At 45.9% G+C, this 71,511-nt stretch overlaps 4 protein-coding genes and 1 non-coding gene across 8 annotated transcripts; 2 read left to right on the top strand and 3 right to left on the bottom strand.

Annotated features, from left to right (window-relative positions):
* Nucleotides 1-40,931: 40,931 nt before the first annotated feature.
* Nucleotides 40,932-42,484, top strand: LOC120975938 (uncharacterized). Its single transcript, XM_073511954.1, has 2 exons — nt 40,932-41,813; nt 41,900-42,484. Exons 1-2 carry the CDS (start codon nt 40,932-40,934, stop codon nt 42,482-42,484), a joined length of 1,467 nt encoding a protein of 488 aa, XP_073368055.1.
* A 558-nt stretch (nt 42,485-43,042) lies between these two features.
* Nucleotides 43,043-47,955, top strand: LOC109777702 (transcription initiation factor TFIID subunit 12b). Its single transcript, XM_020336279.4, is given in 9 exon segments — nt 43,043-43,202; nt 43,205-43,806; nt 44,650-44,859; nt 45,324-45,824; nt 46,058-46,132; nt 46,259-46,337; nt 46,417-46,481; nt 46,945-47,145; nt 47,596-47,955. Coding segments are annotated over 8 exon segments (1,854 nt in total). The 5' UTR covers nt 43,043-43,054; the 3' UTR covers nt 47,119-47,145; nt 47,596-47,955.
* Nucleotides 47,956-49,185: 1,230 nt separating this feature from the next.
* On the bottom strand, nt 49,186-49,382 carry LOC120962272 (U2 spliceosomal RNA). Its single transcript, XR_005753112.1, has one exon. It is a non-coding gene; the product is annotated as a U2 spliceosomal RNA (small nuclear RNA).
* Nucleotides 49,383-58,483: 9,101 nt separating this feature from the next.
* Nucleotides 58,484-59,760, bottom strand: LOC109777700 (uncharacterized). Its single transcript, XM_073510879.1, has 2 exons — nt 59,546-59,760; nt 58,484-59,265 (listed from the first exon to the last, which is right to left on the bottom strand). Exons 1-2 carry the CDS (start codon nt 59,711-59,713, stop codon nt 58,714-58,716), a joined length of 720 nt encoding a protein of 239 aa, XP_073366980.1. The 5' UTR covers nt 59,714-59,760; the 3' UTR covers nt 58,484-58,713.
* Nucleotides 59,761-60,382: 622 nt separating this feature from the next.
* On the bottom strand, nt 60,383-65,330 carry LOC109777703 (ultraviolet-B receptor UVR8). Of its 4 annotated transcripts, none has more exons than XM_020336282.4 (11): nt 64,612-65,330; nt 63,776-63,849; nt 63,602-63,686; nt 63,379-63,504; nt 63,036-63,272; nt 62,700-62,936; nt 61,777-61,820; nt 61,142-61,324; nt 60,925-61,015; nt 60,806-60,849; nt 60,383-60,697 (listed from the first exon to the last, which is right to left on the bottom strand). In XM_020336282.4, the coding sequence occupies exons 1-11, from the start codon at nt 64,871-64,873 to the stop codon at nt 60,575-60,577; spliced, it is 1,506 nt and encodes a 501-aa protein (XP_020191871.1). In that variant the 5' UTR covers nt 64,874-65,330; the 3' UTR covers nt 60,383-60,574. The 4 variants fall into 4 exon arrangements, with proteins under 4 accessions (XP_020191871.1, XP_045090967.1, XP_020191870.1 ...); XM_045235032.2 differs by having other exon boundaries at nt 63,036-63,287; nt 64,612-65,067; XM_020336281.4 differs by having other exon boundaries at nt 60,806-61,015; nt 64,612-65,082.
* Between the last annotated feature and the right edge of the window lie 6,181 nt (nt 65,331-71,511).

The following is a 71,511-nucleotide window of genomic DNA, read 5'->3' as shown; positions in this document are numbered from 1 at the left end:
ATTCAATAATGAATCTAATGGTATTGATTTGTTATTGTATGTGTTATTATTTCTGTCTATAAACTTTGTCAAAGTTTACAAAGTTTGACTTTGAGCAAAGCTAAAATGCGGAGTAAATAAAAACATAGGGAGTACGCAGGGACTAGTATAGTTACTACTGCCGGAACATGGTAAGTTGGACCCCTAAATGCGGGCATGGACCGGGCACACCTCAATTATTCTTTGAAACAGTCGGACACCTACATTTAACACACCATCCGACTACTTAATCAAGTGTTATGCTTCACTACTTGAAAAGGAAAAGGGTGGTACTGTACCCAAAACCACCACACTTGGGGCTAGCGTAACAACTTGGTACTGTACCACATTTGAACCAGGGCACAAAAACCACCTGTTCTGTGCCTAATGCGCAACACGAAGCACTGACGCTTGAATATGGCCGAGAAAACAGGGAAACTGACATGTGGGGCACACCTGTCGGGACGATGTGGCGCAGACTAGTCCAATGGAGGAGCTGACCCACGACCTCCTCGCCACCGGCAACCTTTCATGTGGGTCGTGCGGGCCAGCAACGTGGCGCAGCTCCAGCACTGCCTCTGGACAAGGCGACCGCGGTGAGCGACACGCTCATCGTCGCCGGACACGGTTGGTTTCAGTGTGCCGAGGGGGGCGTTAGCGCTGTGGCACGACCAGCAGATCAACACCCGGCTCGTCGAGGATGCACGGCGTGCTGAAGTGCGCGCGCGCCGCGACGTGTCCGCGGAGTGGTGTAGCACGGCCAACTGCATCCCCAGGACCTGAGACCATGCCGGGTCGTCTTGCTTTTTCAATGACATGTGGGGTCACATGTGAGCAAAGGGCATCTCCAACGTTGCCACGACCGCAGCTGACTACCCTGGCACACCAAAAACCCTCGTCCCTCGTCCCTCGCGCCATCGCGCGGTGCCTTCCCAACCGGCGCCAGCTGCCCGCATTCATGTCGTCCGTCCGTATGCCGTCGTTAAGAGGCTCGGTGCCCGAGGAACCAACTCCGACAACTTAATGACGCACCCGGACGCTTGGCCTCACCGGAATGCGCTACTTAAAGCGGCAACGCCCAGCTAACCTCCACACCATAGTGCATCATCCTGCTACCTGGCACCACATCCGCCATGACCGCGAGCGCGAACGCTCTGCGGAAGAGCTTGTCTTCGAGGATGAAGCTCGAGGTCGCCACCCTCGCTCAAGTCGCTGCTCGCGACGAAATAGCGGCGTAGCCAGACGCGGACGCGACCGCACAAGCGGTGGCCACGCTGGCGGCCGACGACGGGAGCACCGTCAGCCACGCGTCCTACTTGCCGCCGTCCAACGCCCGGCACCGCCGAGGTTGGGGACTCCTCCGAGGATGAGTAGGGCATGGGAGGTGGCAGGGCATGGTGTGCCAACTGGCCGGTCCGTCTCCCGTGTTCTACTCTTCCTCGCCGAAGACCGCACCTTCACTTCACGGGTCTTGAACCCCGCCCCCGTACATGGAGATCGCAGATGGAGGACGTCGGTCGCTGCCGTAGAATAGGTTTAGGGTTGGGTTTCTTTTATTTTTCTCTCCTATAAAAGTTTGAAATGTAATGAAAATCTGCCGTGTTTGCATTAATCTCGGCCGGTGTATATGAACTTTCACAATAATATAGTATATTGTAGGAGTACTAGCAAGATGCTCGTGCGTTGCACGGAACATCAAGATCTTGTGGGAGAAAAGGATGAACGAGGGAAGGCCTTATCTGTAAATGTGGAGAGGAGTGCAAGTAAATTGTCATAGTTTCCTTCCTATCCGTTAGACATAGATCGGACAACCTATATTGCAGGATGGCAGGCACACCATCATCACCAACTCTGCTTTTTATTGAAGCGAGACAAAGCTAGCATGCGAAGTAAATAAACACATAGGGTCTACATACACAATTATCTTAGGCACTCCAATAGTACGTCCACTACACATTCACGCATTTCACATCTTTCTACATCTACGGGAACCTACGAAAGGGTTAACGTAAATTGCCTCTCTCTCTCCTCCCTGATTTTCATGGTGGTGGGCCCCTCCCTCCCCCCAATCTACAATCAACAGCTCACACGTTTCACATTATGTTAATTACGTAACTGGGATTACGTAGGTGTACCATTACTCATCCTAAAAAACCCAACTAAGCAACCTCCCAGCATATCGCGCGAGAAGAGACCAGGTCGTGCCGTTTTAGTCGGGACCGGATTACTAGTAGTAGTATCGATGGATCGCGCGAAGCACCAAGTTTTTTTTGAGGGGGCGAAGCACCTAGTTTAAATGGAAAAAAGGTGGTACACTCACATCGCCCCTGTTGCGGTCGCATTGCACCCCACACAAGTCCGGTCCTGCACACGGCTCACGCAAACGGAACGCGCTTCGGCTTGCCTCTTCACTGACACGTGGGACTGCACTTGGAGAAACCGACCATGCGCCAAACTCCCCCCACCCACCGCGCGAAAATCCCCCCCCCCCAAAAAAAATTCCCCCCAAATCCCAAATTCAACCGCCCTTCGGCCAACTAGCCAATAATATTCCCCAAACCCCCCCCGTCCCCCTCCACTCCATTCGCTCCGCCAAAGCCACCCTCCCCGCCGCGCCGATACTTCAGCGCCGCGGTTCATCGAGGGGACACACGGCGATCCTCTTGCTCCCATAGTACGCTCTCGTAGACTGTCGTCCTCTAGCCGCGCTACCACCGCTGGCGATGTTCTTGTGGAGGCGCACGGCGGTCAGCGCCGCCACCGCTGGCAACGTTCGTGTGGAGACGCACGACAGTCAGCTTTCTCCCACGGTACGCGCATTCTAGACTGAGGCCCCGTGCATGTCAGTGTAGCACTGAATGTTAGCTGATAGACGATGTTAATCTCACTGTTTGCCGAAGTAGTTTACAGTCAATATGCTGTACCTAAGAAGATTCCTTGCCCTATTCGGCACTCAATCTACTTAGTTGAGATGGCATGCCAAGCCCGATTAGTTGCTAAAATATCCTGCAATATATTTATTGTGACGTAGATTGCCATGGTCTAGTAGCCAATCTGTTAGGTGAAATAGCTCTACATCGTTTTATACTCGATCTTTGTTGCTGCGATGGCCTTCGAGAGTTTGATGGATGTGTGCTCGACCTCATTGACTGCTAAAATAGCCTGCCATAATTTAGCACTCAAATTTGTTTGCTGAATTAGCTTTACATATATTTCGTTACTTAGATATGCTCGTCCAAATACCTTGCCATAGCTTTAGACATCGACCTAGGTTTTTTTTTCTGGACTTCATAAAAAAGCATATATGTTTTTCTTGTAATATCTAGTAGAAGAACTAATTTGTATGTCTAACAGATGGACATGACTTGGATAACTTTTGCTCGAAGATTCTCCGCTGCATATGTCGAGGGGTTGAAAACTTCATGAACTTTATCAGAGCTGAGTACGGTGGTCTGAAATCATATGTGCTCTGCCTGTGTAGCAGTTGTATGAATTTAGTTCAAAGACCCCAGTCAACTGTGCAAAATCATCTACACTTGTATGGGATGTCGGTCACATATACTAGGTGGGTTCATCATGGTGAAGCTATGAACGTCAATGTTACTGACTACGTGGAAGCAGCAGATCACCATCTTGATATGCCTGATGCTCAGGTGGAAGAGGAGGAGGAGCTGGTGGTGGCGTAGCCAGTGAGTTTGACCAACATTGAAACAATGCTACGAAATGCTCGTGCATTTCGTGAACTTTCACCTGCAGAAGAAAAACGGTGGGCCCGCATGTTGGAACAATGCAACGTGGCTGTCACCCCAGGAAATAAGCTGTCAGTTTTCTCAGCTATGGTCACATTTCTTCAGGTGAAGACATCTGCGCGGATGACCAACAAATCATTCGATGCGATGTTGGCTGCTTTCCGCAAATCTTTCCCAGATGCGTCTAAGCTGCCACACACCTACAGTAAAATGAAGAATTTCCTTTGTGCAGTTGGAATTGGATATGATATGATCCATGTTTGTAAGAATAATTGTGTTCTGTTCCGGAAGGATTATGCCAACTTAAGTGAATGCCCGAAATGCAAATCATCAAGATGGAAAGATGGGGATGCTGTGAAGAGGATTCCTCATAATGTTCTGAGACATTTTCCAGTTATACCAAGATTGCAGAGGTTGTTGCATGATGCTGAAACAAGAGAGGATGTACTGTGGCATTCTAGGAACCAGGAGTACAGAGATCAGAATGTAATGAGCCATCCATCTCATGGTAGTGAGTGGAAAAGCTTCAATCAGAAACACAAAAAGTTTGCTGCTGACCCGAGAAACATTACACTTGGCTTAGCTTTAGATGGATTTAACCATTTGGCCACCAGAGCGCCACATATAGCATGTGGCCAGTGCTTGTTATCCCTTACAACATGCCTCCAAATGTCCGCACCAAAGAATCAAACTACATGATGGCCTTGCTCATCCCAGGTCCAAAAAGTCCTGGAAAGGATTTTGATTTATTCATGGAGCCTCTTGTGGAGGAACTTCAACAACTATGGAGGGGTGCTCTCACTCAAGACCTATATAGCAGCCCACCAGCTGATTTCTTTTAGCGTGCTATTATAATTTGGTGCATCCATGATTATCCGGCTTTGGGCACTATGTCAGGGCGAACGACACATGGTTACAATGCATGTGTTCGCTATGACAGGAATCCGCTGTCATACGCAATACTTAGCAAGATCTGTTACATTGGACACCACTGTTTCCTTGCCAAGGACAAGCCGTGTCCTATAAAATACCGAAGACATGTGTTCAATGCAAAGCATGAAAACCGTGATGCGCCAAAGAGGCTCACCGCCGATGATTTGCAAGTGGAATTAGAGAAGGTCAGGCATATTACACCAGGAAACCATCCTGGTAATGGTAGCGGGAAAAGGAAGCGTGGCAGGGCAGAAGAGAGATTATTGTTTACCCGCAGGTCCACTTTGTGGGACTTGGAGTATTGGAAAGATTTGGATCTGCAGCATAATCTTGATGTGATGCACATCGAGAAAAATATATGTGACAGCATTGTTGGCACACTTCTTAATATTGAAGGCAAGACAAAAGATACCTTAAAATCTAGGATTGATTTGACACACCTGGGTATCAGAAAGGATTTTCAGGTGGAATATGAAGGTAAACCACGGGATATGGCACCAGCTGTGTACGTCTTGGACAATGTAAAAAGAAAAGCATTCTGTGAGATCCTATCACGTGTGAGATTCCCACATGGATTTGCTTCCAACCCTGAAAGGAGAGTTAGTGCAGATGGAAACAAGGTACAAGGGTTGAAAACTCATGACTACCACGTCCTACTTCAAAGGGTTTTACCTGTTATCCTTAGAGGATTGGGCCGCCCTGACTTATATAGAGCAGCTACAGAGTTGGGATAATTCTTCAAGGAACTCTGCAGTAGAAATATCAGGATAGATGCTTTGGAGCATCTTAGAGACAAGATACCAACTATCCTATGCGACCTTGAGAAGATATATCCTCCAACCTTCTTTGATGTGATGGTGCATTTGGTTGTTCATCTACCTGATGAGGCACTACTTAGAGGTCCAGTACAGTATGGCTGGATGTACCCTATTGAAAGGCGGCTAGGCACTTTCAAGGGCTATGTTAGGAACAGAGCTAGACCCGAGGGTTCCATTGCAGAGGCCTACGCTACAGAAGCGTTGACATTCTTCTCAAAATACATTGAAACAGCTGACCATCTTAGCAAAGAGGTGGGTGAAGACAATCCCGGGCTCAATGTTTTCGATTATTCTGTTTGAGTTACAGGGAAGAGTCGACAAGAGGACAAACCTAAAGATTTGGACAAAATGGTTTGGTATGTGTTGAATAACTGTCCTGAGATACTACCTTATATCAAGTAAGTGCTAAGTATTGCAGCTTATACATCGTAACCTACTAAACTTGCAGCACATTCTTATATATTTAGATGTTTGACGCGATCACTATGTTGTGCAGCATCTACAAAAAGGAGTTACTGCCGCAAAATCCAAGAAACATTGACAAACTGGTTGTGGCAGGATTTGCAAAATGGTTCAAGAGCCATGTAAGCTTTTGAATTGCACCGTCATTTTTTTAATATATTGATTACATAAGATGATCAGCTTGTCTATTTTCTAACCATAGGTTAAGAAGATGCGGGAGGATGGGCAGGCTGTTGATGATGCCCTTTACGCGCTAGCAATGGGTCCTGATACTCAGGGTAAGACATTATGAATCTTGCGTTGTTGGAGATGTGCGCTACAACACCCTTGCACGTGACGAAGGCAGGAAGACATAAAACAGTGCCATCATGAGCACGGATACGTACGGCAGAGAGACAACTGAAATGTATGCTAACATAACAGACATTGTTCAGTTGCAGTATATCTCCAATTTCGAGGATCATCGGTGTGTGGTTCTGTTGTGTTGTCGTTGGTATAACCTGTTTTCCAGGATCGTAAAACCCAGAGCTGATGATTATTTCAAATCCATCAATGTCAAGGCGGCGTACCAGACCAACGAGCCTTTTATTTTGGCAAATCAAGCAACACAGATATTTTTCTTGGAAGACACATTTGCACGTAGTGATGAATTGAGAGTATTGCAAAGGTTTGAGCAGAGAAATTCGTTTAATGAAGTTGCACAACAAGATGATGCTACACTGCTCCTGACGTACAAGATTCCACAGATGTTCGTAATATCTTTGAGAACCATCACGTCAATGATGCTAGCGAAAAGATTGTCTGTCGTGTTGTGGACATACAAGAGTTGATCAAGAAGAAGCCAACGTTCAAGGACATTGAGGATGAAGAAGAAGATGACACTGTGGGGAATTATGATTCAGACTGATACACATGGCGAAGATGTTGATGTTGCTGCTGCAGATGATGATTAGATTGCTTTTGTCGTATTTGCCTGTCAGAAGACGTTTTTTATCTACTATGTGAAATTGTGTTTGCTATGACAACTGAAACCTGATGAACGTGTTGTTTACTATTTTGCTGTGAGAACATCACTTGTTATGTATGATGATTTGTGTTTGGTGATTGTACGTATGACGACTAAAACATGATGACATTGTTGTTTAGTTGTACTCATATTTGGCTGTGAAACTTGAATTTGATGACATAGTTTGCTGTTGGACTGCAATTTGCTCGATGTCTTCGAATGGGAACAAAGCTGACCCGACAGGGCCTCTGCTCATTTATTTATTTATTACCAAAAGGGCCTCTGCTATTTATTTATTTATGAGCAAAAGGGGATACCCCCCAAATTTCCGTTAATAGAAATCATTGGATGTTCACAACACTACGCCCAGCCTGCTACACAGGTTTCATTCATTACTAGTTTCAGCAAAGTGCTCATGTCATAGCCACTGAATACATCACGAGTGCTACATACACTTCAAATAAAGAGACAATCATCCTACAGAGCACATCGATTTTGCCCATTATCTTCACAAGCTCTTTCATCTCCTCATTGCTGTCAAGGCCGTTCAGCAGCTGTTGCTTGGCCATGATCAGAGGAACTGCATCTTTAACCTTCTGCTCTGCATCTTCCTCTTCTGTCATTCCTTCAGTTACTTGTCCAACACCCCAACCTGTTGGTATTGGGATTCCTCAGCTAACCAAATAATCAGCGTAGTTGCATTCCCCCACATTAGCAACTTCCCAGAAATACAAATCACACGAATCTTCCCTTTTCTGCAAGAATCAAATTGGAAGATCATCAACCAAACTATTAAAAAGATCAGCAACTGAAAGCAACAGAACAACACTTAAACATATCATTACCCCATGATTCGGGCAATTGTAGAAGACTCGGCCAGGGTTGAGGATTATGGTTAAGACGCGACAGATGACTCTGCGTGATTTGCAGCAGTGGCACCACACCAACGACAGCGGGTTGCGATGAGCAACCGGCTGCAGTGCGTGTGCCGGCGGGGGTGTGATGAGACCCATAGGCGATGGTACGGGTGGCGACTTGGCGCATATCTGGTTGTTGCCTGCTGAAGAGCAGGTGGACGAGCAGCCAGCGGACATGGTTGCTGTGGCCAGAGCTTCTGATGCTAGGCAGAGTAAGTAGAGAAGAGGAGAAGCGAACGTTGGATATGTCAGTTTCATTACTTGCAGAGTATCATAGCACCATATATAGTCATAGTCTAGGTTTGGATTCGAACCAGCTACAGGAGCACGTCTCTTTTTTTTCTTAAACTCGGCAACATCTCTTTACTGGTACACTAGCTTGTTCTGTACGCCTTCTCAAGTCTTTGATTTTCTTTCTTTTTTGCGAGGAAGTAAGGAGGACAAAATTGAGAGTTCCTGGGACTCGAACCCAACACCTCTCGGTTGAAAACCAATGGTGCTAGTCACTTATGTGGCGAACATTCCCTAGGAAGAGGATGGCAGACGAACGCATTTTCCTTGCAGTTTTAGTTGCGACGCAAGATCAAACGGTCACAGTTTCGGGAATATTATTAGGCGAACGAGCCCAGTTTTTCTTTCTTCCTATATATAAAAAAATATGCTACTTGGTGTCGGCTTAGTCAACAAACGATTGTGCCAACCTTGACCGTTGGATTGACATTCAACGTCTATCGTGTTTCTTCAGTCTCTTCTTCCTCCAGCCGCCAAAGCCAAACTAGCACCGGCGGGACCGCCTCCTCCCGCCTCCCACGGCTGGCTGTGCTGCCGCGCACGTATCGTGGCCACATTGCACCCTAAAACTCTGCGCACCTTCACCGGCTCTTGTTCGTTCCCGTCCGAGGCCTCACCATCGTCCTCCACCTTGGTTCGCTCGCCGCGGCGCCGCCCTCCGGTGTTGTCAACATGGTCAACAACCAAGAGGAATAAGGAGATGACTCTACATGGTGAGGATGACAGTAGGGACCCAGCAGCGTGCGCAGTAATTTTGTTTTTTCGGGACGGAGAAGGGTATCAACTGGGTTGTTCGGGAGCTATGGCCCGTCTAGACCAGGCTTTTATTTCATATGTTTAGCACATGACCAGCCCAGTTTGTTTTTTTCCTTCCTGAAAATGGCTAGCCCAGCTATTTTGTTTTTTGCAGAATAACCAACATAGGTCTACTTGCTTTTGTACGCCCTGCTGGGCCGGAAATCTTTCAAGACGAGGAGGGATGCATTTTGCCCAGAAAATGGGCTATAAGTAATAAGAAATGGGCTATAAGTAATAATAAATGGGTTGTAAAATGAAAAACTACAGCAAACTGGCAATTAGTTCCAAAATACTTTTTTCTTTTGGATTTTGATATTTTAAATTTCATTGTTTTTGTGCGGGTAAAATTTCATTGGATTTAAATTAAGGTATGTTTAGTTTTTAAATTAATTTGAATCTCGCTAGAAATTTCGGGCTGTATGTTGTTTGGGACAGATTTGGAGGCAGACTTGTGGGTCTACTAGGTTGACGTGTACGAAAGGCTTTGTCAACTTAGTCCACAAACGATTCTAGTAGTAGTGACCGTCTGATGTTAATCCAACGCTCGTGCTGCTTCTTCAATATCTGATCTTCTTGCTCCAGCCGCCCAAACCAACGTCGGTGGGACTACCTGCTCCCGCCTCCCGTGGCCGGTTGTGCTGCCGCACAGGCCGCACCGCCCCACCCTACTCCATTGTTGGCCAGGCCATTCCTCTACTCACCCACACCTTCTGTTATTTTCCGGCGACGGCAGCCGGACCAGTAAACCCTCGTACTCCCCACCGCGTGGGCAACCACTGCCGAGTCTTCCCCGGCTCCGTGTCGTTCCCTTCCTAGGCCTCGTCGTCGTCCACCGCCCTGGTGCTCTCGGCGCGCCGTGGTCAACATGGTCAACGAACGACATCCATCGGACGTGGACTGCACGTGGAGAGGCTGACAGCTGGGTCCAGAGCCGCACACAAGGAAATGCATCTTTATTATGCGCAAAATAATGATTCCTCCACCTGACATCTGGGACCTGAGGGAGTCCTGGATTAAGGGGTCCTCGGGCATCCGGACTATGTAACATGGGCCGGACTGTTGGGCCGTGAAGATACAAGATGGAGGACTGTCACCCGTGTCCGGATGGGACTCACCTTGGTGTGGAAGGCAAGCTTGGCGTTCGGATATGAAGATTCCTTTCTCTGTAACTGACTTTGTACAACCCTAGTCCGCTCCGGTGTCTATATAAACCAGAGGGTTTAGTCCATAGGCACGATCATAATCATACAGGCTAGACTTCTAGGGTTTTAGCCATTACGATCTCATGGTAGATCAACTCTTGTAATACTCATATTCATCAAGATCAATCAAGCAGGAAGTAGGGTATTACCTCCATAGAGAGGGCCGGAACCTAGGTAAACATCGTGTCCCCTGTCTCCTGTTACCATCGACCTTAGACGCGCAGTTCGGGACCCCCTACCCGAGATCCGCCGGTTTTGACACCGACATTGGTGCTTTCATTGAGAGTTCCGCTGCGTCGTCTCCAAGAGGTTCGATGGCCCCGTCAATCATCTACAACAATGTTGTCCAGGGGGAAGTCTTCCTCCCCGGACAAATCTTCGTACTCGGCCGCTTCGCACTGCGGGCCAACTCGCTTGGCCATCTAGAGCAGGTCGACAGCTACGCCCCTGGCCATCAGGTCAGATTTGGAAGCTTGAACTACGTTGCTGATATTTGCGGAGACTTGATCTTCGACGGATTTGATTCCACGGCGGCCGCTCCCTGTCGCCCCGATGAACATGACTTAAATCTGTCATCGGACCATACCCAAGAAATAGCGCCTGTAACCGCTCCGGCCCTAGATCCGGAGCAGATCACGCCATCCGAGGACGGGAAGCTCAACCCCGCCACGGAAGCCGCAGACTCAGCGGCGTTGGAGCCGCACACATACCCAACCTCGAGTGGAATCTGTGTCACCGGAACCTCAGAGCTTCACTCATTCCCGGCTACAGGTTCCGAACAACGTGCGTCCGCACACTTCGAACTTGATCGATTATCGATCATTGAATTCGGCTCCGCAGACATCTTCCGGCACTCACCTTTAGGCGATGTGCTAAACTCATTAAAAACACTCTCCTTAGCGGGGGACTCATAGCCGAATTGTATCCGGTTTGAACTAGAGGCTGATGATGGAGAATTTTGCTCCCCATACACCGCCCACTTCATAGCCACTGTCGAAGACTTAACCGACATGCTCGATTACGGCTCCGAAGACATCGATGGTATGGACGACGATGCCAAAGAAGAGCAGGGCCAAAACCCGTCGTTTACCAGGCGTTGGACAGCCACTTCTTCGTATGACGTATGCATGGTGGATACACCCAAAGACAACAATGGCGATAACGAGAAAGATCCAGTCGAGGATAAACCTCCTGAGATACAGCCAAAACGCCGACGTCAGCGGCGCTGTTCTAAATCACGCAACAGAAAAAACTGCAATACCGGCGCTGGAGCAGATAGCACTCCGAATGGTGCCGAAGACAATGAAGACCCCGTTGAACTAACTTCCGAACAGGATGAACGGTAGGACGGGCGAGTCAACCCTAATGAACAGGCCGTTAACGAAGACTCGGAGGATAGCAACTATCTTCCACCCTCCGAGGATGAGGTGAGCCTCGGCGACGAAGACTTTATCGTGCCTGAGGAACCCGTCGAGCAGGAGCGCTTTAAGCACCGGCTAATTGCCAGTGCAAGGAGCCTGAAAAAGAAGCAGAAGCAGCTTCGAGCTGACCAAGATCTGCTCAATGACAAATGGACTGATGTCCTGGCAGCCGAGGAATATGGCCTCGAGCGCCCAACCAAAAGTTACCCGAAGCACAAATTGTTACCCCAATTCGATGACGAGGCACTGGAGCCCGACCTACCAGCGCGTAATGTGGCTGACGGACCACCACGCGGCCGGGACAAAGCGGCAACTCAGGCCGAACACCAGCCCGCACTATCGCGCCGCAAAAATAGAGAAACAACAGCTCGGGGATACACATATGACCAGCGGCATGACCTGAAGGGCAAAGCAGGTCAGACCAGATCGATCTACGGATCGCGGGGGCGTGCACTAACACGCGACGATGGCCATCCGGCCGGACATGCCAAACATAACCACGCTCGGGCCGAAAACCGCAGACGGACTACATCCGAGCTACGTCACGACTTGGCCCGATCCAGAGGCGCCGCACACCCCCTCTGCTTCACCGACGAACTAATGGGGCATGAGTTCCCAGAAGGGTTTAAACCCATGAATATCAAATCATACGATGGAACAACAGACCCCGTAGTATGGATTGAAGATTTCCTTCTCCATATCCACATGGTCCGCGGCGATGATCTCCACGCCATCAAATACCTCCCACTAAAACTAAAGGGACCAGCGCGGCACTGGCTAAACAGCCTCCCAAAGAACTCGATTGGTAGCTGGGAACACTTGGAAGGCGCCTTCCGCGATAATTTCCAAGGTACATATGTACGACCTCCGGATGCCGATGACCTAAGTCACATTATCCGACAGCCCGGAGAGTCAGCCAGGAAGCTCTGGACTAGGTTCTTAATCAAAAAGAACCAAATTGTCAATTGCCCGGACGCCGAAGCCCTCGCAGCCTTTAAACACAGCATCCGAGATGAGTGCTCGCCCGCCACCTTGGCCAAGAAAAACCAAAATCCATGGCAGCCCTTACCGCTCTGATGACCTGCTTTTGCGCAGGAGAAGACAACTGGCTCGCTCATAGAAGCAACAGCACTAGTGATCCGGGCACTTCCGAAGTTCGAGACGGCAACGGCAAGCCACGACGCCATAAACACAAGCGCCAAAATAATAACGATGGAACACAAGACACGGCGGTCAACGCCGGATTCAGTGGCTCCAAACCCGGTCAACGTAAAAAGCCATTCAAGGCAAACAGACGGACCATCCAATTTAGACAAGATACTAGATCGGCCCTGCCAGATTCACGGCACCCCCAATAAACCAGCCAATCACACCAACAGAAGCTGTTGGGTCTTTAAACAAGCCGGCAAGCTTAATGCCGAACACAAGGCCAAGGAGCCGCCCAGTGACAGTGACGACGAGGAGACTCGCCAGCCGAACACCGGGGGTCAGAAGCAATTTCCCCCCAAAGTAAAAAACGGTGAACATGGTATACATGACGCACACCCCTACAGGGGAGCGCAAGCTCGCGCTACGGGACGCCGACGTCTTAAAGCCAGTCGCCCCACAATTAAGCCAACGGGCGACCTGCCTTATCACTTCTGATCACAAGGACCACCCAGCCAGTATCCGTCACAAAGGTTTGGCAGCTCTCATCCTCGACCCACTCGTCGATGGTTTCCATCTCACGAAAGTCCTTATGGACAGCGGTGGTAGCCTTAACCTACTCTACCAAGACACTGTCCGCAAAATGGGCATTGATCCTTCAAGAATCAAACCCACCACAACTACCTTTAAGGGAACAGTATCCGGCATAGAAGCACACTGCACGGGCTCAATTACATTGGAAGTCGATTTTGGTTCGCCGAACAACTTTTGAAGCGAAGGCTTGATCTTCGATATTGTCCGTTCCGCAGCTGCTGCTAGGCACTACTCGGGCGCACTGCTTTTGCTCGTTTCAAAGCGGTCCCACATTACGCCTATCCCCAGCTTAAGATGCCCGGTCCATGCGGCGGCATCACGATAATCGGACATACGGAATGCTCCCTCCATACAGAGGAGCAGACTACGGCTAATGCGGCCGAAGTACAAAGCGGCCTTATCAAGCCGTGCACCTCATCGACCATCAAGCCGCCGGTCTCTATTAAATAGGACCGACCACTCTCAGAGCTGGATTAGCAGTTCGGCCTCCGTCGTTCGCCCCATATACCTACGAAGTTTGTACCGCGCATACATAATTATGCACTGAAAATACCCTGGTCATCAGCGGAGGCACAATACAGACAGGCCTACAAACACTCCCATACCTCTTTTCTAACTATTTTTTATCTTTTACCACAGGAGGCTCAATGGCTGGTCATCTCACGGACTCTTTCGAAGTTCGGCTTTATATACTTACTCAAAGGCTATTCCTGTTAAGGAGTCCTTTCACCAAGGCAAGGCGGCGCAGACGTGCGACAGGAGGTCCAAATGATTTTTTGTAGACCGCACTCTCTATTTCGAGCCTGTAAAGTGCCTTCTCGGTCAGCCATCGACCCCCGGCATGTCAAATAGCCTGGGTCGTGGCGTTATTATCTGTAAGATGGCAATTGACATATCAATCAGGTTCCAGTGAACATAATCCGTATTCAGTATTTGATTTTTCTAACGAACTGACTTCTTCTCCTTCGGTTGTTTCACACACGCACCTCGGCACAAATCGCCAGGGGCTCAATATGGGAACGAATGAGTTGCCGATAAGTCCGAACAGCTTTATAGCACACTTCGGCGTCACGAGTTTGGCCTTATATGCATCAGCTCCGAATCATGTCTTTGGTCAATAGTTGGGTTGCCCGGCTCCTGTGCTTACTACCTTATGTTCCGCTCTATCGGCTAGGGTAGTAAAGGGAGAACTACTGCGATTGTGTCCTGGTTTATCCAGATGAGCACCTCAGTAGAGAAAGCCGAAAATTGACTGTCATGATGCAGCGAGAGCTGGTCAACCACTCGATGACTTATCAGAATCTTTCACGATTCTCTCCGTATTACACGAAGGACCGCTCTTAAGGTCACCTATGTAACGCATCGTATTGGGATAACCGCGTACATACCAGGGGCTATATCGTAGACCCACCATCAAACTCCTATGGCTAAGTGAAAGTGTTAAAGCCCTATAGTCCGATTGCCTAGTTCGCCGCATTGACACCTCCTTTATGGACCAAGACGTTGGGTCAAGAGTGATCAAGTGCTTTTTTGAACACCCCCGTATTTTATGCGAGGGGGCCAAAGCCGACGACTACAAAACTTTTAAATTATACAAAAACAGCCGCACAGGAGGAAACAAAACTTTTAGGCAAAAGTATAAAAAACATAGCCTTAATATATCATAATATTGTTTTTACAATTTCGATACATTCACTCGAAGATCATATCCTTTGAGCACTGACCCTCCATCAAGCGGGCGCCCTCTAGGACATCCTCAAAATAATGCTCCGGCATGTGTTTGTCCTTGCCCTCGGGTGGACTATTCGCTGCAATATCGGTGGCCTTCATCTTCGCCCAATACGTCTTGACACGGGCAAAGGCCATCCGTGCACCTTCAATGCATGCTGACCGCTTCACGGCATCGATACGCGGCACCACATCCATAAGTCGCTGCACCAAACAGAAATAACTATTCGGAATTGGCTCAGTCGGCCACAGCCGGACCACGACGTCCTTCATGGCAGATCCAGATATCTTGTGGAGCTCGGCCCACTGGGCCATCTGTTCGTTCAGCAACAGTGGGCGCTTTGGCGTGCCGAACTATGACCAGAAAAGCTTCTCCGTTGAATACCCTTCTTGCGCTTGATAAAACTACGCCGCATCGGAGGCACTCTTCGGCAAGTCCAAGAATGCGTCTGGGGAGCTCCACATTTGATTAAGCGGGGCATACTTTGGATCGCCGAATTTAGCCTGTAATAGAAAGGGCTTACCGGCAGCTATCTCGCCGGCTTGCCGGATCTCCTCACGAGCCGCCCTAGACTCGGATCGTGCTTCTCTCGCCTCTCGTAAGGCCTTTTCGAGTTCGGCTACTTGGGCCTTGTTTCCCTCCTCGAGTGCTTGACATTTGCTAGTGGCATCCTTTAGATCTTGCTCTATTCAAGATATTCTCTCCTCGCACTGGCGCCGAGCAGCCTGCTCGGCCTTTTAACTCTTCAGCTGCCTTCTTGGCAGCCACATTACTCATCCTGGCTTGCTCCGTGGCTCGGGCAAGCTCTGCCCGAAGGGTCTCAACCGCGGCAACACTATCTGCAGTTACGCAGGTCTCGGTATATAATTCTAGCTTCGTGCTCATGTTGTTATACATACACACATTGACCGCCCCAACATACCTTGTGCCTCGTCGAGCCGCTGATTAATAAGCGTGATGTCGTCATCCGCCACATCAAGTTTTTACTTCGGACTTGAAACCTCTGTAGCGTGGGCAGTCGTCATGACAGCAACAGCCTGTGTTTCAATCCATTAGATTATTTCCTGGGCATATCTTTTTCGATCCTCTGATTGCCTCCCTTTGGATGCCAACCAGAGTCTCAAGGGCTACTATCTATACACAGGTGCATTTTGCGTATAGAGCACAATCGAAAATATAACATTACGTACCTCGAAGCCTCTTAGCAGGCTCATGCAAGCTTCGTTCAATCCGCTTTTCGCGGACAGAATCCTCTCAATTACTATACCCATTAAGGTGTGATGTTCCTCTGAGACGGATGCTTGTTGCAACGTGTCCATCAATGTATTCGGCGCCCCCGGATCCCTGGAAGCGGCTGCAGGAATACGAACTCCCTTTAAAGGGATATGCTTACTCGACCCTAGAGTCATTTCCGGCTGTAAATTGGATAGTTCGGGGCCTTTACTGTTTGTCCCCGTAGGGGCCGCACGCCCCGAACCCTGAGCGACCGAAGTTTCACCTTCGGGCATTGTCTTCATTGTCCCCCGCACCGCTCGTTGATCGGGGGAGATCCTCCGGGATGACACCTCGAAGTCGTCCGCCCTATTGGGCGAAAAGATCTATGGGGGCGTCTCGCTTTCCATCTGCTCCGGAAGAAGATCCCCCGAGGAGGAAGACTATTGAGGAAGGCTGCGTACCGGACTGCAAACGTATATTCTAGATGTTACCCTTGTAACAGGAAAAGAACGGGATATATTTATAGACAATTTTGTTCACTTACAATTCGGCGAAAGGCTTGTCCTTGCGGAGGAACTATGCGACAACGTCGTCCTCCGAGCCTAAACTGTCCGACGGGGGCATCTTCCCTCGCTTTGGAGCCTTTACCTCCCAATCTTCGGAGGTGTTTCTTTTCTTCCCATGAGGAGAAGGGATGTCAGTTCCCCCTTCTCTCTCATCTTCGGAAGAGGGAGTCCTAATCTCCTCAGACATAGTGCCTGGTGTACCTTCAGAATGGAGGCCGTCTTCGGCCTTCCTGCTCTCCTCCATGTCCTTCCTCACCGGCACTTGGTATGGTGCCGGAGCCAGCATCCTTGTTAGCACAGGATCAGCTGAGTCTTCGGGGAGAGGGGCCGAACACCTAATTCGCTCCGCCTTTTTTATCCAGCCCTGGAAGAAGGTGGTTTTTTCTCAGTACCTTATTATGGGATATTTAGCCAAGCTGTGTTCAGGAGTCGAGTACTTACCGTGGTGTCCGGATGGTTACGGTCAAGGCCGATGTCCTCGGTGGTATCCAGCCACTGCTTTCGTGTCCCGAAGAATGACTTCCACATTCCTTTGTGCGTTGTGCCAAAGAAGTGCTGAAGGGTCCGTGGTCCTTCCGGATTGTACTCCCACATGCGGAGGGGTCGCCGCTGGCACGGCAGGATCCGGCGGATTAGCATTACTTGAATCACGTTGACCAGATCGGTGTCCCTCTCAAGAAGACTTCGGATGCGGCTCTGAAGAGACTGCACTTCGTCAGTTGATCCCCAGTCCAACCCCTTATTGATCCACGATGCGAGCCGAATTGGGGGGCCAGGTCAGAACGCTGGTGTAGCTGCCCACTTGGTACCACGGTGTTCAGTGATGTAAAACCATTCCCGCTGCCATAAGTTGGAGGATTCCGTGAAGGATCCCTTTAGCCAAAGAGCATTGGTGAGTTTGCTCACCGTGGCACCACCACACTCCGCTTGCTCCCCCTCGATCACCTTCGGCTTCACATTAAAGGTCTTGAGCCATAAGCCGAAGTGTGGGGGAATACGGAGAAAGGCCTCGCACATGACGATAAATGCTGAGATGTGAAGAAAAGAGTCCGGGGCTAGATCATGAAAATCTAGCCCGTAATAAAACATGAGCCCTCGAACGAAGGGATGAAGAGCGAACCCTAGCCCTCGGAGGAAGTGGGAGATGAATACGACCCTCTCGCCGGATGTTGGAGTAGGAATAACTTGCCCTTGAGCAGAAAGCCTGTGGGGGATTTCCGCGGTCAGGTATCTCGCCGTCCGGAGCCTTGCAATATCCTCCTCTGTGACAGAGGAGGCCACCCACCGGCCTTGAGGGCTGGGTCCGGACATGACTGGGAAGCTCAAAGTAATTAAATTGAACCTTGGGTGCTGGAACTTGAGGTTGGAGAGGTTGAAGAAAGGGTTGGCATAGGGGAGAGAGACGGGTCTTAGCCTTTATAAAGGCGACGCCTCCTCCTAGGCCTTAAAACCTGCCTATTCCTAAGGAATCATGACGACGGAACGGTTGGGTTACCCACGCCCGTATTGATGAGAATCCTGTGATAAGGGGACACGATATCTGCTTCGACAAGACGTGCCAATAAAAGTCGCATCTCGAAACATGGAGCGACAGGCTAAGCAACAGTTCGAAATAATAACCAAGTGGTGACGTGATGTCACGCTACAAAAAGTTGTCAGCAGATTGGACTCGTGAAATATTATACTCTCTACGGTTGTGTGTGGAATTCGTTTTGCAGAGCCGGACACGATTCTTGTGTTCAAGGACTATTTTTGAGTATTCAGAGAAGGAACCCGCCTTGCAATGCCGAAGACAATCTGCGCGCTGGACACCTCGTCATTGAAGCCTGGTTCAGGGGCTACTGAGGGACTCCTGGATTAAGGGTCCTCGGGCGTCCGGACTATGTAACATGGGACGGACTGTTGGGCCATGAAGATACAAGACGGAGGACTCTCACCCGTGTCCGGATGGGACTCACCTTGGCGTGGAAGGCAAGCTTGGCGTTCGGATATGAAGATTCCTTTCTCTGTAACCAACTTTGTACAACCCTAGTCCCCTCCGGTGTCTATATAAACCGGAGGGTTTAGTCCATAGGAACGATCATAATCATACAGGCTAGACTTCTAGGATTTTAGCCATTACGATCTCGTGGTAGATCAACTCTTGTAATACTCATATTCATCAAGATCAATCAAGCAGGAAGTAGGGTATTACCTCCATAGAGAGGGCCCGAACCTGGGTAAACATCGTGTCCCCTGCCTCCTGTTACCATCGACCTTAGACGCGCAGTTCGGGACACCCTACCCGAGATCCGCCGGTTTTGACACCGACAGGACCCACCGGAAGGGCCTCTGTATTTCGCGAAAAAAACGTTCCCCCGCTGACAGGTCGGACCCACCGGCTATATCTTCGCACGCAAGGAAGTGCCTCCTTATTACGCACAAAAAAATGAATACTCCCCCTGCTAGCTGGGACCCAGCATAGTGGGAGGCTGCCTTGTGGGCCTACTAAGTGTTGGAAATATGCCCTAGAGGCAATAAGAAAATGGTTATTATTGTATTTCCTTGTTCATGATAATTGTCTATTGTTCATGCTATAATTGTATTAACTGGAAACCGTAATACATGTGTGAATACATAGACCACAACATGTCCCTAGTAAGCCTCTAGTTGACTAGCTCGTTGATCAATAGATGGTTATGGTTTCCTGACCATGGACATTGGATGTCATTGATAACGGGATCACATCATTAGGAGAATGATGTGATGGACAAGACCCAATCCTAAGCATAGCACAAGATCGTGTAGTTCGTTTGCTAAGAGCTTTTCTAATGTCAAGTATCGTTTCCTTAGACCATGAGATTGTGCAACTCCCGGATACCGTAGGAATGCTTTGGGTGTACCAAACGTCACAACGTAACTGGGTGGCTATAAAGGTGCACTACAGGTATCTCCGAAAGTGTCTGTTGGGTTGGCACGAATCAAGACTGGGATTTGTCACTCCGTATGACGGAGAGGTATCTCTGGGCCCACTCGGTAATGCATCATCATAATGAGCTCAATGTGACTAAGTAGTTAGTCACGGGATCATGCGTTACGGAACGAGTAAAGAGACTTGCCGGTAACAAGATTGAACGAGGTATTGGGATACCGACGATCGAATCTCGGGCAAGTAACATACTGATTGACAAAGGGAATTGTATACGGGATTGATTGAATCCCCGACATCGTGGTTCATCCGATGAGATCATCGTGGAACATGTGGGAGCCAATATGGGTATCCAGATCCCGCTATTGGTTATTGGCCGGAGAGGTGTCTCGGTCATGTCTGCATGGTTCCCGAACCTGTAGGGTCTACACACTTAAGGTTCGGTGACGCTAGAGTTGTTATGGGAAATAGTATGTGGTTACCGAAGGTTGTTCGGAGTCCCAGATGAGATCCCGGACGTCACGAGGAGTTCCGGAATGGTCCGAAGGTAAAGATTTATATATGGGAAGTCACCATACGGTCACCGGAAATATTCGGGGGTATACCGGTATTGTACCGGGACCACCGGAGGGGTTCCGAGGGTCCACCGGGAGGGTCCACCTGCCCCGGAGGGCCTTATGGGCTGTAGGTGGAAGGGAACCAGCCCTTAGTGGGCTGGGCGCCAACCCCCCTAGGGGCCCATGCGCCTAGGGTTTTGGGGAAACCCTAAAGGGGGGCGCCCCCCTTGCTTGGGGGGGCAAGCCACCTCCCCTGGCCGCCGCCCCTCCCACCAGATGGGATCTGAGGGGGCCGCCCCCCCCTCCCTTGCCCCTATATATAGTGGAGGGGTGGGAGGGCAGCCGTACCCCTTGCCTGGCGCAGCCCTCTCCTCCTCCAACTCCTCCTCCTCCGTAGTGCTTGGCGAAGCTCTGCCGGAGAACCACGAGCTCCATCGCCACCACGTCGTCGTGCTGCTGGAGTTCTCCCTCAACTTCTCCTCTCCCCTTGCTGGATCAAGAAGGAGGAGACGGCCCCGGGCTGTACGTGTGTTGAATGTGGAGGCGCCGTCCGTTCGGCGCTAGATCGGATCTTCCGCGATTTGAATCGCCGCGAGTACGACTCCATCAACCGCGTTCTTGTAACGCTTCCGCTTAGCGATCTTCAAGGGTATGAAGATGCACTCCCTCTCTCTCGTTGCTAGCATCTCCTAGATTGATCTTGGTGACACGTAGTAAAATTTTGAATTATTGCTACGTTACCCAACACTAAGTTGACGGGGTCGGAGGGCTTTGTCAACTCAGTCAATATGAACGATTCTAGCTCCAGTGGCCGTACAATGTCCATCCAACGGCCGTAGTGCTTCTTCAACCTCTGGTCTTCTTGCTCCAGCCGCCCAAAGCAGCGCCGGTCGTGCCGCATGCTCCTACCTCCCATGGCTGGCTGTGTTACCACGGAGGCCTCACTGTCCCCTACTATTCCCACCATTGGCCAGGCCTTGCGGCGACGACAGCCTCACACCGCAGCCGAACCAGTGAACCCTCATACTCCTCTCCGCGTGGGCATCCACTGCCGTGTCTACCCTGGCCCCGCGTCGTCCCCTTCCTAGGTCTCGCCGTCGTCCACCGCCTTGGTGCTCTCGGCGCGGCGTGGTCAATGTGGTTAACGAACGACTTCCATCGGAAGAGTACTGTACGTGGAGAGGCTGATAGCTGGGTCCACGGCCACAACAAGGAAGTGCCTCCTTGTTACGCGGAAAATAATGATTCCTCCACCTGACAGCAGGGAACCACTGGACGCGCCACCGTATTTCACGAAAAAAACGTTTCCCCCCTGACTGCAGGGACCCACCAGCTACATCTTCGCACGCAAGGAAGTGCCTGACAGTCGGGACCCACCTGGTCGAAGCGTATGTAGCGTTTTCATTCTGGTCGCAAACGTGTACGTACATACGATCGGCCTATCTGCAGGCTGCAGCGATGAACCATGGCCATGTAAGGAAGGGCACGTGTCGTAGTAGAGGCACGCACATGTCGTAGTAGAGGCGCGCACGTAGCATGTCAAGTAGTCCCATTAATATCGTGTACACGTACATACAGCGGCCAGGGTGCAAGAAAGTAAATACGGCCACGTACGTACATACGGGGGGGTTCTCGAACGCCTACTCACGCATACGTATGGCCAGGGCTCGTGTACATGGCTGGGTCAGAACGGAGAAACTGTGTCGTCGTGTTCATCGGGAGGCAACGGAATGCGTCATGTTCATCGGGAGGCAACGGAATATGTCATGTTCATCGGGAGCCAACCGGCTTGGACGGAACAGCCGATCGAAACGAGGCCTGGCGTACCGCAGAACGGAGGAAACGGCCTTGTGTTTGACCGGCCACGGTCGAAATGGGATCCTGTTCATCGGGAGGGGTCTGGCGTACCGCAAAACGGAGGAAACGGACTTCTCTTAGACCTCCTACGGTCGAAACGGGGTCCTGTTGATCGGGAGGGGTGTGGCGTACCGCAAAACAAAGGAAACGAACTTGTGTTGGAGCACTACGGTCGAAACGGGGGTCCTGTTCATCGGGAGGGGTGTGGCGTACCGCAAAATGGGACTCCACGGGATACTGTTCATCTCCACCGTCGACCTCCTCCAGCCTCCACCTGCGATTATTCATCCACGGACTCCTGTTCATCCAGCCTCCACCGCTCCTCCACCGGCTACTGTTCAACCAGCCCTCTCCACGGGGTCCTGTTCAACTACCCCTCCATGGGCTACTGTTCATCCAGCCCTCCACCGACTACTATTCAACCAGCCCTCCACGGGGTCCTGTTCATCCAGCCCTCCACGAGGGTCTGTTCATCCACCCCCAACCGGCTCAATCGATCGGGATCCTGTTCATCCAGCGGCAACAGACTCTACTACCACGGGGTCCTGTTCATCCAACCCCCCACCGGGAACTGTTCATCCACCCCCCCCCCCACAACGCTCATTGTTCATCAAGAGGCAGCATCGATTGGCTTCAGTTAGAAGCAGTAGCGAAGGAATCGCTCGATCGGGTTCAGTTAACAGCCATCGATCGATCGCTCGGGTTCAGTAACGCGTAGCCTGCAGTGCAATCGCTCGGGTTCAGTAGGCGAACACCTCACTTGGGTTCAGTTAGAGCCCAACGCCTCGCACCCACGCGCGTACGTGTACGAGAGAAACGCGCACCGTAACTGGGAACTCCCGGATATTTTCCTCGCCCTCGCTTCTACCACGGTTTTTCCATCATGGACGGCCCAAAGAATGTCATGCAGCTGCGTCTCCGGCCCGCCCAGGACGAAAAGCCCATTTTCTGTCATGATTTTTTTTCATAGAAGTAGGAGCCCACCACATCTATGATGATACCCGGTTTTGTCACAATTATCATCATAGAAGTGTCATAAGCATGACAGGAAAAAAACTTCGTTCAGCCCAAAATGTCACGGATGTGTCTTTTTTTTGTAGTGTAAGTATACGCACCACACTCATGTGCATGATGATCTCTTGATGATGTACATATTGTTTGCAAGAAGGATTCATGAACATGAAGGTACATTTCCTGTATTCACACCATTTGCTCTGATGCATATAGCCAAGATACATGTCACTCATTGCTTGCTCTGTCATGCTTATGCATTCACATGCTCTTATATTCTATATTTACATGATTGCATACATGTAGGGGGAGCCTATGCATGTTACGTGTCTTTCCAAAGCTTTACTTGTTATTCTTCATATCTTTATCTAAAGCTTTGATGTATGTTGTCATCAATTACCAAAAAGGGGGACATTGAAAGCACAAGTGCTCCCTGGGTGATTTTGGTAATTAATGTCAACATATCTCTTGTTTGGACTAATATTTTCATCTAGTATATTTCAGAGAGTTCAACAAAGGCGTGGCATGGACAAGAGGATGTGGGACCCCTTCAAGATGCTAAGGACTGAAGATTGGCAAAAGCTCAAAAGCTCAAGACTCTACATTTTCATTTTAGTGATCCAAGATCACATTGAGTCCATAGGAAGCCAATACTGTTAAAAGGGGATGAGGTGTTGCTTAATGGCTTGCTTGCTCAAAGTACTTAGTGATATGCTCCAAAGCCCTCAACCACTTTCTCATTTCCACATATGTCCCAAACCTAAAGTCAAACTCGGCCCCACCGATTTGATCTATCCGGCGCCACCGAGTTCACTTGACATAGCAACTGCCAGAAACCCTAATCAGTTCGGTACCGATGGGATCCCGGTCTCATCGAGATGGGCTTGCAAACTCTCTGTTGGCTATTGCAATTATTTCGGTCTCACCAAGATATGCAATCAGTCCCACCGAGTTTGCTTGACCAACTCTTTGTTTTGCTTATTACCAAAATAAGTCTCACCGAGTTTGTGTAATCGGTCAAACCGAGTTGAGGTTTTACCACCCTAACCCTAGCACATCGGTCCCACCGAGTTGACCATATCGGTCCCACCGAAAACTCTAACATTCACGTTTTGAACTAAATCGGTCTGACCGAGTTTCAGTATTCGGTCCCATCGAGTTTAGTAAATTGTGTGTAACGGTTAGATTTTGTGTGGAGGCTATATATACCCCTCCACCCATCCTTCATTCATGAGGAGAGCCATCAGAACGTGCCTACACTTCCGGCATTCATTTTCTGAGAGAGAACCACCTACTCATGTGTTGAGACCAAGATATCCCAATCCAATCACAAGAATCTTGATCTCTAGCCTTTCCCAAGTTGCTTCCCACTCAAATCGTCTTTCCAGCAAATCCAAATCAGTGAGAGATAGTTGAGTGTTGGGGAGACTATCATTTGAAGCACAAGAGCAAGGAGTTCATCATCAACACACCATCTATTACCTTTTGGAGAGTGGTGTCTCCTGGATTGGTTCGGTGTCACTTGGGAGCCTCCATCAAGATTGTGGAGTTGAACCAAGGAGTTTGTACGGGCAAGGAGATCGCCTACTTCATGAAGATCTACCCTAGTGAGGCAAGTCCTTCATGGGCGATGGCCATGGAGGGATAGACAAGGTTGCTTCTTCGTGGACCCTTCGTGTGTGGAGCCCTCCGTGGACTCGCGCAACCGTTACCCTTCGTTGGTTGAAGTCTCCATCAACGTGGATGTATGATAGCACCACCTATCGGAACCACGGAAAAAATCTTCGTGTCTCCAATTGCGTTTGCACACTCCAATCCCATCCCTTTACATTCTCGCAAGTTGCATGCTTTACTTTCCGCTGCTCATATACTCTTGTCATGCTTGCTTGATATGTATTGTGAATGTTTAAACTTGTGCTAAAACTCCACCTTAACTTGAAGAACTTAAAAACAACTACTTTTCTTTGTTGAGGGTCTAATCACCCCCCTCTGGAGACCTCTTCTCGATCCTTTCAGGGGGCTTTTCACCTAGCGGTGCATCAAGGACAAAATTCTTTTGTGCAGCAATGAGGCTAATCCTCAAGTTATGGACCCAGTCCGTGTAGTTGCTACCATCATCTTTCAACTTAGCTTTCTCTAGGAACGCATTAAAATTCAAGGGAACGGTAGCACGGGCCATTGATCTACAACATAGATATGCAAAAACTATCAGGACTAAGTTCATGATAAATTAAGTTCAATTAATCATATTACTTAAGAACTCCCACTTAGATAGACATCCCTCGAGTCATCTAAATGATCACGTGATCCATATCAACTAAACCATGTTCGATCATCACGTGAGATGGAGTAGTTTTCAATGGTGAACATCTCTATGTTGATCATATCTACTATATGATTCACGTTCGATCTTTCGGTCTCAATGTTCCGAGGCCACCTTTATGCAAAACAAGTTGCATGTCTATCGGTGGAACCGGTCTCATGAACGTGGTCATGTAAGGTTGGTCCGGGTCGCTTCATCCAACAATACCGCCGAATCAAAATAAGACGTTGGTGGTAAGCATATGACTATGATCGCCCACAACTCTTTGTGTTCTACTCGTGCATAGCATCTACGCATAGACCTGGCTCGGATGCCACTGTTGGGAAATGTAGCATGCAATTTCAAAAAAAATCCTACGATCACGCAAGATCTATCTAGGAGATGCATAGCAATGAGAGGGGGAGAGTGTTTCCACGTACCCTCGTAGACCAAAAGCGGAAGCATTAGTTTAACGCGGTTGATGTGGTCGAACGTCTTCTCAATTCAACCGATCAAAGTACCGAACGTACGGCACCTCCGAGTTCTGCACACGTTCAACTTGGTGATGTCCCTCGAACTCTTGATCCAGCAAAGTGTCGAAGGAGAGTTTCGTCAGCACGACGGTGTGGTGACGGTGATGGTAAAGTGATCCGCACAGGGCTTCGCCTAAGCACTACGACAATATGACCGGAGGAGTAAACGGTGGAGGGGGGCACCGCACATGGCTAAGAACAATTGATGTGCCTTAGAGGTGCCCCCCGCCCCCGTATATAAAGGCGGGAGAGGGGAGGAGGCCAGCCTATGGCGCGCCAAGTGGGAGGAGTCCCACTTGGACCCCTAGTCCAATTCGCCCCCCTTTCCTTTTACCGGAAGGGGAAAGGGGGAAGGAGAGGGAGGAGGAGAAGGAAAGGGGGGTCACGCCCCCTCCCCTGGTCCAATTTGAACTCCCCATGGGGGGGCATGACACCCCTTGTGGGCTGCCTTCCCTCCCTCCTATGGCCCATATGGCCCATATCTTCCTCCTGGGGGGTTCCGGTACCCCCCCCCCCACCGGTACTCGGATACGTACCCGATACATTCCAAAACACTTCGGGTGTCCGAATACTATCGTACAATATATCAATCTTTACCTCTCAACTATTTCGAGACTCCTCGTCATGTCCGTGATCTCATCTGGGACTCCGAACAATCTTCGGTCACCAAAACACATAACTCATAATACAAATCGTCATCGAACGTTAAGCGTGCGGACCCTACGGGTTCGAGAACTATGTAGACATGACCAAGACACATCTCTGGTCAATAACCAACAGCGGAACCTGGATGCTCATATTGATTCCTACATATTCTATGAAGATCTTTATCGGTCAAACCGCAATGACAACATACGTCATTCCCTTTGTCATCGGTATGTTACTTGCCCGAGATTCGATCGTTGGTATCTTTATACCTAGTTCAATCTCATTACCGGCAAGTCTCCTTACTCGTTCCGTAATGCATCACCCCGTACCTAACTCATTAGTCACATTACTTGCAAGGCTTATCATGATGTGCATTATCGAGAGGGCCGAGAGATACCTCTCCGATACTCGGAGTGACAAATCCTAATCTCGATCTATGCCAACCCAACAAACACCTTCGGAGACACCTGTAGAGCATCTTTATAATCACCCAGTTACGTTGTGACGTTTGATAGCACACAAGGCGTTCCTCCGGTATTCGGGAGTTGCATAATCTCCTAGTCAAAGGAATATGTATAAGTCATGAAGAAAGCAATAGCAATAAAACTTAAAGATCATTATGCTAAGCTAACGGATGGGTCTTGTCCATCACATCATTCTCCTAATGATGTGATCCCGTTCATCAAATGACAACACATGTCTATGGTTAGGAAACTTAACCATCTTTGATTAACGAGCTAGTCAAGTAGAGGCATACTGGGGACATTGTGTTTTGTCTATGTATCCACACATGTATCAAGTTTCCGGTTAATACAATTCTAGCATGAATAATAAACATTTATCATGATATAAGGAAATATAAATAACAACTTTATTATTGCCTCTAGGGCATATTTCCTTCACGAGTGGCATCCCCTCTTTCTTCTAACAACCATTGGTATTTTACACGAAGCTATATTTTTATTCGTCACATACTATAAGTTCTGCTTGGAGCGTCTTGTATGATATAAGTCTTTGCTTGTTTGCTTTTTATTTTGAGTCTTGAATCCTTGCTGGACACACCTATTTGAGAGAGCCAAAATTATGCCATGACTTCTTAGAATTGCTCTGGTGCTTCACTTATATCTTTTTGAGCACGGTGTGCTTTAGTATTTTTGAAAAAAATGCTCTCATGCTTCACTTAGATTTATTTGAGAGTTAGTAATTTTTTATAAGAAATTCTCTCTTGCTTCACTTAAATTAATTTGAGAGAAACAAATATTATGCGCATGATCTTCACTTATATTTGTTTGAGCTTATCAAAAGCAACACATGAAAATTAGTTCCAAAGTGATAAATATCCAAGAAGGATATAATAAAAACTTTCATGAAGATCATTGGACAAAATAAACTTGATTCCTTGTAATAGTTTTGAGATATGATGATGTGATATGTGAGTCATGTTGATGGGTAGTTATGCTTTAGTAAGAATATTGGTGTTAAGGTTTGTGATTCCCTATGCAAGCACGAAAGTCAATAGTTATGCAATGAAATTACATCCTACTTGTGGTGCATTATTCGGTGTTAATTATGCTTAATGCTCGCTTATGAGATTATTCATTTCTTGGTTGGTCGCTTCTCAATCTTTTGCTAGCCACCCTTTTGCACTAAGTATGATCTTTAGTTGTGCATCCAAAATCCTTTAAACCCGTTTTGCCATATGAGTCCACTATACCTACCTGTATGCGGTATTATTTTGCCGTTCTAAGCAAATTTGTATGTGCCATCTCTAATTTTCAAAATAAATTTCCCTTTTGTGTGTTCATACCGCTCGTGAGGCGGTGAGGGGTGGCTAATATTTTCCATGCTAGATGTGTTATTCTCACGATGAGTGTTTATTCACTTGTCATTGCATGAGAGTAAGGCAAAGGTATTAGGGATGCCAAGTCCCGAAATGAAAAATGAATTTACTTTATGTTGTCAAATAATAAATTCCTTGGAAAGTGTTGGTATGGAAGGCACCCGTAGATACGGTTAGCCATGGAAAGTGAAAGTATGGTGGAAAAGGAATAAACTTTATTTTCTATTTGGAAACCGCCGATGATATATCTAGCATGGAAAGTGTTGGGAACTCTAAGTCGTTTTCATTGGTGGGAAAAGCATGCCTCCCAAAATGTTTTTTATCTATATGTGTTTCTCTTTGAGCTCTGGCACCTCTACAAATCCCTACTTCCCTCCGCGAAGGGCCTTTCTTTTACTTTATGCAATTTTTATTTGAAATTTGAGTCTCCATCTTCTCTTATAAAGCATCAACTAGGGGGCACTATGATCGTACTTGAGCATTGGGTGTAGCTAATATGCGAGTGTGTTTCATGAATGGATCAATGATTGAGCATGATGGGCTAGGGATAACTTATTTTAGCGTTGATATTTTGAAAGACATGGTTGCTTGTTGATATGCTTGAGTATTTAAGTTATCATGTCAAAACTAGACTATTGCTTTGAACCATATAAAAGTCCAAATGTCCATGCTATAAAGAAAAGAATATGAGATGACATGTTAGGTGATGTCTACTACACAACCTTCTTCTTGTAAACGTTGTTGGGCCTCCAAGTGCAGAGGTTTGTAGGACAGTAGCAAATTTACCTCAAGTGGATGACCTAAGGTTTATCAATCCGTGGGAGGCGTAGGATGAAGATGGTCTCTCTCAAGCAACCCTACAACCAAATAACAAAGAGTCTCTTGTGTCCCCAACACACCCAATACAATGGTAAATTGTATAGGTGCACTAGTTCGGCAAAGAGATGGTGATACAAGTGCAATATGGATAGTAGATATAGGTTTTTGTATTCTGAAAATATAAAAACAGCAAGGTAACTAATGATAAAAGTGAGCACAAACGATATTGCAATGCTAGGAAACAAGGCCTAGGGTTCATAATTTCACTAGTGCAAGTTCTCTCAACAATAATAACATAATTGGATCATATAACTATCCCTCAACATGCAACAAAGAGTCACTCCAAAGTCACTAATAGCGGAGAACAAACGAAGAGATTATGGTAGGGTACGAACCACCTCAAAGTTATCCTTTCTGATCGATCTATTCAAGAGTCCGTAGTAAAATAACACGAAGCTATTCTTTCCGTTCAATCTATCATAGAGTTTGTACTAGAATAACACCTTAAGACACAAATCAACCAAAACCCTAATGTCACCTAGATACTCCAATGTCACCTCAAGTATCCGTGGGTATGATTATACGATATGCATCACACAATCTCAGATTTATCTATTCAAACCAACACAAAGTACTTCAAAGAGTGCCCCAAAGTTTCTACCGGAGAGTCAAGACGAAAACGTGTGCCAACCCCTATGCATAAGTTCACGAGGTCACATAACTCGCAAGTTGATCACCAAAACATACATCAAGTGGATCATGTGATATCCCATTGTCACCACAGATAAGCACATGCAAGACATACATCAAGTGTTCTCAAATCCTTAAAGACTCAATCCGATAAGATAGCTTCGAAGGGAAAACTCAATCCATTACAAGAGAGTAGAGGGCGAGAAACATCATAAGATCCATCTATAATAGCAAAGCTTGCGATACATCAAGATCGTACCACCTCAAGAACACAAGAGAGAGAGAGATCAAACACATAGCTACTGGTACATACCCTCAGCCCCGAGGGTGAACTACTCCCTACTCGTCATGGAGAGCGCCGGGATGATGAAGATGGCCACCGGTGAGGGATCTCCCCTCCGGCAGGGTGCCAGAACAGGGTCCCGATTGGTTTTTGGTGGCTACAGAGGCTTGCGGCGGCGTAACTCCCGATCTATTGTGCTCCCCGATGTTTTTAGGGTATATGGATATATATAGGCGAAAGAAGTCGGTCAAGGGAGCCACGAGGGGCCCACGAGGGTGGGGGCGCGCCTCCCTGCCTCGTGGCTTCCTCGAAGCTTCCCTGACGTCTACTCCAAGTCTCCTGGATTGCTTCCGTTCCAAAAATAACTCTCCCGAAGGTCTCATTCCGTTTGGACTCCGTTTGATATTCCTTTTCTTCGAAACACTAAAATAGGCAAGAAAACAGCAATTTGGGCTGGGCCTCCGGTTAATAGGTTAGTCCCAAAAATAATATAAAAGTGTATAATAAAGCCCATAAACATCCAAAACAGATAATATAATAGCATGAATACTTCATAAATTATAGATACGTTGGAGACGTATCAGCATCCCCAAGCTTAATTCCTGCTCGTCCTCGAGTAGGTAAATGATAAAAACAGAATTTTTGATGTGGAATGCTGTAACATCCCAAAATTCTAAATTTTGGAATGATATATTAAATAAATAGCTTTGATTGTTTGTTTGATTGTGGTGTGGTTGCTTGTGTGAAATTGAGTGAAATTTGAAACTTTTTGAAAGTTAAATGAGAGGGAATAAAATGACTTTTCCAAAACTTTCATCTTGCTTTTATGATCTCCATGAATTCAAATTCATTTCATTAAAAAACCCTAGAGTGAAGATGATATGACTTCTTCCATTTAAATAAATGAAAAGGGTTTCGAAAAGATTTGAATTCCATTTGAAACTATTTCAAAACTCAGAAACTTTATGCAACTCAATGATTTTCATGAGAGAAGATAAAATGACTTCTTCAAATCGTATGAAATATGAGTTGGAAGTTTCAGAGAATCAAATTTAAAAGTCCCTTTGAAGTTATTTTCAATTTGGAGTTATTTGGGTTTTACTCAAATGATTTTTCTCCAAAAATAAAATATATGGAAAATAGGGTAAAATGATTCCCTACAGTAGAAAATTGGAGAGAAACAAATTTGAAATTATTTTGGTATTTAAAGTATTTTTATTTGATTTGTAAATGAACCAGAAGCACTCTTTGCTTTATTTAAATTTCTGTGTAATTTATTTGACCTTGAAAAATAGTTCATGTTGTAGAAAAAAATTCTGAAAATGTTGATATATAATATGCCTATATTATATATTTTTTATTTTATTTATTTGGTTTTTCTGTTAGTTATTTTCTGTAAAAAAACAAAAAAAAAGTTAGGACCGACCGGACTGGGCCGGCCCAGTTCGCCAGGCCGCGGCCCAGCCGGCCCAGCGTCGCGCCACCGCCCCATCTCCGGCTCGGGACAGAGTCCCGAGCGAAGTCGCCGCCGCCGGCGCCCGTGCCGCCGCCTAGCCCCTTCCCCATGCCACCTCGCCTCGCGCCGCCAAGCCCGTAGCCCCGCCGCGAGCGCCGCCGTCGCCGCTGCACGCCGCTCGTCGCAGCACACCGCCGCCCACTGCCGCCGCATCCATCGTCGCCCCGCGCCTCGCCGCCTTGCCCCGCCGTCGCGTGGAGCCGCCGCCAGAGCCGCCGCGCCGAACCCCGCCGCCGAGGCCGAAGCCGCCGCCGTTCGCCGTTCGCCGTTCGTCTCGTCACCGTCGCCGATAACCGCCGTCGAACCGTCGTTTTTTTGGTTTAGTTCGTTCTTTTTTAAAACCTAGATCGTTTTTTTCTAGAAAACCTAGATCAGTTTTTTTCGGTTTAGATATATAGTGAACATCCATTGTTTAGTTTCAGAAAAACGAACGTTCATTATTAGTCTTTTTCTTTTTCTATTAGTTTTAGTCAGGGACCTATCCGTGATTATTTATTTTTCAGTTTAGCCCCCAGACTTCAATCTGGCGTTACTTTTTGCTCGTTAGTCGGAATTAGATGAAACCAACGCCAAATTCTTCGTTACGATCCCCTCTGTTCAGATAATCAACTTGAACATGTTTTTGAAAATTTAAAATTTTGGTTTCAAACAGTTTTGAAATTGAATCTTCTTTTGATCGTAACTTGAGTTTCGTAGCTCCGTTTGAGTTGATTCTTTTTTCAAATCGAAGCTCTTGACCTAAAATTTCTGATAAGGCCAAATTCACTTAATTTTGGTACTGTTAGAAGTTGTTTTCTGTTGCAAGAGTCATTTGCCTGTTTTCGAAGTTTTCTGAGATTTTTTCCTCGAGTCTTTTGCATGATTGCTTATGTGTGGTTACTACTGCTTGCCCATGATAGATTGACCTGAGTGTGACGAGTAGAACTATCAGGAGGTATGAGTGCGAATCATCTTCATCAACAGTACAAGGCAAGTTCACACTTTGATCATATCCCTTTATTACCCAGTTTTTATGCATTAGTTTCAATCCTCAAAAACATTGCATGGTTAGGATTTGATAACATATGGGTATTGGGAAGTAGTTGATGAGGTAGGAACCTGTTGTCTTATATCAAACCCTGGGTATCATACGTTATGCTCATGCGGCTTTGCAATGCTCGTAGACGTGGATTGGTATGTGAGACTCATGAAAGTTGCGATAGTTATGTTAACTAAGAGAAACTTAAGGTGGCTACTTTAATACACATCTGGGTGGATTGGTTAGGGCACCATGGGGATACCAGTGGCTTGCCCGGACACCTGGGGAATCCAGTGTTGTCCAAGGAGATCCCGGGGTATCCGTGTGATCATCCTATGGTTCGCCGCCCAGGCTCAAAGGGATCATAAGATTATTCATGCTAGAAACTTCTGTGTGCAGCCACATGCCATTATGGGCTCTGGCATAGTTGAGTAAGTTGTGTGAATCCTTTCCATGATGGGCTAGTAGATGTAGGGGATTGTAGGTGTACCGGCCTATCTATCGGTTAAGGGGACCTCTTTGGAAAGACTGTGTCGATCATCCGTTTCTCAAACATCATGCTGTGCGAGAAATTCAACGGAGGAGATCGAGTCTTGTGGGGAAAAGTGTGCAAACCTCTGCAGAGTGTACAAACTAATCATGGTTAGCCGTGTCCCCGGTTATGGACATCTTGAGTATCTGGTACTTGGATTATTGATTTGATCTCGTCACTCTACTTAATTAATTTGTTGGGTTTAATTCTTAATTTTGGGATTGAGTTGGGGTTACCTTCTCAATATTTTCAACAAACTTTGTAGTTAAATAAAATATATTCCTTTGTTGTAGGGAAAAACTAGCTTTATGCAAAATTAAACTTAGAGCCTCCACTAGCCAAATATGCATGTAGTGATAGCTATTATTCATCATTGTCCTATGGTGTGAATTTGCCAGTACATTCAATGTACTGACCCTTTGTGGCTGCAACGTCTCATGTTGCAGGATTCTTACGACGAGTAAGTGATACGTTAGGGTTACGATGTCTACACTCAACTTTGCCGTTGGCGTTGTTGGGAACTCCACAACTTTGTTGTTACTTCCGCTATATGGATTGAGGTAATAGTATTTACGTTATTTATACATGTGATTTACCTCTGTTATAAATCCTCGAGTACTGTGTGTGTCAGCATACCGATCCAGGGATGACACTTAAGCACAGAGACTTGACCGTCTGAGGTCGGGTCGCTACAAATGCTGCCTAACATGTTCATCACATATTCTTTTCTTTGTAGCATGGACATTTGGACTTTTATATGGTTCAAAGCAATAGTCTAGTATTGACATGAGGACTTTAATACTCAACCATATCAACAAGCAACCATGTCTTTCAAAATATCAACACTAAAGCAAGTTATCCCTAGCCCATCATGCTCAATCATTGATCCATTCATGAAACACACTCGCATATTAGCTACACCCAATGCTCAAGTACGATCATAGTGCCCCTTAGTTGGTGCTTTATAAGAGAAGATGGAGACTCAAATAAAAAAATTGCATAAAGTAAAAAAAGGCCCTTCGCAGAGGGAAGTAGGGATTTGTAGAGGTGCCAGAGCTCAAAGCAAAAAAGATAGATAAAAACATTTTGGGAGGCATGCTTTTCCTGTCAATGAAAACGATCGAGTAGCTCCCAATACTTTCTATGCTAGATATATCATAGGTGGTTCCCACACAGAAAATAAAGTTTATTTCATTTTCCACCATACTTTCACTTTCCATGGCTAGCCGTATCCATGGGTGCCTTCCATACCAACACTTTCCAAGGAATTTATTATTTGACAACATAAAGTAAATTCATTTTTCATTTCAGGACTGGGCATCCCTAATACCTTTGCCGTACTCTCGTGCAATGACAAGTGAATAAACACTCATCTTGAGAATAACACATCTAGCATGGAAATATATTAGCCACCCCCTACCGTTTCATGAGTGGTACGAGCACACAAAAGAGAAGTTTATTTTAAAAATTAGAGATGGCACATACAAATTTTCTTAGACGGCAAAAGAATACCGCATATAGGTAGGTATAGTGGACTCATGTGGCAAAACTGGTTTAAAGGATTTTGGATGCACAAGTAGTGATCATACTTGCAAATGAAGGCTACAAAAAGATTGAGAAGCATCCAAACAAGAAACAAAAAATCTCATAAGCGACCATTAAGCATAACTAACACCGAATAATGCACCACATGTAGGATGTAATTTCATTGCATAACTATTGACTTTCGTGCTTGCATAGGGAATCACAAACCTTAACACCAAAGCACAATTACTCATCAACATGACTCACATATCATATCATCATATCTCAAAATTATTACAAAGAATCAAGTTTATTTTGTCCAATGTTCTTCATGAAAGTTTTGATTATATCCTCCTTGGATATCTATCACTTTGGGACTAATTTTATATGTTGCTTTTTTAATAAACTCAAACAAATATAAGTGAAGAACATGACCATAAATTTTTTCTTCTCTCAAAATAATTTAAGTGAAGCAAGAGAGAGTTTCTTAAAATAAATTACTAACTCTCAAATAAATCTAAGTGAAGCATGAGAGCATTTCTTCAAAAATACTAAAGCACACCGTGCTAACAAATATATAAGTGAAGCACTAGAGCAATTCCATAGCTCATAAAGATTTAAGTGAAGCATAGAGAGCAATTCTAACAAGTCATAGCATAATTTTGGCTCTCTCAAATAGGTGTGTCCAGCAAGGATTCCTGACTTAAAATAAAAAGCAAAACAAGCAAAGAATCGTATCATACAAGACGCTCTAAGCAAAACTCATAATATGTGACGAATAAAAATATAGCTCCAAGTAAAATACCGATGGTCGTTAGAAGAAAGAGGGGATGCCACTCGGGGGCATCCCCAAGCTTAGTTGCTTGATAATTCTTGGATATTATCTTGGGGTGCCGTGGGCATCCCCAGGCTTAGCCTTTTGCTAATCCTTATTCCTTCATCCATCGTAATATCACCCACAACTTGAAAACTTCAATCACACAAAACTCAACAAAACCTTCGTGAGATCCGGTCGTATAAGAAAGCAAATCACTGCTATAAGTACTGTTGCAAACCCATTCATATTTTATTTTTGCATTATATCTACTATATTCCAACTTTTCTATGGCAAAAACTCTTCAAAGAAAATCATAGAATCATCAAAACAAGCACAAAACGCAAAGAAAACAGAATGTGTCAAAAACAGAAAAGTTTGTAGCAATCTGGATATTTAGAATACTTATGTAACTCCAACAATTCTGAAAATTTAGGAAAACATGTGAAATTTGTATGTAAATCTTGTGTAAAAAATTCAGAATTTTATCATGCTTCTGTGATTTTTAATAATTATGTGACTGGCACACAAAGTTTCTATTTTTCAACAAGATCAAAGCAACTATCACCCAACATGATCCGAAAGGCTTTGCTTGGCAAAAACACTAATTAAAAGTTTAAAACACAATCATAACAGTAGCATAATTGTGCAAACACTCAAGACCAGAAAGAAAAAGATAATTTTATCCATTGGGTTGCCTCCCAACAAGCACTGTCGTTTTACGCCCCTAGCTAGGCATAATGCAAAGGATCTAAGTCTTGTCATCTTTGTTTCAATTTTCCTTGGAGGTGTTTTTGTCAAGAGGTTTTGCAAAGACAACATAAAATATATTATCCATGGAAGCTTTAGCTTTATCAAGTTGCTTATCATTATAACCCTTTTGATTCCCGGCAACAATCCAAGAATAATGTTGATTAACATCATTAAAAACTTGTTGGATTATATCTAAAACAGGGACTTCTTTTTAAGATTATCATCAAAGATTTGATTATCCCCAAGCAAATGTCTTAAAGCATAATCACTATTGTAAAGAATTTCATCTATCACAGGTTTTTCACGATTCATACCATAAAAATCAAAGATTTCCCGAGCTTCCCGTATTATGTAGACAAATTCATTCATAAGAACAAGAGTGGCCAACTTTTTAGCCTTGGGATTCTTTATAACGGGTAGCTCAAAAAACAATCTTTGCAAGGTAGGATGAGTACGGATAAATTTATTTTCAAGTTTCAGAACTAGTGTTGAAATAGCTTCTACATAAGATTTAGTCCTCTTAAGTATAGGAACATCATCAAGACTTAAATTTCCAACACAATTGAAAAATTCTTGGATACGCTCTTCTCGTATAACATTCCCTTACCCCAAAACAAAAGTTTTAGCATCCAGATTGCCAGATCATCCAATTTTAGGAGTTAGGCTATCATCTGTTTCTGCCATACCGAAATCACTCATGATTACAAGCAAAAAAGATAGATCTAACGAGGAAACGGCGAACGAAAAAGAGGGTGAATAAAATGGAATTTTTTTGTGAAGTGGGGGAGAGGAAAACGAGAGGCAAATGGCAAATAATGTAAATTACAAGGAGATGAGATTTGTGATTAGGAATCTGGAAGATGTTGATGATGTCTCCCCGGCAACGGCGCCAGAAATTCCTTTTGATGCGGCTTGAACTACGTCGGTATTTCCCCAAAGAGGAAGGGATGATGCAGCATAGCTACGGTAGGTATTTCACTCAGTGATGAGACCAAGGTTATCGAACTAGTAGGAGAACCACGTAAACAGCTCCTGCACACAAAGAACAAATACTTGCAACCCGACGTAAGAGAGGTGTTCAATCCCTCACGGGTAAAAAGATAGGTAAATTGTACTTCCTCCGTCTCAAAATAAGTGACTCAACTTTGTACTAAAGTTAATACAAAGTTGAGTCACTTATTTTAGGATAGAGGGAGTAGTAGATTGGATAAATAGATCACGCGGGAACGTGAGATAAAATAAATAAATAAATAATGCAGCAAAGAGGCGGTGCGGGAGGCCACCGAGGTGGGCACAACCCACCTGGGCGTGCCTGGGCCCCCAGGCGCGCCCTGGTGGGTTGTGCTCCCCTCGGAGCACCCCTCTGGTACTTCTTTGGCCCAAGATGTGTCTTCTGGTCCAGAAAAAATCCACAAAAAGTTTCATTGCGTTTGGACTCCGTTTGGTATTGATTTCCTGTGATGTAAAAAACAAGCAGAAAACAGCAACTGGCACTGGGCACTATGTCAATAGGTTAGTCCCAAAAAATAATATAAAATGATTGTAAAACATCCAAAAATGATAATATTACAGCATAGAACAATCAAATATTATAGATACGTTGGAGACGTATCACCTTACACTTCGCTCCCACCGAGATGGTATAATCGGTCTCACCGAAAATGCCAACGGTCAAGTCTTTTGCACTAGTCGGTCTCACCGAGATTATCACTCCGGTCCCACCGAGTTTGGTCAAAAGCTTGTAACGGTTGGATTTTTGGTGCTGCCTATTTATACCCCTCCACCACCACGTACTCTCTAAGAGAGCCATCAGAACGAAAAACAACTTCCACCATTCATTTTCTGAGAGAGAACCACCTGCTCATGTGTTCAGATCAAGAGATTCCATCCCTACCATTTGAACCTTGATTTCTAGCCTCTTCAAGTTGCTTTCCACTCCAATCCTTCTCCTACCCAAGCCAAATCTATGTGAGAGAGAGAGAGAGATTGAGTGTTGAGGAGACTATCATTTGAAGCACAAGAGCAAGGAGTTCATCACCAACACAACAACTATTACCTTTTGGAGAGTGGTGTCTCCTAGATTGGTTAGGTGTCACTTGGAAGCCTCCAAGATCGTGTGGAGTTGAACCAAGGAGTTTGTAAGGGCAAGGAGATCGCTTACTTTCTAAAGATCTACCCGAGTGAGGCTAGTCCTTCGTGGACGGAAGCCATGGTGAAATAGATAAGGTTGGTTCTTCGTGAACCCTTCATGGGTGGAGCCCTCTGTGGACTCGCGCAGTCGTTATCCTCCATGGGTTGAAGTCTCCATCAACGTGGACGTACGATAGCACTACCTATCGGAACCACGCCAAAAATCATCGTTTCTTCATTGCGTTTGAAATCTCCAAACCCCTCCTTTACTTACATGTGCAATGTTTTACTTTTCGCTACTACACTCTTAGAATTGCATGTGTAGGGGGATACTTGACTTGCTAGAATTGCTAAAATCTGCCTACAACTAAAATTAGGAAAAGGTTAGGTTTTATTTGGTCAAGTAGTCTAATCACCCCCCTCTATACATACTTTCGATCCTACAGGTGCATACTTTTGCATCATGAAATAAGGATTTCGATACTCTTCGAACTGAGTGCATCATGAGCTAAACATATAACAAAAATGCTCAATGGAAGATGAATTTGATACATATATCTCACTGCATAATAGAAAGTATGTTCTTTTCACTGTCTTTGTTTCTGCATCTTTCTCCAATGACCTTAAAATATTTTACGCTACTTCTTAACTGTATATTTTTTGTTTCATTCAGTAGTTAGAACACTAAATTAACCAACTTTGGTTTGGCTACGGATGATGTACTGAATTAGCATTACTAAGGAATGCAGTTCTTTTATTATGGTTATTCTGGTATGACTGACAATAGGAACGAGGTTTCACTATGTGAGCATAAATACAAAGTTTGGATTGCACTACGTAATTGAATCCTTACCAGTAGTAGTAGCAAGACCCGTCGTGCTTTGTATTTTGTTACTAAAGATCTGTTTATCTGATGGAGAATTAGAAATTGCAGTAATTCTACATTTTTTCTTATATTACCCCATTCACTTGACAATGTCCATGTGTGTGTGCTTCTGGTAGCGTTCAGTTACTTGTGTTCTTGTGGATTTTTAGAATACTACTTGCTCTCTTTTGTCCAGTTAGTTTTGAAATAATGTACATAAGCATGTAATATTAGGTTACAAAAGTAATTCTAATATTTGCTCAAAATATTTATTATATATTTTCGCAAGCGTTAATCACTCTGCACAACCTATGTGAACCACCAGACTGATTGGGAAAACAAAAACATTTTACCAATCGATCAGAATTTTGTTTATCTCTTGCTACTATATTGCAAATTCGTAGAAGAATCGATGCTATCCTTGAACTTGGAACTCTATGATCACTGTAACTTTGAAAATGTTGAACTCATGTTCTTTTGTCACAATCCGAAGCTATTTTGCCTAGTTATTAGTTGGGTTAACTGACAAAAGATCGAACTTCTTCTAAAATGCCTCCAAGTCATGGTAACAAATGTGAGCTCTCATTCAGATCTTTTTATGTCTTGTGCCTTATATTACGCATCTGGAAATGAAGAAATGTTCACATATTAAAACTCACACAATTGTTCACTCGGTTATCTCTTATGCTAATGCTAATACTTCCATGAACACTTCTTGCCAATGTTTGTCTGTACATAATTACTGCTTTAATGCACTCATGGTGGACAACTTGTTGCTCGCTCAACTGAAGCCTTTGAATCTGCCTGCTGCTCCTCATTGCGCTTTAACGGCAATCACAGTGAAGATCAATGAAATCCATGGGATCAGGTCCTCTTGTGTTCCGCAGAATCAAAATTGTACTAATGGAATCTCCGGTGATTGGACATATGCATATAATAGCTTACTGGGAAAATCCCTGGAATGTCAAGTGTTACAACAAGATGGATGGTTTCTGAGTATTTTTCTTTTAAATAAAGACCAGATCTCAAATTTAGTTATACTCTTTCCATAGAGTTCACATATATTATATATTACAGTATCCAAAATTTCCGAATTCCCTGATGGTTGTGTACTGCACTCAATTGGTTACTGAAATTCAACGACACAGCAAAGCGCACTTTCACTTCTAGTAAGAGTACTAAGAGCATTACTAGTAGAGCCCTCAAACCCTCAAACCCCTAAAAATAACCGCTTTTTTACAGTTTTCGCTGAAAAAACGCCGTAGACTAGAACCTCTAAACCCTCAAACCCGTAAAAAAAATTAAAGGTCCAACCCTCAAACCACTTTGCAACCTGAAGAAGTAGGGGTTGAGAGGAAAATCTCCCCCAACCCGCACTTCTCCTCCTCTCTCGCGCGGGAGCCAACTGCCTCCTCCTCCCGGCCTCCTCCTCCCGCCGCCTCCCGCCGCCTCCTGCCGCGCCGGCCATGGAGGGCCCCGCCGCCGCGGCACCCCCGCCCGCCACGCCCGCCCCACCCGCCTCGCCCACCCCGGCGCCCGCCCCCGCCCCCGCCCACCCGACTGTGGCCGACGTGGTGGCGGCGACCCACGTCGGGGCCAAGCGGCGGCGGGCGGGCCTCGCACCTCCTCCTGCCGCCTCCCTGGCTCCCGCCCCGGCCACCGTCACCGCCCCGGCGCCCGCCCCGGCCACCAAGAAGAGCCGGCCGAAGGCGGCCTCTCATGGGCCGCGAGGGGCGGCCTCCAAGGTCGCCGGCTCGTCCCCGGCCGTGACCAAGCCGCGGAAGAAGCCCGCGCAGCGGAACAAGCCCGCGGCCCCGCCCGCCGCCGTCGCCGAACCTCCTCCCGCCGCGCACGAGGTGTTCGAGGAAATGGCAACCCCATCCTCGTTCATGGACCTCCTCCAAAACGCGGAGGTGGACCTCGGAGCTCCGCCCCTAGACCCCTTTAGGGTTGGTGACGACTTGGAGGAAAAGGAGGAAGATGAGGAGGATGAAGGGGATGACGAGGAGGAGGTGGCCGAGATAGGGGAGGAGGCATTCACCGCCGCTTCCCGCCCACACGCGCGGTCGACAAACTACACCGAGCCGGAAGATGTCCTCTTGGTTCGTGCTTGGGCGGCTGTGGGAATGGATGCAACCACCGGCACCGATCAAACCGGTAAACGGTATTGGCAAAGGATCGAGGACGTCTATTGTAGGATCAAGCCGAAGAATAGTGGGTTCATCCATCGCACTTTCCGGTCGCTTCAAGGCCGGTGGGAGTTGATCAAGCCCGCTTGTGCTCGTTGGAGTGCGGCCATGGACCAAGTGAGGGATGCACCACCTAGTGGAACCGTGGAGAGCGACTATGTGAGTACATATTTCTTCACTATTTTGATTATGTGTGTGCACTATGCTATCGGTGGGTTCTTATGTGATTTATGTGTGGTTGATAGGAGACAATTGCCGGCATGAGGTACAAGGAGATGGCCGCTTCCAAGGGCAAGCCATTCCCATTTAAGCATGTTTGGTCAATTCTTCAAACCTTTGACAAGTGGAAGTTGAGGGATCAAGAGACCGCACCCAAGGAGTCGGCAATGCTAAGGATGGATGATAGTGAAGATGAGGAGGAGAGGAACTTGGGCAAGCCCGAGGGAACCAAGAAGGGCAAGCTAAGGGTGAAGATGGAAGAAGAGGCGTCAAGCCTAAGGGAGAAGATGGACCACATGATGAAGGCAAGAGAGGAATTGACAACGAAGACATTGGAGACGAAACTTCTTATCACCGAGAAGAAGAAAGAGGTCAAGCTTGCACAAGTTGAAGCAAAGCGTGAAGAAGCAAAGCGCACGGCCGAGTTGGAGGAGAGGATGATCAAGCTCAAAGAGGCAAAGGTATGGAAAGAACTCATGGTGGAAGAGAAAGAGCACATTATGATGTCCAAGAAGGACATGGATCAAGACCAATTGCAATGGTGGAAGGACACCAAGGAGGACATCGCAGAGAGGAAGAGGATGTTCCGTGTTGCGTCCTCTACTTTTTGAGGTGACACTCCGATGAGTAGTTGTGGTGATGGCGGTGTGTACGACTCCACCGGTGCCGATGGAGATGCTTGATGGAGCCCGCTTGTGGTCTAGGAGATGGCGCCGAGGTGCAACTTTTTGGTGATGGTGCCGATGAGAGGAGGAAGATGATGATTTTGTAATGTAAACTATTAAACCATGCATCAATGATTGTCATTTGGTAGTTTGTTTGGAAGTTGATTGTGTTCTTGTTGTCATAAATTATGAGATGTCAAATGATAGATTTAAAGGTTGGGGTCGAGGCAAAGACTAGAACCCTCAAATCTAATCCTTAAAGCAGTTTAAGGGTTAGGTTTAAGGGTTCTAGTATTTGCCCCTGTTTTTCAACCCTTAAAAGTGTCAAAAAGTGGCACTTCTCAACTCTTAAAACTGCTTTAAAGATTTGAGGGTTTGAGAGTTCTACTAGTAATGCTCTAAGCAGCAAGTGTGGTAAGCCATTTCACTGAAACATAAACAGAAAGGGTATACACGCACGCTTGCTTTCTCGAAAAATAACTAAAGGTACACCACCAAGGAAGACGGTGAGCGTCCATGGATTTGCGTGTCATGCGTATGGCTGGTGCTCTGAAAGGAAAAACGATCGCGTGGGCCAACCTGTCAGTGACCCAAATACTTTCTGACTCGATCAGGAAAAGACTACGCGCACACGTCAAACTGTCCCACACGACCGGCACCTACTCCCCGGCCCTCCACGCGACCGTCCACCCCGCGTCGTCTCCGGCCACCGCCGCCCGCGGAAACCCTACACCCCGCCCGCCATGGCGGATCCGCCGTCCGTGGCCGCCATCGTCTCGCCGCAGCCCGACCAGCTCGGCGGCTCAGCCTCCGCCCCGCAAAACTCCAACCCTAACTCCCTCCTGTCCCCCCAAATCCCGCCCTCCCCCACCGTCTCCGACCTCTCCGTCATCTCCTCCCCGCAGCTCGATCCAGCCGCGGCAGCTGCGGGCGGAGGGTCCGCGGACTTCCCGCCTCGTCCGCAGCAGTTGCAGGCGCCTTCGCCCACGCAGGCAGTGGCCGGCGCCGGAGGCTACGGCCAGATCCAGCGCTCGGGTTCGGCTTCCCGCCTCGCCGCTGTCAGCCAGCTTCCACAATACTCCGCGGCAACGGCCAGGATGTACGGAGGGCAGATGAGCTTCTCAGGTGGCGGAGCGCAGCTGGGGCAGCAGCAGCAGCTGGCGGCCCGCGCTGCAATGCTTGGTCAGGGGCAGCTGGGGATGATGCAAGGGCAGGGCAGCGCGGCTTCTGCTGCACACTACGGGCTCCAGTCACAAATGATGGCACAGGTGAAGTTGGGGTTTGGGGCATAATTGATCTGAATATCACACATTAGCCTTATCATGCATAAATGCCACTTTTAACAAGAGGGAAAACTACGCCTTTAATTATAAATCATTTTTTCTCGGAAGATCACGATTAATTGTGGTTAACCATTGCTTGTTTTCTTATCACTGCATTTGTGTTTGTGTAACATTCATACATGGAGGCAGTTTTTTATCATCTTATAGGTAATCCATCCAAATGTCTGGATAAAATTAAATGTGCAAGAATAGGATTGAAAATCATATAGCTATTTACGTGTGATGTGAGTCTGGTTAAAACTTTTTAGTGTACTCGTCGGCATCTGCCTCCAAAAATACCACGATGCACAACCATGTTGTATTTGATAAATAGATAGCATATTATAATAGAAACTAATAATCAAAGTTGTATTTTGAAGATTGTATCGGTGTCCAGAACGACAGCTTTTAGAGGACCAGATGGGGTAAAAATAAATGGTTCATGGATCCGGAATTTTGAATTCGTTTAAAGTCATTTGTTGCTCCCATGGCATGGAGAGAGGGAAGGATGTCACCTATTGGGTGCGATGGTGCATTGCAAATTAAATAAAAGTGAACATCTCGTTTACACCTAGAATCTCCTGGCAACTCATTCGAATAGTAAATGTTGGTCATTATGTTTGTAAGAATTCAAGACTAGATGCTCATAAATAAATAAAGACCAAATTTCTAGCCCCAGAGTAAGGTCTTCCATTTTTTAACACTAGTATTTTGTAACTCTTGTCTTTGCTGTCTACCTGCAGCTGGTTATAAGCCTTGCAGTGTAACTAACCTTTCCTGTTACTGCAGCCAAGGCAAAAAGGCATGGTACAAGGTGCACAATTTAATACTGCCAACGCAGCTCAAGCGTTGCAAGGGATGCAATCCATGGGAGTCATGGGTACTTTGGGGATGAACCAGATGAGACCAAATGGAACTATTCCATATGCTCAACAACGCTTTGCCCAGGCCCAAATGAGGCCGCAGCAAGCGTCGCAGCAAGCTGCACTATCTCCGCAGGTACCTCTAATGACTTTTGATCTGTATAAGCGAAAGTAATTATCTTGGGTTCCCTTGCATTCTTTTCTCAAGTATGTTGGGTGTAATATCTGTCCATGGCCTCGTGGTGGTTCTAGTGTTTGGATGCTATGATTAAGCAAAAGGTTCTTGGAAGATCGTCCGAGGCAATAACCAATATCTCTGCCGCATTTTATTCAGTGTTACGGGGCAATATGAAATTCTTATGGCACAAGGAATGAACCAAACAGAAGTTGAGATATTGTGTGTGCTTACTCATGTTTTTTTGTGCTCCATGTTACACGAGTATGAGTTCTCATAGCCAGGGTTTATCTCATCTGCTATCCACATGTTGCATGCTGCCATAGTCACTTGTTTGTCTCGGTTTTGCAAAGGCTTTCATGTTTTGCGGTAGTTTCTTTTTGCCAAGGACCACAACCTAAATTTGATATCGGTCCATTTATCAGAAGGGAGTTGCTCAAGGCTTGTCGAGAACAGCATCGATCACAGGATTAAACTCACAACTGCCTGGAGTGTCACAGAATGGGCAGATGATGCAAATGTCACCTTCGCAACAACAGCAGCAGTGGTTGAAGCAAATGCAATCATCTTTGGCCTCGCCATCTCAACATCAAATTCAGCAGCAGCAAAGGATGCTATTGATGCAACAACTTCAGAAAGGACTGACTCCACACCAGATTGCACAAGCCCAACAACAGCATTCACCGCATCTCAATGCCCAGCAGTTGTTGCAACAGCAGCACATTATGCAGCAGCTTCAGCAGCAGCAACAGCAACAATCTCCAAGGATGTCAGCATCTGGCTCCCAGAAGTCTGCAAACTTGACAGGATCGCAGCCAGGCACGCCTTTGTCAGGGGGGACTATGGCTGGTGGAAGTGGAAGTCAAGGAGCAGAAGGAACTAACCAACTTCTTGGGAAGAGAAAAATACAAGACTTGGTTGCACAGGTAATTAACGGCTTCGCCTTTTCTGGGAACATGCATTTTAACTTATACTCCCTCCGTTCCAAAATAGATGACCCAACTTTGTACTAAAGTTAGTACAAAGTTGAGTCATCTATTTTGGAACGGAGGGAGTATATCGTTGGCGAGATGTGATTAATGTTTTCAGGAAAAATGCATGTTCAGTTTGTGGCTGACTGTACTCTGGTCCGTATTTGAATTTGAAATCCTTATTTCAGGTGGATCCCCTCGGCAAACTTGATCCAGAAGTGGAAGATTTGGTTTTAGAGATTGCTGATGACTTCATTGAATCGGTATTGTTCATTCTTTGTAGATCGTCCCGTATTTGATTCAGAGTTATAGTAGTGTTTTCTTCTGGTTTTGGTCATAATTATCTGCTGGAGAATCTTGTGATTTGCCTGACTTGGGTTTGTCACTAGGTGACTGCATTTGCGTGTACCCTGGCAAAGCACAGGAAGTCATCCGTTCTGGAAGCCAAGGATGTGTTGCTGCACTTACGTATGCTCTCTCTCTGTCTCTCTTTCATGTGGTGCAAGCAATTTTTTGTGCTTATATATTCAGTATTGATTTCACGCAGAGAGAAATTGGCATCTGACAGTTCCTGGTTTTTCGAAGGAAGACAAGCATCCACAGAGAAATTATGTAAGATGAAGGGTATTTTGCCATTACTTATGTTCTATATGAAATCGCCACGATGCTGTTATCCCATTATATTCAGTATGTATGCATTTGTGCTATGCACAAATCCCACTGAACTCTACTAGCCATGGCACTGTCCTGACTATTTCAGTAAATTTGCTGTATGTTTGGGGCTTTTCCAGATTTCGAAGTTGACAAGCCGGTAGTCTCTCACACAGTACAAACAGTTAGTACCTGATGGAGTTTCAGCCTCCATTGACTATGTTAATCTGCTCATTTTGTGGTCATGTCTGAAAACTGAAATAGTCTTTGCTCTTTTAACATGGAAAAAAAATATTAACTTTAATGTGTGCGGTGTATTTTTTGAAATGAATGTGCCTTCTTCGTAATCGCTTCTACTTGCATCTGCGCCTCTGCTTTTAACATCCACAAACAAAAGGTTGACTGGATTGTAGAACTGCAACAGGTAAAGGCAGTAGTGGATCCCCAACAGCCAGAGTGTGACGCTGCTGGAGTTAGAAGCGCAAGCAATAAATTAGTTGCTAATAATTCAATTGCCAACCATCAGACAAGAGGTCCGGTTGCAGATCCTTCAGCAACATCTACAGTGGGTCCTCTGTCAAAAGTTCCTCGTTTCTGAGCTCTGTGCTGTTCCCCTCGGTGGAAGGTAATTTCAAGTCCACTGTTTCGGCAGATAAACCTGTTTTTATTCTTGTTTTAACACTGCTGGTAAGCCCGAACAATCTTTAATGGTTGGGAGATGTGGATCATAACAATCTATTGAGAGCCTTCTGGTAGGATGACCGTGGAAATCTCTGCTGCAATCACACGTTATGTCACATCTGGAATATTACTAGATGCCACCAATTGGTGCATAATTGATTAATCCATGTCTGAACAAATACCCCTGACTACGTAGAGTTGCATTCAGTGGTAGTGATATTGGCATGATCGTGCAGTGAAGACCTTCTATTATCAACATGTTCTTACAATCTCAAATAATTAGCACACACAGCAAAAAGCTTCCACTCTTGCATATATTCTTTCTTGTGCTTGTTGTATCACACGATGTTGCATCATTCTGCTCGCGTCTGACCAGTTGAAATTGTCAGTGCAGGCTCTAGGACATACAACTCACCAATGGTCTAACTCAAGGGACGGAAGCACAGTGGATATACGAGCATCTGCGGACATAACGATGGCCGATCGTTTACCTGTCCAGACCGGCTGCTTGTCTCAAAGTCGAAGGAAAAAAAAAACAGTTGCTAGCTGACTGGGTCATTTGCAACGGGCAATTGCATGAGTCGCCTGTAACCTTGTTATCCATGAATCTTTGTAGCTCCCCATGTTCGTTGTACATAACGTTTTGCAAACGGGGCAGCCCCTTCTTCTTCCGTTTTGAATGCTTTTATGCAGACATGGAGGCTATACATATATATATTCGTGTGCTATGCTGTTGCCGCGTGCCGCAAGGAAATTGGCAAGCTTGTGCATATACTACAAACTTGCCGTGTGCTATCAGGGCATTAATCCTCGTTGCTGCATTTCCAGTGGTGGGTGGTAAGGTGAGACAGATATGTTTGTGCAAATATTAGAGGTAAATGGTTTACTGAATTTATGTGGCTGCAAGAGCTTGAGCAATGGCAGGTTGGTCTAAAGCTCACGGTAGTACACACGACTTTATACAGAAAAAAGAGGAAACATGGCGGCATCTTCAGCTCTGCCGGCTATTTGTTTCACTATGAGAAAAGGAAACAAATCATATTTAAAAAGCACATTCATTTCTGGCTTCAAGATTGAACCGATAGCCAATCTTACATGGGTGTATTTACAATCAACCCTTGTGATTACACATCTCCTGTGTTTGTGCTCATCATGCAGCTAGGGCAGTGCCTTGTCTGGTCCTGAGTTCCAAACCGATGGCTGGAGCCGGTGGAATCTGGATAAATTTTCTTATCATATCTGTCTATGTCGCCCACTCATTTATTTTATGCTCTGAGAGTTCTGTCTTGAGATGGTAACATCTGAAGATTGGATTACAAAACTGCTATGGTCTTAAGAACGTGTAGAATTTCCTGTTGCCAAGTTGGAAATGGCAATTTTGGAAGGGAATCGAAGTGTCATATAGTACTCCCTCCGTTCTTAAATATTTGTCTTTCTAGAGATTTTAACAAGTGACTACGTACGGAGCAAAATGAGTGAATCTACACTCTAAAACATGTCTATATACATCCGAATGTGGTAGTCCATTTGAAATCTCTGAAAAGACAAATATTTAGGAACGGAGGGAGTAGTATCCAATTATCTCTGCTTTGTTCCATCCATTTTGTCCGAAGTTTGCACTCAAGGAGATATTACCTGAGTATCCTCTCAACCTGAACCTGTATATTTTTGGGTTCTTGCAAGGATTGCAGCAGGTAAGTATCTTTCTTTCAAGTTGATTCATCATTCATCTGCCTACTCTTCTCATCCTAACAACAGCTTACAATTTCAGCTATCCAGGTAAACTTCGCACCCTGTATTCCAGCAAAACTACTGGAAGCTTTAAGAGGTTGCCTCGGTCGTTTATAGAGAGGAGAGGAGCATCAAGGAGAGAAAATGGAGGTTGCTGCAAAAGGATTGGAGAGAACTTTGCGTTCGTTTCAGCTCTGAAGTGAGCTCCAGAGAAAAACGGCTCAAACTTACAAAGTTTTTTCTTTTGATTTGGTTGGGGTGCGCCGGGCCTAGGCAGCAGTGCAACACCTGGGCGACACATGAGGGCCCCAGTGGCAAGCCACTATGATGGACCCTTCCCCATAAAAAATAAATTTAATATCGTTGTGGGCACTTAGCCCACGTATCAGATATTAAACTGATAAGAACAGATACCACACTTGATCTTAGCCAAAAGGCCGAGAAAGGTATGAGTTGCAACCCACGCCACCCCCTCCTTATAGCCTCGCCGACCCCCTCAGTCCCTCTCGCTGCGCGATGTGGGACTAAACGTAACGACCAACCTCTGCTCCTCGCACGCACCCGCACCGGGTTCGCTGAAGCTAACCGCGGGTGGGCTTTTGTTTCCGCAGCCCGATGGGCTTTGACTTGAACTGACCGACTGAAAGATGGACGGGGAGCCCAGGCCCAGATCGGGAGGGGTGACGAGAAGAAAAGGGGCAGATCCTATTTCACGCTCGTTAGCATCAAAAGATCGTGCCTTCGCTGAGGCGATCGTTCGGTTGGGCCGGCCCACGTACGGGATTCGCCTGTTAGTCGTTAGCTGCAGCTTCCTTCGATGTTTCCTGCAGGTTTTTTCTTCGTTTTTATTCTGTGGCTTTTTTCTTCGGTTTTTCCATGTTTTGCAAGTTCTTGATGGTTTTGTTCTGGATTTTTTTGTTCCTTTGTCTTTTCATTCTTTTCCTTTTTCGTTTATTTTCTTTTATGTTTTTTCTTCTCATTTTGTGTGTGTTCACCGTGTATAACAAAAAATTTCATCGTATATTAACCGTATATTACGATAAAGTTCACCATGCAATATAAAAATGTTCATCATGTATTACAAAAATGTTCATAATACATTAATAAAATGTTCATGATTATTACAAAAAGTTCACCGTACATTATAAAAATGTTCATCATATTTTAAGACTTTTTTCAATGAATACTAAGAAATGTTCACTGTGTATTTGAATTTTTTTAAGCGCATTTTACACAAATATTCAATGTGTATTCGAAAATTACTAAGTGAATATTACAAAAATGTTCAATGTATATTAAAAAATTCAGTTTATATTACAAAAACAATTAATGTACACTTAAAATTGTTCAGCATATATAGAATTTTGTGCATGTTTTTCAGTTTTTGTTCACTTTTCTGAAAAAGAAACATGTTATAAAGGTTTGTTCTAATTTTGAAATGTATTCACATTTTCAAAATTATTCGCATTTATTAAGAAAGATTGTTCACATTTTTTCAAGAAATACTGAAATTTTTGAAGGAAAAAACGGATGTGCCATTACTTGTTAGTACTTATACCTTGGCGTTGCAATAAAGCTGACCATGGTTGCTACCTCAAACTGGCTCCCGACGGTGTTTCCTGCCTGGAGGTAGTTAGTTCGACTCCACGCGTTAATGTAATTTTTGCCTAATTACTGAAGTTTTACATACGACGCCAGCTAACGGGTCGGCCCGTTTTGCGCGCTATTTAGTGAAAGGTCGTCATATCGACGCACGCGGGCGTCGAGCAGGGGGACTCAAGAAAAGGCATCGCGTGCTACTCAGCCGCAGCTCGCAAGCAGGCCGTCGTCACACGAGGCTTGAATTCCAAGTCGCTAGCGCACAAACCTGCCGTCTCGTCCTACTCCGAAGCTTCCAGGAGCCATCCATGGTCATTGCTCGCTCCTTCGGCCGCGGCCGTCTCCGCCCTTTGCGATGCTGCCCCGTGGGCGGGTGGATATGGTCGACTTCATCACTGGACCGACGTCGAGTGCCCACGGCCATTCGAACAGTTGAACATGTACTCGAACCAATGGACCTTGTTGTCGGTTTAAACAACACGATGACTTGTGTTGCATGCATCCATTCCACCGTCATACTCTTGAACGGCTGAACGTCATATACTCTGTTGAGTGTGCGGTATCTTCTCGCAAAAGTAAAATAAAATTTGAGCGTACATACGTTATAACTAATGAAAATCATTTGGTTTGTATTGTATGTGGTAGTGATTAATCTCTTTCTTTTGTGGAAGGTTGAGAGATTTCATTACTTAACTACTTAAGGCGGCTTTTCAGCCGTACACAAATTTACAATATTGCTTTTGTCGGTACCAAGCCATATGGCAGTGATTTGCACATAATTCTTGAGTATAGAAAAGCACAATTTCTTGCATATATATTGTAAAAAAGTGCAATTTCTTGTTTCATTTTAAATTTTCACAAAAAATTCAAATTTGTTTGTGTTTTTTGAATTCACAAAAGAGTTCAAATCAATACAAAATATCAAATTCGCAAATATTGTTCAGATTCATGACCTTTTTTAAAATCATGAACATTTCTAAAATAAGCACTTTTTGAAATACATGAAATTTTTAAAAATTGGCGTACTTCTTTCAAATTCAAGAAGTTGTTTTTGAATTTATAACTTTTTTCAAATCCATAAAAAAATTCACATTTATTAACCTTTTTCAACTTCATGAATATTTTATTCAATTTTGTGAGCTTTTTTCAAAATCTTTGATTTATTTTCCTCGGAAATTCAATGGTCAAGAAATCAATCTTTTGTTTTTTGAGTGGTCGGTCAATAAGTCAATCGATCAATGGTCATCCATCATCAACCGGTTAACTGTTGATTGAGCGAATGAAGCATGGGCGGCGACCGAGCGAGCGAGCACGTAGCGTTGATGGGCCGTCCCATCACCGCCACATGATATGTTCTTTCGCTCTGATGGGGTGTGACTGTGATATAACAATCCATATGGAAGTGCGCGTAATTAGTATACAGAACAAAAAGCTTCCGCTCTTGCATATATCCTTTCCTGGACTTGTTGTATCACGATGTTGCATCATTCTTCTGGCGTCTGATCAGTTGGAATTGTCATTGTCTGAAGAAAAAGTTGGAATTATCAGTGCAGGTTCTAGTTGGACATACAACTCATCAATGGTCGGTCTAACTCAAAGGGACTGAAGCACAGTGGATAGATCATCTGCGGACGAAACGACGGCGGCTTGTTCACCTGTCCAATCCGGATGCTTGTCTCGAAATCGAAGGAAAAGATAGAACATTTGCTAGCTAACTGGATCGTTTGCAACGAGCAATTGCATGTTCTTGTTGCTATGCTATTTCCGCGTGCCGCGAGGAAACTCGCAAGTTAGACAAATCACAAATGTATGTATGCCTTCTTACTTGGTTTTGATTTTTCGACACGTCTAAAAGTTCTTCGGGAGCAAAACAAAGGTGACAGACGACAACGCACTTTGCAGTTGAAGTTACAACTCTGTTAAGATAGCTGGAAGTGATGGAGCACCATACAAGCACAAATTACGCGCTCTTTGAACCTACTAGTAGAATGTAAGTATACGAGTGTTTGACAAAAAACTACCAGTTTAGGGGTTCGCGTCCCACAGAACTACCACTTTTTTAAAAATGGCCGAAAACTACCAAAAATACGTAAAAACGTGACTAAAAACTACCAGGTTGATTGAATGGTTGTTTTGACCGTTTTAACCGCGATTCTGACTTGAGTGGCCCACGTGCCAGGCTGGCGGCCCGCCTAACGGCTAACGGCGCGCGCGCGCGGGGCCGTTAGAGCCGCTCGTCGGTCGCACCTGGTCGGGATCAGGTCATAACCTGACCGACCGGGCCGCTCGTCCCCACCAGCTCTCTCACTCTCCCCCGAGCTCACTCCCTAGCCCTAGCCGTCGCCAGCCATGGCGGCTGTGGATGCAAACTCCGGCGGCGATTCAGGCATACCTCCGGGCGGCAGCACGGCGCAGCAGCCTTCTCAGTCCGAGTCTAATCCTTCCGCTAGCGTTGGATTGGTCGGCGCCGGCGCGACCACCGTCGACGACAAGAAGCAGAGCTCAAGGTCGGCGGAAGCTTCCTCGTTCTGCGGGCGGCGGCAGGTACGGCATAGTTTTTTGCATGGTTGTGAGATTCAGAGATTCAGAGATTCAGAGAATAAGTAAATTAGGCTAGTTTTTTGCATGGTTAGATTCAGTTATGGTGACCTTGGAAATTGTTAGTATTGTGCATACTTTGTTGTGTAAGAAACTGAAAAAAGCAGTTTGACAGAAACTCAATATTGTGCCTAGTTAGGTTCTGTTATCCTGTTTTCAGTTAATAAAGGTATTTCATTTTATAATTTTCAGAATTGATGACCCAAAGTGGTCAATTTGGTTCCATTTCAATGCCAGAGAATCTGTGGTTCGAAATTTATACCAGTCAGACATATCATATTTGACAATGCTTTCTCTTATTGGGAGTGAGGGCTTTGTGGCTGATGATTATATGTACTATGTATTTGATGAGGAGAAAGGATTAGAAGGTTTAGATAAAATATGCTGTGAAGATGATGTGCAGCAGATGTTGGCACACTCTCATAATGAAAATTTTCTGAACATAAGAGTAGTGGGAGCTCTTGAGGAATGTAATGCAGATGAAAATCATGAAAACAGAGATAGTTATTTTACTGAACATTGCATTAACACTCAACAAAGTTGCACTAAGGTGGTGGATATAAGCATGGACAGAAAGGAAGAGCTGAAGAAAAGCATGGTGCAGAGAGAGGCTGAACTTAACCATTTTGAAGGTGACACTGATGTGTCTGAATTTGTTTTTGATGATGAAGCTGCAAATTCAGGTTCAGATGGGAACAATGTGGATTTTCAGTCAGAGTATTCCTCTGAAGATGAAGCTGCAAAACAAGATACGGCAGTGGTACAGAAACTGAAGGTAGTGAGAAAACCTGGTCCAACTAGTAGATCCCACCATGAGGTTGAGAAAATGGAGAAAGCAGATTGGTTCACTGAAGCAGATGAAAAATGTTTCCCTGGTGATTATGGCATCAGTGATGAAGAAGATGAGCCTGAAGGATCCTATAAACTACCAAGTGGTAGGAAGAGAAGGAATAAGAAGTTGAAAGACAGGATATGGTATGATCACAAACTTCAAGGACCAGTAGAACAGTTCTGTAAGGGCTTGTGCTTCACCACTGTGTATGAGTTCAGAGATGCACTTAGGGATTTTCACATTAGGACTTTGAGAAATTTTCAATACCACAGAAATGCCCCAGATAGGATTATTGTTTGGTGCTCAGAGAGAGCCGCCCAGGGATGTGATTTTTATATATGTGCCTCTAAGTTAGCTCATGAAAAAACATTCTGCATCAAGAAGTGTGATATGTTGCACACTTGTGGAGCATGTGGAGAGTCCACAAAGGTTACTACTAAGTGGATGTCAAGTTCAGTAGAGGCAGCATTGAGAGAAGACATTAGATCTCCTGTGGATGCATTAATTAAGAAGACCAAGACTAAGTTTGCAGTGGATGTATCAAGAAGTGTGGCATATAGGGCAAGGAGGAAGGTTGTTGATGTAGTTCAAGGTGACCACAAGCAGCAGTACTTGAGGCTCAGGGATTATCTTCAAGCAGTTCTTGACACAAACCCAGGTAGCAGGTGTATAGTAACAACATTTGAAGATCCAGAGAACCCATCACCTACTCCTAGATTCAAGTATATGTTCTATTGTTTAGCAGCTTCAAAGGAAGGTTTCCTTAATGGTTGCAGACCATTTATAGGTCTTGATGGATGCTTCATCAAGTTAACCACTGGACAGCAAATTCTTGCAGCCACAGGAAGGGATGGAAACAACAATATTTATCCTATAGCTTTTGGTGTGGTTGACAAGGAAGATGGTGAAAGTTGGAATTGGTTTTTAACTCAATTGAGATGTTGCATTGGCAGTGGCAACAAATTTGGAACATACACTATCATTTCTGACAGGCAAAAGGTTGGGAAGAATTTCATTGAGCAATTTATGTTATTAGTTTTTTTAATTATTTCATTTTTCAATTGTATTAATAATTTGTGAATGTGCAGGGCTTGCTTAAGGCAATAAATGAGGTATTCCCTGATTCACCTCAAAGGTATTGTCTTAGGCACATATATGCAAATTTTCAATCTGCTGGATTTAGAGGCCAGGAACTAAAGAAGTGTATTGACAAGGCTAGATACTCCTACACTAAACATGGGCATGAACTAGGCATGGCAGAGCTGAAAGCACAGTCTGAGGATGCTTGGAAATGGCTCAAAAAATTGAGGTCTCTACTTGGGCTAGGTTTGCTATGGATCATACTTGCAAAACAGATTTAGTTGTGAACAATCTAAGTGAAGTCTTCAACAAGATGATACTGGATGTTAGGGCCAAACCAATAAGGACAATGTTTGAAGGGATTAGGACCAAGCAAATGATCAAGAGGCAACAAACTAGGGAGGAGTTACAGATTAGCAGGTGGACAATCACACCAACCTACTGAGAGATTTTAGAAGAGAACAAGCAGTATGCCAAGTATTGTCAGGCTGACAGAGCTGGTCCAACAATTTGGCAAGTTACTAGCAAAGAAAAACAGTATTGTGTGGACATGGAAGGGTATACATGTGACTGCAAGAGATGGAACATGACTGGTGTACCTTGCAGTCATGGCATATCTGTACTGACAAAGCAAAAGCTGCATCCTGAGGACTATGTCAATGACTTTTTCAAGAAGCCACTTTATTTGGAGACATACAAAGAAATTATATACCCTGTTCCTGGTCCAGATTTCTGGCCTCACACAAACACTCCAGACATTGAACCTCCTGTGTTCAAAGAAAAGGCAGGCAGAAAACAAACTGCAAGGAGGAAAGGAGAGTTTGAAGTTCCTGCCCCAAGAGACACCAGTAGGATGGGAACAATTACCTGTGGAAATTGTGGGTTGGAAGGACACAAGTATACAAGTTGCAATAAGACTCTTAGGCCTAAACTGCAAATGAGGAAAAACAAACACCAGGTAATTATCAAGCATTAGAGCAATGTTTCCTTTTACATAGTGTAATCTAAGTTAAGTTGGACCTTTAATGTAGGAAAACAGGGCAGTCTATGCACCTGCTCCATCTGCTCCAGTACAAACTCCAAGAGCACCAGCCCCTAGTGCAAGAGCACCAGCTCCTGCTGCATCAGCACCAGCACCACATGCAAGAGCACCAGCTCCTGCTGCATCTGCACCAGCTCCTACTACAACAGCTAAAAGGGGTAGGCCTGCAGGTGGAGGGAGAGGCAAGGGATTCAGTGCACCAAGATCTGGTAACAAAAGGAAGAGGTTTGCAAGCAGCAGATTGAGGGGTTATTTGTATGCCAGTGGTAACTGACACTATAAAAAGGTAGAACTTCTCTCTTTGAACCTGTTTGAATTAGTTTAGAACCTGTTTCACTTTGTTTTGAACATGTCTGTACTTTTCTGCATGAGTATGTCTGAATTTGTGTGAACCTGACCGAACCTGACTGTACTTCTATCAAATTTGTGGTGTAACATGGGCCTGATGGTGGGCTTCCGTGTTGGACCTAACTAACCCACCAAGCCTGCCACACTGTCTACATAAGAGAGGCCACCAGAAACCACTGGATCCCTGCGCCTCATTCCCCTTGACCAAAACCTAGCCGCCACTGATGGATCCACAGTTAGGAGAGGTAGTTGATTAACAAGACGAGGTTGCTAGGGCTGAAAGGAGGGCCAACCGTCGAGCACAGGCACAGGAGCGACGCCAGAGGATTGCTGCCATGATTATGGCGGAACGCAACCAGAATGACGTGAAGCAGTTCAAGGAGGTGTTCCCAGAAGGAACCAACATCACAGATGAACTAATCATCTGGTGGGCCAGAGACAGGCATCTTTCCATCGATTCCAAGCAACAAGGAAGAGATGGACTCAGATCCTGGCTGCAGCAGAAGGAAGACAAGATTGGGATTAGTTCAACGCGGTAGTTTCTGACTAAATTGTGGTGTTTCTGAATCTGCTTGTCTTGTGCTCAATATTGCCCTGAATCTTGTTCTTAGTCTTGCTTTGAATCTTGTCTTGTTCTGAACTTTCTGAACTTTATGATTGCAGTGAAGGATGCAGTTCAGGAGATGCACCAACCGTGATGAAGACGATGCAATGTGGCTGCCTGAATCTATGCTAAAGACTATGCTTATTTTCTGAACTATCTATGTTTGGGTTGTTGGAAAATCTATGATAAAGACTATGCTTATTTTCTAAGAAATGTATCCATGGCACAATATTTTTAAGTCTGAACTTATGCCTGAATCCATCTACCTGCATTTATCTGAATGTTTCTATACTTGGGCTTTGCTGAAATGTGATTTTTTGGTCACTCTAATTTTTGAAATACTTTGCCATCAACTACTCCACTGTTTGAGCACACAAGTTCCAAGTTGCTGGGTTTCAACAAAGACTTTAATTGCAACACAACTACCACCATTTCTCATCACTCAATCTACCACTTCCCCACTGTCACACTCCACCGCACTTCCTACACTCCAACATTTAAGTAGCCCAACAACTCACTCTATCTCTGCTCACTCTACCTCTCTCTCGAAAACCTCACTCCACCTACATCCATGGCTGGTTCTTCCTCTACGCCAGACCCATGGCTGAACCCCTTCCCCACCGGCAAGGGCTGGGTTGCCATGCTTTTTGGGTCTGCTCGCGGTGACGAAGACCTCTTCCTGGACTACATGAAGATTGCCATGAGATACAGCAGCGCACAAGGGCTCGTGGATGCATCAGAAGAGGTGAGGAACAAGGCGACGACTGAGGAGAAGCAGCGCATGGACCAGCGCTATGCAACCCCAGGTAAGGGTATCATGCCCATCGACATGTTGCTGTGGGCAATGAAGGAGGCGGACTCCGGCGATGCTGGGCAGAGGGAACGGTGGGCAGCCCACCGCTATATCCCTCCAGCACAAGCTACAACTCCAACTACTATGGGCAACGACGACGAGGACCTGCAGATCATCGCCCCACCAGCACTGCTGGCTCGCCGACGTCTTCCTCCCATCATCGTCATCGATGGAGACGAAGAGGAGGTGCCAGAGCTGCCACCTACCACTCAAGTCAAGCAAGAGGTGCGACGGTCAGGTCGCATAGCAGGGCAGGGGCCTAACAATCTGAAACTGTAAGTTTCAGATTCAGTTAAAACAGTTATCGCCAGATCTATGTGAGATTCAGTTCTGTCAGTTTAGTTATATCAGTTTATCAGGGTGTTTGCAATCTCAGTGAGATTCAGTTCTGTCAGTTTAAGTGTCTTTGAACAATTTCAGTGTCCATGTCCTATCTATGTAAGACTAAATGCTATCTATGTGAGACTAGATGTCTTTCAAACTTCTCTGAATTTGTCTGAACCTGTGATGAAGCAATTTATGAAGTAAACAGATCTCAGCAAGAACTTATGATACAACACACACAAATAAACTACATCAGACTTAGATAATTTAGTTCTTAACTTAACTTAGCACCAGTTCTCAGCAGCAGGATAATATTTGGGCAGTACAGATCAGGGCAAACACCACCCCCACACCAACCAAAATGATCTGAACCCATTACAGTTCTTAGGTAGTTCAAAGGTAGTTCATAGGTAGATCAGGGCATACTTGCATCAGACTGATCATTCCTATGCCAATTATATATATAGGCCTCATATATACTTACCATCCAGAACTGCCACTTCACTCCTCCATCACAACTTCATTTATCTTGTCCAGCTTTTCCTTGCACCCATGACCAACCTTAAGGAGCTCAGCAATGACATTCTCCAGCTTCTTCTTCTCTTCTTTAAGGAGATCTTTCTCCACCTCTAGCTCCTTCATGGCCTTCCTTGTGTTTTGGATTATATCAGCTTGACTCTGAAGGATGCACCTTTGTTCTTTCTTGAGCTTAAGCTTCTCCATTTGAAGCTCAATCTTTGCCTGCTCCTCAAGTTGCTTCTTCTTCTCCTTCAGTTCATTGATTGCCTGGCTTGTGCAATCCATGTCATGAGATTTGATTCCATCCTGAAAATCAAACAACTTGGACACATCATCCACCAGCTGGCTATACTGATTGGCCAGAGAATCAAGCTCCTTCTGCAGTTTTGCAACCTCTATCCCATGAGCCTCATTATCCTGGGCTCTACCAAGGTTCTGCTCATGATACATATCCCAGAGCTTGCTTAAGCACCTTTGCAGAATTACAGGCCAGGGGGCATCTACCCACTCCAGAATACCACAGTTCACACCATCCTGAAAATCAATTTAAATTTACAGTGAACAAGCAAATTCAGAATAACAAATCATAAACAATAATGACATAAGCTACACTAGCTAGTTAGTTCTATACTAAAAATACAATACAACAATATGTTTCATATGTTTCCAGTGCTCTTTACTACAAGTACAGTATTCAGACATACCAATATTTTCAGACTTAAGGAAAATTCAGAAAAACAGCAACTAAACAGTCTGTTTCCACTACATAGCAGAAATTCAAGCTAATCAAATCCACACCAACTTGGTCCATTACCTCAGTAGCACATCCTATGAATCTCCTGCCAGTGTCAGTGCCTTCAAATGCCACAAACTTGCCCGCCCTCTGCCTATGCAGGATGTACCTTCTGTCAGATTCAGTCACAAGCCCACAGAAACTAGGGTCTATCACAGTGTCAGGAGTTTGCTGCAAATGCAAAAGCATATCTATATCAAGAACAACTCACATATATCAACTTAAATAGAAAAATCTCAAATATCATCAAACCCTAACCCTAACCCTAACCCTAGAACAGAACAGACAGGAGAGGGAGAGGATAGACTGAGCTGACTTACAAAGTACTCCATCTGCATGCTGCTGAACTCGAACTCGCTCATGTACTCGTCATCGTCGTCCGACGTCTCGTTGCTGTTCGGCCACGACGGTCGCGGCGTCGCCGGAGCACGAGAAGAAGAAACAGAAGCAGAGGAGAGCAGAGAGGAGTGGAGTGAGCTCGGGGAGAGTGAGAGAGCTGGTGGGGACGAGCGGCCCGGTCGGCCAGGTTATGACCTGGTCCCGACCAGGTGCGACCGACGAGCGGCTCTAACGGCCCCGCGCGCGCCGTTAGCCAGGCTGCCAGCCTGGCACGTGGGCCACTCAAGTCAGGATCGCGGTTAAAACGGTCAAAACAACCATTCAGTCAACCTGATAGTTTTTAGTCACGTTTTTTCGTATTTTTGGTAGTTTTCGGCCACTTTTAAAAAAGTGGTAGTTCTGTGGGACGCGAACCCCTAAACTGGTAGTTTTTTGTGAAACACTCTAAGTATACACAATCAAACAGTGCGAGCAAATCCTCCTAACTCGACTGTATACACACAGCGCAATACAAACCTGTCCGTCCAATGCTGCACTCTGTACCAGTGCACAGGGAATAATTAATAGATGGATACACATTGTCACTGTATGCACCGTCATTCATGTATGTACAAGGGACCTGGGTGGATGATGGGTCTACCAAACTCCTAACAAAATTGTCACCTGACCTACGGGGCGCAGTTCGGCTCCTCCTTCGCTAGGGGTTCGGCATCACGTCGGGGACTCCGCGAGCACTAAGGTGTGCCACCAGCCGCACGACACGTTCAGCAGGTGGTACTCATCCACGGGGACGATGCAGGGCACGTTTCTGTCCATGGAGTCGCCGAGGCCCAGCTGCACGCACGCGCAACTCCAAAGCTCAGATCAGAGATCACATCACACCAAGGTTTTTCCCCACCTCACCTGTGAAAAATCGTAGTAGTAAAGCAAAGAGATACCTACCTGGCCGTACTTGTTCCATCCCCAGCAGAAGACTTCGCCTTCATCTGTAGGAAATTTCGTAAGTGTTAGAATCAAAGAAATACAGCAACTGTCACTTCCATGTCTCAACAATATAGTACCTGTTATTATTGCACTGTGACGAGCTCCACAAGACACCGATCTTGCATTCTTATTTTCCAAGCTGGGGGCATCCACCAGTTTTGGTATAGTCTGCATCAAAACAAAATATCATTCTTATGGATTTGGTGTAGTGAACAGACAGCTTTATCAGAACCAATCTTGAATCAGATTATGTTACTATGTAATAAGAGTGGAAAAAGGAATCAAAGTTCCCACCTCAGCTTGATCAGAACCAATCCCCAGCTGCCCGAACTGGTTGCCTCCAAACGAATAGACATCACCATCTGCAGATATGGATACTGTATGCCATAACCCTGCGGCAACATCTTGCATCTTGACTCCCAGAATAGCTGATACACATGTTGGGCTCAACACATCATCTGTATTCCCTTGTCCACACTGAAAAATAAAGGACAGTGATTAAAAACACTGATTTTATGAATATGTCAGGTCAAAACATATAGACTAATCCACCCGCAAAAAAACATACAGACTAATCAAGTATGTCACCTTAATCATTGTTATCAATGCAAAATGCAAAAAATGAAACCCAAACAGTTTCCGACACATACTTCCTCATATATGCATAAAATTATATCAGAATTGCCACCATAGATTTGCTGTCTTGAGGAATACAATTGCAAGATAAAACCATTTTGAGATGGTAAACAAGTCTTGTGAGTGGCGGATCATGTTGATCCATTGGTGAGTTCTGGCATACTAAGACATATACACTTCTACCCCAAGTATATCCTCTGATCCATTGTTATAACTTTTAGTCAATACAAAATATATTACTGGGATCACAAACTTGTTTGATCAAACTATGTGGTGAAATAGAAAAAACTAACCTGCCCGTACAGTCCCCACCCAAATGCAAGAAGTGCTCCTGAATCTGCAAACAAGAGCTAGCTGTTAAAAAGGCAGGGGAAATTTTGACTAAAATTAAGGGGCTGTGTTTTTCTGAAGTAACAGGGCAGGAGCACTGACATTCTATTAAGAAAAGAAAGAGGGACGACTGCGGACTCTGTCTTGCATTTAAGGGGACAAGGCCAGGACCAACCCAGAAGCCAAAAAAAGGGACTAGCTGCTAATCAAATGCCTCCCCAGAAACATGGTCAAGCCATCAACTCCCAAGACCTCAGGCCCTCTTCAGCAATCCGTGATATGTACAATTGAAAAGGGCAGTACTCTTAAGAACTGAACAATTGCTAATGTTGTGGCTTCAATGGAGGAATGTCCCCCATAAGCAACTCATCTTAGTTCTATAAATCTCATGATTGTGAATTTGTCCAGGAAATACTCCCATTCAACATTTTGGTTGGAAATACCTAGATGGATATCTCTCCTACAAGTAAGCTAATGGTATCTTTTTTTGACCAGCAAACTGTAGGGAAAGTCCCTACGGTAAGCTAATGGTATCTTACATGCTTGACTACCGAATAGGGTCTAAGCAGTACCACACAGTAACCTTTTTTTCCTGTAAGCACCATCACTTTGCTCCAGTGGAACAAGCTGGCAGCAATTGGATTTTCATTCTTGGATACACCATAAATATTATTTTACACTGGCGCCAAACTTAAACTGACCCGTTGGAAATGTCTACTGTCCCCCGCAAAAAAAGGAAATATTCAAATATCTACTGTTGCCCACACATAATGTGTCCAACTTTAGTTATTGACCCATGCCATCTTGAGACCAAAAATGATTGGTACTGTCTCTACAAGGATACAATAAAAGAAATACCAGAAAGAGACTGAAAGAAAGAACTAACCCGTTACCACAACACTATGGCGGCCTCCACACGCAATGGCCGTCACACGATTTCCTGTTACTTTATTAATTTGTCCTTCAGCGTTTTTGTTGCCTTTCATAGCTGATAGCCGATCCTTGCCGTACGATGTTGATTCAATGCAAGGTATAGGGTGAGGGGAGGAAACTGTACGAATTCTGGACCCCAGACCCAGTTGCCCTTCTCCTCCATATCCCCAACCCCATACCTGACCAAAATCTGAAGTTTTCAAGAAATATTGGGTCTTAATCCGCAAAGTTCCCCAGATAGGTTAAAAATAGTACTAGAGCACTGCCAAATGTACTAATTGTACATTACCTGATAATGCTAATGTATGGCGACCACCAGCAGCTACTGCCGTTATTTTCACTCCAGTATTAAATGTCACAACACAAGGTGGTGCAGAAAGGTTTTCATCACCAGATGTCGAACTGTCATTTCCTTGTTTAGCTGGAGACAACCGTCGCCTCTTGGTGCTCTCCTCGGTACCTCTACTTTCAGAAGGACCAGATGCCGCTCCACTGCTTGTCCTAGACACCTGTGACCTGGGGCTCACTGCAATGGAGTTGCCTTTGTTATGTGATATATCTGTAAGCATTTAACCCTTCTGAAGATTTTCTTAATGAAGAACTGAGAAAGGACATGTAGTAAGCATCGTCACCTTGGTTGTTGGCAATTGCGCTCTGTCTTTCATCCTTTTCCAAAGTTCCAACTGAAGCTTGGTCTGCAATGACCCTTCCAGTTGGAACACATTCTTTCCAACCCCATGTATAGACAACCCCTTCATCTGATCCAGTATAACATTTATGAGAATAGTACCAATACCAAAAAAAATTGAGCTCTTACCAAAGCACGAAGTTCTGCATGTATGATGAGCTGCATACCGGTTATTGCAACACAATGAGCCCACCCAGCATCAGCCCTCGCTATCGCAACATCACTAGGAAGAGGAAAAGCCTCTGGAGTCTCCTGAGATGTACAAGAGGCCACGTTATCAATATCTTCGAGTATTCTCATCGTGTAGGAGAGAGCAAAGGCAACGAGTGTGTTAACTTTACCTCGTGCTTCCCAGCCGTCACATAACTTTGACCCATATCGTCAGTAGAGCCCCAGGTGAGGAGTTTTCCAGACTCTAAAGCAAATGAAACAAACAGGTCAGTGTTTGATTAGAACTTGATCACATTGACGAGGAACAACAAATGACAGAAAATGTTTCAGTTTGGCATATCACTGAATAAACGGCAGCTAGAACTAACAGTCTGAATTTGTACAGTACATCAGCAAATTCTGTAGGTATTGGTCCAACCAACAAAAGGGTGAATTTACAGTCATGCTCAAGTTCAAGGAAAGGAAGGATTTGAATAGACATTCGAAGAACACAAGCTCCTTCATCCTGCTGCTCCTTTCATCACACCAGTAATGATATGATCCATGAGAGCATCATAAGAAAAGACCCCAGTAATTTGTGAAACAAGCTTTGCTCGACAAATGTAACCCTTCCTCTCTCTCTCTCTCTCTCTTTTCATTGTTTAGCACTCAGTAGAACACAAATCCCAACCACACAACTTCACTTGCCAATTAGTCAGCATGAAAATGCAACTTCACGGTCACTATTCCAAAAGCAGATTAAAAAGTGTGTTAATTCAAGAAAAATTCTGACACGCTCCTCGTCCTACAAAGTACTTGTACCGCAAAACCGTCCTTCACTCATCAGGCCAAAAATCCACTACCGAATACTACTAGCAAATAAGCAATCCTGCACAGAAACCGCGCATGCCGACGCACCGAGCAGATCTGCGCAGCCAAATAGAAGAACGAGCACAACCAACGCACCGAAAGTACCAGAACACAAACGGAGCAAAATAAAATGAGAAGGGAGAGCGCGAGGCGTCACCGGAGATGGCCATGGCGAAGCCGCACCCGCCGCCGCAGACATCCCTCCAGGCGTCGCCGGCCGCCGCGGGGGGCAGCCTGACGGGCACGGGGCCCAGCAGCGGGGAGCGCTGCGGCGAGACGCCGGGGAGGTAGCCCCACATCAGCACCACCTGCTCCTTCCCCGCCTCCCGCGCGCCGTCCTCGTCCATCTCCTCCTCCTCCCCGCCTCCCCCCACGAAGCCCACCTCCCCTCCTCCGCCGCCGCCGCCGCCGCCGTTCATCTCCTCGAAAATCCCCGTACTCGCCGCCGCTGCCGCCTCCGTCTCGAACCCTCGATCGCCCTCGCTCTCGAACTCTCGCTCGCTGGCGGCCACACGGGATGGAGGGAGGGAGATGGCGTTGGTTTGGCTTGGCGAAGTGGGAGCAGCGGGCGCCTGCTTTCGGAGCGTGAGGCTGGAAGCAGCGAGATTTGGGCGTATCAGTTTCGCCGGGGGCGGGGGCGCCACGTCAGACGCCGAGGTGGCGGGGGCCGTACACGTGGCGCGAGATGGGCCGCTGGATCGGGCCGGGGATTCCTGGCCAGGAATTGGCCGGAAGGTTCTGGAAGGGCGGAGGTTTGGGGGCGGGGGCCCATGGGGCGTACGTGTCACCGGGCCAGGAGGGTGTGGGGTGGGGTGAGAAGCGGGGGGCAGAGGGGTGTGGGGCTACCGGGTACCACACCGAACGATTTTGACCTCCGGCTCACGCCGCGTCCACCAGTTAAAATATGCCTTGCGTGCTTCGCTTGTTTTGGGTCGTGACTTCAGTCTTTTACGGGCGATGACGCACACACACACGCACCTCTTCTTTCTTAAAACAAGAAGCGGCATAGGTTATGCTCCCAAAATGTCCCTTTTACTTTTGCATTAGTATTTCAGAAAAAGTATATGGTACTCATGACTATGGAAAGCAGGCGCCGGCTACCAATTGCAAATATAATGGGATGCTTTTTTTGACAGAAGACATCATCTTTGTCCATTGTAGAAGAATTAGCAAAAAAAGGAAATTCGGATGTGATCACTTAATGTCATGTATAAGCCCAGATTGTCTTCAACAGGTTTTAGTTGGCACTCTACATTCGGTGCGGTGGGGCAGGGGCCAGCGCAAGTGGGAGGCGGCCGGTGAGTGGTGGAAGCACGGGCGGTCAGCGGCGTGTGGCGGTGAGCTGGTGCTGCTACCAGGGCCGTCTCCAGAAATTTGGGGGCCCGGGACAAAAATCAAAATAGGGCTCTAATTTTTTAAAATATAATTATATAATTGAAGAACTAATATAAGTAAAGCACACTTTCATTATATAATATCAAATATGTGTTATTTGGTACAGTATTTAGAAAATATATTATATACTAATGGTAAAATAGTAAAGATGGTACTAAAGAAATAAATTTATAAACTCACCTCACTTTCTACCAAAAAGCAGCACTCGTCTAGTATTTTTTGAAATGAAATCTTTCATCATATCTTTGTAGTAAATGTTCTCCGTGCCATCATTTTCACGTGCTATTGTCGTCAATCCATTGAGTCATTTGGGATTTGATAGCGCCCTTTTGGATCAAAGCATCTGATTCTTTGACGATACATGGTTGATGATCTATTTTATAGCACATACACAAGTAAATATGAAATCAATTCAAGTTCTATGAATTATAGCCTTTGTAGCTAATGGAATAAAACAAGACTTCATCTTGATGTAAGTTTTTGAAAAACTATTTAACAAGAAAGTAGCCTGCACTAGCAACACAAAATTGGGCCTAGTATAAAAGGACTTACGTCGACAAATGCGGCAAGGGACGATGCGCCGTGCCGCCCTATAACTATGCCGTGGGGCGTGGCCGGTCGCCGGCGGCCGCATACGCACGTCTGAGCCGACGTCTGCCGACCTCGCCCTGAGAGAGTCGAGACCTCTCTCTTCTCGATCTAAATTATAACGATGGCTATCCCGACGGAAACTGCTACACGCGATCGGATCGGGAGTGCTAAGCGGGAGTCACGGAAACAAACAGGCAGGCTGCCGGGCTGTGTACGCGCATGTGTATTGGTTGGTTGCAAAACGAAAACGCTAGACTGACGTGCATGTTTTGTTCGTTCATTGCCATTTTTTCTATACATATTGTATATACGTACTATTTGCTGGACTGGGGGCCCTAAAAGTTTGGAGGCCCTGTGCGGTCGGCCAACTTGGCCTCCCTCATTAACGGGGCTGGCTGCTACGTATGCGCCGCTGGCGACCGGCGAGTAGCGGAGGAGGGGGCGGTCAACGGTGTGTGGCAGCAAGGTGGCGGTGCTGCGTCTACGCCGCTGGCGGCCAGCGAGTAGCAACGGGGCCGTCGGCTATGAGGCGGGCGATTGGCAGCGTGTGGCGGTGAGATGGGGTGGCGGCGAGGGGGGACGGTGTCGAGACGTGAAAACTCTAGCGGTTGGTTCCCACCAAAGTGGACGGGATTATACGGAAAGATCCATCTTCCCCTCTATAGAGCGAAGTTGGGGTTTTAGGGTGAGATCCTAACAAATATTCGGTACAATGGAATTGTTAGAGTGTGTTTTTTATGTCAACTTCCCGCATAGCTGGTTTATTGGGGAAAGGGGAGTTGCTGGAGATGCTCTAAAACCCTACGATTTCATAGCTACTATTTTACATGAGGATATCGACCGATCCTTATGTAGTTGGATAACCCTAGTTACGACTGCGGAATTATGCTCTCCGCATGTTCTTCTGTTGTGGGTTAATCTTCAGGGTTCAGGTGATGTACCGGGTAGTGGTTCTTTCATCACAAAGGAGCCTAGCTGAGCTCGCAATCAAATGTTCTTGCTTGAGTTGGCCGTTGGCACACATATGTGAAGCAAAACGTACATGCACGAATCAAGATCATAGGTTGGCTACTATATATGGACGGATTGAACACGCGCGAGAACCTCAAGAGGAAAACTATCATTGATGATGACATGTGCCCCTTTTGCCAACACCCACAAACTTGGAATCACCTATTTTTCGAATGCGCATTCGCATCAACACCTACAAACTTGGAATCACCTATTTTTTGAATGCGCAATCGCTCCGAGGATCTAGCTTAGGCTTACCTTTATGAATCTATACCGTCCGATTGGGCTGCTACGGACATGACCTACAACCCCTACACTCGAGCCTTCATGTTGCTCACTATCCTATGAAAAATATGGGATGTAAGGAACGTTTTGTTTTTTCCCCAAAATGAAAGCCTTTCAACCAATGTTGTAATGGCAAACATTTCAGCAGACTTTACCTTATGGACAAATCGACTCGGAAGGCCGATACAAAAAGAACACACTAAAATGTGGCGCGATTTTCTCTCCTCGCGTTAAGCGACTTTGAAATGAAATTCAGGTGCGCATGTCCACATAGTGTGCATCCCACAGTTGGGGGCATTCTTGTTGAAATTTCGAGGCAACAAACCAGCAAGGATTTGGGGGGGCATTCTTGCTGATAACAACGCCTTATCTTCAGGAGGATGGGCAAGGCGATACGAGGTGGAGGCGGAAATGGTTTTTTATCCTGACATGCGAAGAAATATACTGGAAGCAGAGAGGGCAACAAAAATGGGTGCTCAAAGTGGATGCGAGTACGGAATTTTTCCACGCAGTGGCGAATGGGCGCCGACGAGGATGCACTATCAGAGTTTTGCGAGACAGGGACTAGATCTTCTACGAGGAAGGGGAGTTACGGACACACATTGATGGCTTTTATAGACAGCTATTAGGATCCACCGCGGGGGGGGGGGGTCGATTAGGGCCAAATATGTGGGGCCAAGATAAGAGGGTCTCAGACGAGGACAATCAGGATCTCACGCGACCTTTCTCATATCAGGAGGTAACTAATAATTTGCGCGAAATGCGGGTCAATGCGGCACCGGGACCAGATGGGTTCCCGGTGACATTTTATAAAAAAAATTGGAACATAGTGGGGCAGCAGTTCTGTGATCTAGTTCATGAATTCACATTGGGGAAAATCGACATTAAAAGGCTTAATTATGGGGTGCTGACACTATTGCCAAAGGTCCAGGGTGCGGACAACATTCGGCAACACCGTCCAATAATGCTCATCAATGTGAGCTTCCACTTGATGGGCAAGGGTTTCGCGACCTGCCTGTCCCCCATGGCTAATAAAATAATCGATGAGAGCCAAACTACTTTTATTCGTGGTCGGAGTATCCTAGATGGGGTGGCGGTCCTGCATGAGGTGCTACATGAGATTGAGGAATCCAAAGAGGAGGTGTTCATTCTCAAAATCGACTTTGAGAAGGCATACAACCACATACTTGGGAATTTCTCGAGGAGGTGCTTAAGGCAAAAGGTTTTGACCCTTTATGGGTAAGCTGGATGCGACAGCTCGTGAGGGGGGGGCAAACGGCAGTGAACATTAACGGTGAAGTGGGCCCATACTTTATAAATCAAAGGGGGGTGCGACAAGGGGATCCAATTTCACCGCTTCTTTTTAACATCCTAGTTGATGCCCTGGCCGCTATCTTAGATCGTGCTAAGGAGGCGGGTTGCATTTCGGGAGTGGCCTCCGGTATTATCCCGGGAGGTTTGTCACATCTGCAATACGCTGATGACACCCTCATCTTTATAAACAACTCAGAGCGGGAGATAACAAATCTAAAATTCCTTTTAATGTGCTTAAAGGAGATGTCGGGCCTCAAGATAAACTTTGATAAAAGTGAGGCCTTTGTCACGGGGGGTGATTTAGAATCGCAACGGAGAGCGGCACACATGATGAATTGCGAACTGAGGTCCATCCCAATGAAATACTTGGGAATGCCTATATCATCGAGAGCGTTGTCTATGGGAGATTTGCAGCCAGTAGTGGACACGATTGTGGCTAGGGTGGAGCCATGGCAAGTAAAACTACTCGCATCCGGCGGAAGACTTCTACTCATTAATGACTGTCTCACGAATATCCCAATGTTCATCACGGGTTTCTATCTGTTGCACGACGGTACCCACGCAAAACTGGACAAGGTGCGATCCCGTTTCTTTTGGGCGAAAGAGAACGGGAAACATAAATATCACATGGTCAGTCGGGACAAGGTATGTGAACCTAAGGAAGCAGGAGGCTTGGGGGTCATATATAGCAAGGTTATGAACTGGTGCCTTATGACTAAATGGGCCTGGAAGATCTTAACTGGGCAAGGGGGCCTGTGGCTTCAGATCTTCAGGAGAAAATACCTAGACCAGGGAGGCATAAACTTTAGAAGGAATGTAAAACTATCTCAATTTGCGAGGGCAGTTAAAAAGGTCCAACCTCTCCTTCGGCTTGGGACAAGATTCGAGGTGCATAACGGGAAGGCCACACGCTTCTGGGCGGATATATGGTGCGAGGGTAGGAGACTTCAGGAGGGTTATCCTGATTTATTTGCCATCGCCGAAAATCAAAACGAGTGGGTTTCAGAGGTATAGCAACAAGATAGGTGTGCACCTAGGTTCCGTAGACCTCTCGGCGAGGTTGAGGTAGTTCAATGGGAAGAACTGCAGAGTAAGCTGCAAGGGATCCGACTGAGCCAGGAGCAGGATGAGACCAGTTGGCGCCTAGAGTCGTCCGGACAATTCTCCACGGGATCGTTATATAAGGAGATTTTTAAATCCGCAACCCCTTGTGTATATGGAAGGCTCGACTACCGGCTAAAATTAAAATCTTCCTGTGGCAAGTGGCCCGCAACAGAATTACGAGTGGGGATCAGGTGCAGAAATGACACGGCCCGGGTGATGGAAAGTGCATATGGTGCGGCGACGACGAGGATCGCGATCATATTCTCTTTAGATGCATTATGGCTCGATTTGTGTGGAGCGCCGTTCGAGAGGCAACGGGATCCAGGTGGAACCCTAGTGGCTTCTCTGACCTGTATCGATTGATTGGCTCTACGAGAGGGAGAGACAAGCGTATGGCTTGGCTAGGTTTCGGGGCAATCGCATGGGCATTGTGGACTACTAGGAACAAAGCGTTAATAGAGGGGCAAATAATTCGACATCCGGCTGACCTTTTATATAAAATTGTGTCCTTCCTGCAGTTGTGGAAGCTCCTAACATGACCTCAGGACAGAGGAGGCGTGGAGGAGCTCATAACAAGGATTCGGGCAAGATGCACTGAGCTACGGCGAGCATCATAGGGAGATCACCGGCTGGGAGCCGCCCTTTGCTACCTCGAGAGCCCTAGGAGTCCGTCTGTTGGTTGTGTTCTGGCGCTGCATCGCCCGTCAGGCTCTGGCATGTATCCCTTTATTTCGTAACTTTAGACCATAGATATTTGTATTGTAAGGGCCTCAGTTTAAGGCCGGGCAAGAGCCTCTTATCTAAAAACAAGCCAGCAAATACAAACATGTGCATATGCTCGCCCTATGAACACATGCACGTACACTTTACCTTTATAAACACGGACATTGCTGATCGTCGAAAAGTCTAGAGGAAATTCAGAAAAAAAGCGACCACCATGGCCAAGTCTAAGGGGCTGTTTGGTTCTAGGACTAGCATTGCCACACTTTGCCACACATTTTTGCCAAACTTGCCTAAGGTTAGTTCATCAAAATGAGAGCCACAAGTTGGCAAGCCTAAGGGAATCTTGCCACACTTTGTATGTCTATGCCATGTGGGGTCTAAGTGTGGCTTGCCTAAGATGTGGCTTGAACCAAACACTCACCTAAGTTGGTCAAATTTGCCTAACTTTAGGTGTGGCAATCTTTGGCAAAGTTAGTTACAAATCAAACAGCCCATAAATCTCAAACTCGGAGGGTCATTGCCGTAACTTTTTCGAATGAAGCAGAGCTTCCAATTTATTGGCAACAACAAAGTCTACTGTAACTTTGGTTTGGTGCGCGTAGCATTTGCGGATGGTTTATTATTCGGTTTTGGC

The sequence above is a fragment of the Aegilops tauschii genome, chromosome 3 (genome assembly GCF_002575655.3).
Source record: "Aegilops tauschii subsp. strangulata cultivar AL8/78 chromosome 3, Aet v6.0, whole genome shotgun sequence".
Taxonomy (NCBI): domain Eukaryota; kingdom Viridiplantae; phylum Streptophyta; class Magnoliopsida; order Poales; family Poaceae; genus Aegilops; species Aegilops tauschii.
This window is presented reverse-complemented; position numbering and strand designations above follow the sequence as displayed.

What these genes read in the sequence shown, in the direction of transcription:
- LOC120975938 (XM_073511954.1), top strand. Translation starts at nt 40,932, where the DNA reads ATGGAGGGCCCCGCCGCCGCGGCACCCCCGCCCGCCACGCCCGCCCCA. An exon ending in GAACCGTGGAGAGCGACTAT is followed by an intron (nt 41,814 to 41,899) that starts GTGAGTACATAT and finishes TGTGGTTGATAG; the next exon opens with GAGACAATTGCCGGCATGAG.
- LOC109777700 (XM_073510879.1), bottom strand. Translation starts at nt 59,713, where the DNA reads ATGCTTTTGCATTTGCAGCAAACTCCTGACACTGTGATAGACCCTAGT. An exon ending in TCATAGGATGTGCTACTGAG is followed by an intron (nt 59,266 to 59,545) that starts GTAATGGACCAA and finishes ATTGATTTTCAG; the next exon opens with GATGGTGTGAACTGTGGTAT.
- LOC109777703 (XM_045235031.2), bottom strand. Translation starts at nt 64,873, where the DNA reads ATGAACGGCGGCGGCGGCGGCGGCGGAGGAGGGGAGGTGGGCTTCGTG. An exon ending in TGACGGCTGGGAAGCACGAG is followed by an intron (nt 63,687 to 63,775) that starts GTAAAGTTAACA and finishes TGTACATCTCAG; the next exon opens with GAGACTCCAGAGGCTTTTCC. An exon ending in CCATAGTGTTGTGGTAACGG is followed by an intron (nt 61,821 to 62,699) that starts GTTAGTTCTTTC and finishes TCTTGTTTGCAG; the next exon opens with ATTCAGGAGCACTTCTTGCA.